Raw genomic sequence first — 72089 nt, forward strand, 5'->3', positions numbered from 1 at the left:
CCCCGGGCAACCTATTCCAGTGCCTCACCACCCTAACAGAAATTTCCTCCTTATATCCAATCTAAACTTCCCCTGTTTAAGTTTTAACCCATTACCCCTTGTCCTACCACTACAGTGATAACTCTGTTCTGCACTGAACTCATGCAAAAACAGCTGAGGATCAACGTGCTTCATCCTGAAACTGTCTCTTCTAACAGAGATCTCTGCCTGTGGCAACCAGTTATCACTGAATCTCTGCAGAGCCCCACAGAACAATGTGAACTGGAAGTGATCTCTGAAGGCCAGGACCACTCAGAGAAGGCTGTTCAGGGCAATGAAAGTCTCGACTCAGTACCTGCGGGAGACATCGAAGGAATTTCCTCAACTCCACTTGATGTTAGTTGGGGCCACAGTTCCCCTTTGTGTTTCTGATACATTATCAGGAAGGCAAAACTTTTTCACGAGGTGTAGACACTTGTGGCATAGCCTCTGATGGGAAGGCAAAGCACATGCTGCACGTCTGAATGCTACAACCATTGCTTACGGTACCTGATCAGCTGCTACAGTGCAAGGTCATGGGGCTGAGCCATCCAACCAGGAGTACCACAGAATGGCTCCATGCAGCCAGTGTGCTGGATTTGCTACCATCACCTCTGGATGCAAATAGCATGTTAATACTGGTGCTGCTGTACAACTGGCAGCAATTAAGCAGCCTACTTTTGACCACTTAATAGGAAAACAAGTGGTCTCTGTACCACAATGAACATACTTTATGCCTTTGCTGATCAAACTCCCACCACTGCCTGCTGAGCATGGTATTTCTCCACAGACACCTTCAAGAAGGTTTGAACCGTTGATAGCTCAAAAAACATTTAAAAACCTCTGCCTTCAACTAAGCAGTCTCCCTGTAAGTGGTTTTAAATCTCTCAGGAAGACTATCTCCAAAGCTTGAGTATTAATGAGTACATTTAAAGGCTTTAAATTGACTACAGGTTGATAGGTTCATGAAGACCTTTCAGCAGAAAATGTTGCCTTCCAAAATGGGGAGACATGTGAGTAAGATATAAAGTTACACTGCTGTAAATGATGAGAAACCTGAATTTTTAACTGAGTTCAATTCACATATACTAGAGAAGCCTGAAGCAGAAACTTTGTTCAAAAAGAAAGGGGAATAAATGGATAATAGTCTTTCTTTTTATTACTGTATATGGGCAGGGGTCATCTTCCTATTTACTTGTTTGCCTCATCTACTGCTACCACTTCTCCCTTGTGATGTGAGCTCTTCCCTTCCCTTGGGAAGGAGCTGTCAGCTGCTGTGTGTTTGTACAGCATTTCATACAGTGAACAAAGCCCCTAGAGGCCACCAAAATGGGAAGAAGTTCACAGTGGTATCAGCCTTCCCAAAAGCTAACAACTCTGAGATGGCTGTTGACTTGGATTGCCCAGAATCAGGTACTTCAGTCCAACTTCCAGCAAATAGCTAAATTTGGTGAAATGCATCTCATCCTAATGCAGGTATTTTAAATAGGACAGAAGAATCATGCTCCAGAAATGCCTCTTTACTTACTAGTAAAAGAGTATTAAGGTGACTACCTTTAATAAGATGCACGTATGGACTGCATTAAAGCCAAATCCTATTGGTGCGAGGATTACTATAAATGTAGACATACAAGAAATTAAAAAAATGTTCCGAGTTTACCAACTTCCATTCAAGAAACACAGACACTTACCAAGCAAGCATCACTATGCTGAGAAAGTCACCACACCTTCCCTTGGGTGCACTCACCTGATCATGTGGACTGCTATGTCCAATGTAGCAGTCCACATTTGAGTTGAGGCACCCTCAGTTCCCCTAATACTCAAAGGGGAAGACATAAGCATGCCCAGAGAGCAGTGTATTTCATCTACTTGAAATACCTGCCTTATGATGAAACGAATGATGCCCCACAGGAATCTGCTTCTCTTTACTGGCCATCCAATTTTCCTCTGCTGCGTTGGCAGGAAACTGCCAATGGCAGGAGCTGCCCAAGATCAGATGTGCCTCAGAACATCTCCCTTTGCTATCTGTGAGGAAGATGACAATGCTAGGAAGGTCTAAAAGCAACCCATCGGCTTCTGTCTGTACTAAGAGGGAAGGAGGTTTCAGCCTAAAAGGCAAGTAAGAATCTAGAATAAATGACAGAGCTAGATCCTGGACAGGAGAGGTGATTCTCTGTCCTTAGGTGCCAAGAAAGCAAAGGGATAACAACATGAAAAGCACAGAGAAGTTATAGGAGAAAAGATGCAATAATATGCTTAAAAATGTATTACCAGTACTTCAGTATAGTGACACTGATGACAGAGGGAGCTGAGAAAAACAACTCTTTTCGTTACTGATCTCTTTCAAGTCTGCTAAACCATAAATGGCACACCTGGAATTTCTGTGTAACATTATTATGGGAATTCATTGCTGCAAGAGACTGAAAAGCTTTTCTATCTCACAGTGACACTGCTGATCTCAAATGGTGACAGAATAGGGTTCATTGTATTTACAGATTTCCTATAAAACCTGCTATTACTGCTCAGACTCAATAATGTGTCCTCTGTGCCCTACAAATTCGGCAGGCAGCTGAAGATTCATTAAATGAAGTCACTTTGCTAGTTTACTGATTCTTCTGCTCTGTTCATAATTACCACCGTAACAGGTATTACACAGCATCTAAAACATATGGGAAGTCTTTCTAGTGAATGGTATTTCCTTTTCATTATGTGATTATGTGATTTCAGGCATCCTCTTCTAATTATGCAGTAAAATGTGTAGCACCAGATATTGTGCGAGAAGAAAATAAACATTCTGTAAAATGTTTGTTTGGGTTTTTTTTTTCCTCGGGATATTTCTGTTACATTCTAAGGAGGAATAAGACTGGAGAAGTTATCGCTCTTTCTGACCCTTAAAGCAAAATAATTTTCAGTGAACTGTTATGCCTGGAAAGAAATAACCCTCTACTCCTTAAGCAAGGTAGTGAGGACCATCAAAACATAATAACAGCATCACCTGCCTCCTCAGAAAAGGTTACCAAGTGAACAGCATTTTGCAAGGCGGGCTCTGTGGATGCAGGTGAGGGCAATAGGTTTCCCTGCTTACAGAAGGACCATAAACCTTTTAAGAAAGGTTCTGCAGATAGATTCACTCTTGGCTTGGTTGTGGCTTATACTATCACATCATCCTCTGCGGCGAGGCAAAAGTGCTGCAAATGCTGAAGCCTGTATCTAAGATGAGGAACCATCCATGGGGATGTGTGAAGTGACTGCCAGGGAAGCCCTCTCCATCAAACCTGAGCGTTGCAGTCAGATCCTAAGGACTGGCCCAGCACTGGGGTGGATGTGGCTGACTCCCACCTCCTCCTCATTGCATCCTGAGCGTAGGGCTTCTTGTTCCCAGTACAGAGACTATCCCGAGATGAATGATATAGTAATTAGTTTTTCAATGCACACTTCATTTCTCTTTTCTGAATCACAGTTCAAGTCCCTTTCAGACATACACTTGATATCAGCACAGTAGTCTAACTACAGACAGTCCTAACTTTAAAACAAGCTACATCAATACTGTATAATGGATAGGATTCAGCTTACATGCTAGAAACATATGCAAGTATGTACTTTGCAAAAAATCACTGAAGTTAACTGGTTTTTAAACTTACAGGCATATATTTCAAATTTTCTTTTTCTTTTTTTTTTCCTTAGAAGCTTGTTGCTTTTCGGTGCAGCAGTACCATACACTACTGTGTTAAAAGTATCAGACTACTTGGATGTGTCCAGAATGCTCCAATAAAGCTCCAGTGCTGAACGCGTCCAGAGGGCTCTCTCTTCCTGCCAAATCCTACAGGAGACAGGGATACCCCAGGGCTCCTCAGAGGATCTGTTGTCCCATTGTGCTTTGCAGTAGGGAGACAGACTGGAATTGCAGTTTAGTCCTTCAGTTCACTGGATGAAAGTCATCGTGGTGTGCACCACCTAAGGTCCTCTTTTAGACCTGACATTAGGATGTAAAATGGATATGAATGGTGCAGAGATCTGACTTTGGTTGCCTGCAGAGGGGTGAATTTCACCTACTAGGAACAGCTACAGCCAGGTTTCTGAATCTGCATGAAAGTGCTGACAATTTGCACCGTTTACTGGCTTGGCTGGGGAATGAAGATGCTCACAGGAAATGTTTGACACTTTTGCAGGAAATTTGGCTTATTTTGCACTAGAGAACAGATATGCTATACCTGAATTTCTAAACTTACTGTACTGGCATCAGAGTAACTAGAAACCACAAAACATAGCATGGAAATAAAAAAAGGAGCATAGACTATGTATAGATATATTTACATCTACATACATCTACATATAGAAGCTTCTGTTCACTGGAAATCCTATAAGCCACTGCCTGCAATAGCATCCATCCTAAGGGAATTCTAGAGATGATTCTTAAGAGACTGAGGAGATGGGGTTATGAGGTGAGCCCATCTGTGTCAGCACCTTATCCAGCCATTGCAATGGTCCATGCAGGTGGATCTCAATCCAGCAGGGCGTGCTTGTAACATCTTGGCGATGATACTCTGCTCCCCAGCCCTATAAAAGCATCAAAGAACCAAAAGGTGAGGTGTTTGGGATTTTTAAAAACAGAAACATTAAATCACAACTGCAGTGCAGTTTAATCTAGCACAGATACAGATGGGCCACCACCCAAGTTACCATGATTTAATGCTTTGTCCTAGGGATCATTTTCTCTAGAAACTTTGCCCCTTTTTAAGGTCACTGTTACCATAGTTACCCTCTATACTATTATGCTGTAATTTAATAATGCTATTAAATGAAAATGTTACACTTCCAGGTGCTGAAACCACATAGCATGGAAAGGCCTGCTTCCAAGCTTAGCTGTCTGCAAACAAGCCTATGGGGAATGGTCCCTGCTGTTCACACCCTGGAGACGTGCCCAGGAGAGCCTGCCAGACTGCTGTCTGGCATGGATGAAAAGCAGACCAGGCCCTGTCATAACACTTTAATAAGAACTGGGAATGACCCTAGGCACTTCATTTATTGGTAGAGATGCAAGTCTGAGACTAGTTCTAGGTATTTTTCTGAACCTCTGGAAGTTCTAGGTATTTATCGGAACCTCTGGCAAGGTTCGTATGTAGCGCACGTAACCTATGTGTAGATATTTTCCATAGTTTTTCTATCCTTGAAGGTGTCCTGGCCCATTGCAGGGGGTTTGGAGCTAGATGATTGTTAAGGTCCTTTTCAACCCAAACTATTCTCTGTCCTCTTTTCCCATGGGAAAAGCTTCTTTTCCCAGCTGCCGACTGTAGGAAGTCCTGCAGTAATTTCTCCAGCTCTTTTAGGAAGGTAAGGGATATGTAGTGTCTAGCAGAAGATGGGGTTGAGGTTCTGGCAGGGAGAAAAGAAAACTAGAAGTCCCTGTGCCTCAGGCAAGCACACTGTCTGCTTGTGAAGTAGGCAGCCTGATTTCACAGCAATGCAAGACATCCAAGTCACAGCCAAAAGTCTGGAAGCTCAACAGCTGTCGTCATCTCACTGCCAGAGCTGAACTTGGCTTTCCATAGGGCAATATGCAAAACACAGTCCCACTGCAGGATGAGCCTCTTCATTTGTGGGCCACTGATCAGAGAGACTGAGTCTTACCTGCCATTAGGCTAGTCGGGGGGGTGATATTCATGTCATGAAACAAGGACATGGAGGTATATTAAGACTGATGTCTGCCAAAGGTGCATACATCGTAAAGTGCAGAACAACTCAGAAAACTGAGGCTGGTAGAACCCATGTCTCCAGACAATCACCTGCAAAACTAGGATCAACACCGAAACTAGATGCCATAATAAGTAGTCTGGATAAAATCCATTGCTACTTCATGAAGGGGCAAGAAAGCAGAAGAGTAAGGTATGGACCCACCAAAGCCCAAAGAATACTTTCAAACAGGTGGCATTTTCTGACCTGCAGTCCATTATCAGGCTAGAAAGGGCCTGTGTTCCAGACACCTCAAATTAATGTTCTATACTTAGGGAATGTTTGCATAAAATACTTAAATCAGCCCGGTCAGACTTCTGAGGTTGTGAAGTCTGAAGCACCCAATTGCAGGGAAAATACACGAGAAGTCGGTGCACCTCTGTGACTGGCAGGACAGAAAGTCCAGATGAATGGGAATGGCAGTCTGGAATCACAGCCTGCCCGGTTTGGAGAGCCAGGCAGTGCAGATGGCTGGGCACCTCCCTCTGCTGGCAGCTACAGGCAGGTAATCCCGGTGTCGGATGGAGCTCTGCGCACAGGACATGGGCAGCAGCCCTGTGACTCACTCTTGGGCTGCAGGTAGCCTCCTGCATGCCCGAGGCTGAAATGAGGAAATAAAATGAGAACCACTTGCAAAGCTGTGGTGGTGGTTCATGCAGATGGTGGGAAGAGGATACTGATACCCCCACGGGGAGACCAGAAATGCGTCTTCTGGCACAGTGAAGATGAGCTAAGCAATCCTGCTGCTCCTGCCAGTCCTTCCCATCTCCAGCCCAGGCTCCAGCCACTGGGCTGCCTCGCAGCATGGCCAAGGCTGCTGGGTTGACCTCTCAGCCCCAAGACCTGGGGAAATGTATCACAGTATCACAGTATGTTAGAGATTGGAAGGGACCTCAAAAGATCATCTAGTCCAATCCCCCTGCTGGAGCAGGAACACCTAGATAAAATGTGGTAAGAAGAATGCTGCTGGGTTCACACCTCACCTTAGAGAAACTTTGTGCTTCAGCTGCCTCATCTATGGAGAGGGGACAGCAGCCATTCAGTGTATGGAAACTGCTGTCTGATCTCACTGATGATGAACTCACATTTGCCTGAGGGCTGACCTCCTCCCAGCTGCTTTATGGGCACACGAAGGTTATCAGAGAGGACAGGACCTTCACATCTCTTTGTCCCATGTCCTGCCTCCATAAGATGATACAGCCCTGGCAAGTTTCTCACATCTTGGTCCCTACTCATCCCTGCCTCCCAGCTGGTAGCTGAAGCATCAGTGGGGTAGGATGCAAGGTTTGCCCTATGGGCTCTAGGTAACCAGCAGTGTCTGAATAAGAATCAGAGGAGAAGCCCCAGGACTGTCATTCACTTAGGGGCTCTTGGTGTGTGGCTCTGACAGAAAAACTTGCGCCTCTGTGTACTGCATACCCAACACCCAGGGACATTCCTGTCCCCAGACTGAATACACTGGGGCTCACACCTTAGGAGAGAAGTAACTGGAGAAGACTGAGAACAGGAAAGAGTTTTCACAGGCCAGGAAGAAAACAAGATGAGATTTGCATAGTCATTTTCCAAAGGTCATGGGAAAAGGTTGCAAATGACTCCTTGCACTGGTTTTCTGGTGCCCCAGGCACTATAGTGGCTGCTATTGTTTCAAAAAAGCAAGGTGATAATATGGCGGCAACATTATTTAATGCATCAACATCACCATTTCTGCTGCCATGCTGGGCATGGAGGCAGATAACACATCAAAGAGACTGCCCCTGAGTTGCTGATATAATGAAAATATTGTGTAACTGGCTACACTGCCTTTACAAACAACATGCCCATTCATGTCTCCCATTAAACAAAATGCTGTTTGTTGGGTTTCTTGCTTTCTTTTTTCCTGTAACACTTGCGTGTGAACAAGATGTCAGTTCCTTCTCAAGAACAAAGTTAACAGCTTGGTCACAGGCAGGAAGATTTTGGCTTGGACTCTTGGGAGAAGTTACAGAGCACTCTTAATGCTCTCATAGAGTTAAGGAGAGACATCCCCAAGGATAACTGGAAAGAGTCAGACCAGAAAGCTGTGTGCGACTCAACTCATCTACTTTTAGAATGTAAGGGAACTGGGCTCAAGCCTCAAGGCTTATCTTATCTTAGATGTGAATTCAATCATCTTGATTCAGTCATTTGTATAAAACCACACCTGAAGGCAAAGGGACATACTCAAGCCACTTTTTATGGGACCTAGCAAGACCAACTGGCTTCTAATGGTGCAGCTTCTCTAGTTTGCAGGCTGAACATCGCTGCCAGCTCTCCCCTACAGCACTACAGGAAGTAGTCTAGCACAATTGTAAACAGCCTTGAAATACTCACCATTTCCTGGGTTTTAGATGCTACATCAGGCACCTAAGTAAATCCTAAGTGCCAAAAGGAGTTAAGATCTCATTTTGGTGAGAAGGCCATTCAGAAGATTTAAGAAACTCACTCTTAAGACTGATAGATCACACACAAAGCAGGCTTCAAAGTTCATATATGAAAGACATAAAACAAGTAATGGCCTCGGTGGTCTCCTGTCTCTTCCAAATAACAGAAGGGAGGTCAGATTTTCTTTTGGGGTTTGTATTCTGCTTGCAAGAAGCCCTTCTGGTCCTGTGGCTGGCCAGAGTGAATGTCATCAAAAATTAAGACAATCTCTTGCCAGGGATGAGACAGGTGACAAAGAGTCGCAATTCCCAGTAAACTCAGTGGGGGCTGAAGGAGAACCCAGTGTTTCTTGACTGAAACCATATTTACCTGTCTATAGTCATGGTGAGACTGTAAACTAGTCTAGAGACGTAAGGACATTCTTTTCAGATCTATGGCTCTACCAAGCTCTATTGCAAATCAGTAATAATAGCAGAGATAGCAACTGCCTAAGGTACGTGCTACATTTATATGTTGCTAAGCCCCTCTAAGTTGAGGCTTTTATGTAAACAATGGGAGAACATCACCATGCAGTCTGCTTATTTTCCACAAATGAAAGCTATGGAATACCTAGCTTTTGGAAACTAAAAAATTTCCAGGTTGACAAAAGCTATTGATTTTAAGCACCTAGAAGTTTAAAGCAATAGTGGAAAACAGGCAGTCTGAATTGCTTTTTGCAAGTTGGGTGTCTAAATCCCCACTTAGGAAGGATTTGATGAGGTCTAGTTTTGCATCAAAGTGATGGGATTTGCCTTTCAGAAATGCAAGAGAAAACAAAGAATCCTTACTTTAACAAAGCTCATTCGAATAGTACACATCTTGGTCAGCTCATACACCACTTCGAAACCATGATTTACTGACTGAGCCAGCAGCTGGGCAAAGAGCTGGTTGTTGAAGATCTTGAGGCTGCAGCCGCTGGGGATCTTGCAGACAGTGGCTGGATGGAAACCATGCTGGTAGTTACAGTTACGGCTTTGCACAAAAATACTGCTGTCACTGACACATTCAGCATAAACTTCCCCACCAACGTAGTAAAGATGAACACCTCGAAAAAGAAGAAATAATGTGTATTGTTTCTCCATTGTTCACAGCACACTTTACACCAGCAAGTCTTTAACTATTTTACATACAAGTCCAGGATCATTCCAGGCACTCAGTGTGTACACACTGCCTTTTAAAAGACAGTAAGTAAACTGTGTGCATATCCATGTAACTGTACAATGGACCCACCAACATTAAGAGGAAATCGCCATAAATGCTATTTTGAGGTATTGGTCTAGAAGAAAAAAGTCTTATCATATGATGTTTTTCTTTGTTTCTCAGTGGAAGGTTGGTTTACTTCTTTAACCCAACAGCACAGTATAACAAGGCACACACATACATACACACGTTAAGTATCAAACATATGTCAACCATATGCAAAGAATGGATCAAAACTGTAAGAGAAGTGACAAATCTGTTCTGTATTACTCATCTAAATGTATTTTCACTGTTGAGCACGTGCAGGCTGACCAAGACCAATTTCATTGCACGCTAGTTTTTTACTACAGGATTCTATCTCATGCATGGTGTGTACTTAAAATAGGTTTTCTGCATTTTGCTTTATCTATCACATCAGAACCAGGTATTTGCATTTACATGACGTGACTTACTCATCAGATCCTGTTCAAAGTGACCTTTAGCAAGATGACTGATTTGATTCTGGACTTTCAGTGCCCAACTAAGTGACTAACTGAAACTAACTCTTTTTTTTTCTGTGCCTTGGGGAAATTAAAATGGAAGCATTTCTACCCATCAAAGACTCTGTTCCCCCCAGAATGTCTGCATACATGAAAATATACCTAAATTGGTGGGAGAATTTATCTTAGCCTAATTCAGCAACTGTAAAGTTAGGGATCTTGTGTAAGCTAATTGTGCAGGTGACTTCCCTAGTTGATAGATGATGGGAAGCACTGTGACCAGATGATTCATTCAGTCCACTACAGAGCGCAGGCTCACAGCCAGCTTGAACTGATGGAAGTCTGTGCAGGTGCTGAAAAAGGCTCACTTGTTCCCTGCCCCTGCTGCTTCTTCCCACGTCAGCTTTCATGCTGCCAGCAATGGCTGAGGATTGGGCAGCCATCCAGATTGGGGAACTGAACCAACAACTAAACTTAAAACCAAACAAAACAAAACAAAAGATTTATTTGAAGGGAGATCTTCATCACTGCAAGCGTGGCAACGGGGACACGGACTGCTTAAACGTGCATGAAACCACACCCTGAAAGAGGACAAGTCATCATGTGAAGATTCCTAGACATTCACCCTTCCCATGGAAGGATTAGATGAGACGCACCCCTCCCATTGCCAAGAGAGGTGGGAGAGCTCATATCTTTGTTCTCATAAAAACCACCACTACAGGAAAATAAAATCCTCCTCTCTATTCCCAGGTATGGCAGTCAAACCCTTACATACAAATGCACATGTTCACAGAGTCTCAGTGGCCTGCTTACAGAGCTAGTGATAACTATGCTTTAATAATTTAGTTGTAATTAGTTTTATTCATTTGTCTTTCATACAAAAAAGACTGGCTACATATTCCCAGTCTGTTCATCATTCTGTAGTCATGACAGCAAGGGGCAGCAGCACATCCTTAGGACAAAACCGGCTTCTAAACGTAAGTGGGAAAGACTTGGGGAAAAGCAGGTTGAGTGGGAAAGGAATCTGGGAAAAATACTCTCCCATAGACTTTCAGGATGACTCAGATGGGAACCTTAAAGTCTGTCTTCAAGCCATCACTTGACTTTTACTTCTATGCACCCACGAGATCTCAAATTAGATGTGAGTGGCAGGGTTGTGGCTCAGAGCACACGCTAGTATTGCACTGGAAACACGGGTGAGATGACAGCTCATTACACCAGCTGTCAGCTCCAGTCCAGCTGCTCCAGGCATCGTGGGGAGTTGCACACTCTCACTGCTATTACTTGACTTACGGTCTCCTTTCCCTTCTGTGGAAGATGGATAAAAGGGGAGGACTGAAAACACAAAAGCCATAGCTGACCTTAATGGACTCCATATCGCTTTCTGAAATCACAGAATTGTTAGGGGTGGAAGGGACCTTTGGAGATCATGTAGTCCAACCCCCCTGGCAAGGAAGGACCACCTAGAGCAGGTTACACAGGAACATGTACAGCGGGGCTTTGAATGTCTCCAGAGAGGGAGACTCCACAACCTCCCTGGGCAGCCTGTTCCAGAACTCTGCCATCTTCAACATAAAGACTGAGGACACAGTGTAGGGAAAGAAGAATAAGACATAAATATTCACTACATTTCAAATCTTCAAGTATAGCTACCTATTTAGGGTGACCACACTTCTGGGTGCTAAGGTGAAAAGTTTTAAAGGCTGGATTTTTTGGAGTATCCAGAGTCACCCAACTTCTGAAAAAAAAAAAGATGAATGCTTTCAAAGGCATTGCCCATCATGAGAAAAATGACAAAGTCACCTCTGAAAGCAGAAGCTACGACCTGCCTTTCCCTTGTGGACTTTTTAAAAGCAATAAAGCACTAATTAAATGTCAGTGTGTATTTCCATTCTTTTGGTATTCATCCACCAGAGGCAAGCACCCTCAAGGAGGCCAAACAGCTTAATACATGTTTGTAGAAGGCCAAATCAAGGGTTCATATGTTTTAGTGGGATTTCATTGCTCTCTGCAGAAACTGAGAATTCATCAGTTTCCCAGCATCCACATCTTTTTGACTCTCTGATCAGAAGTCCCCTTTTTGTCCTTGAAGTCTAACTGCTGAAACAGGTCCAATTGCTAGTAGATGTTGCATTGTGTTCTGGATTGTTTTTAGCTTTGATGTGGTATTTCCAGGAAACCGTTTCACGCTGATACACTAGATGACAATTCAATCACATATCCTTATCCTACTCAGCTAATCTTGTTTACTCACTCTTTTTTTCTACCCTGTTAACATGTGACAATTGTATCCATCTAAGTAGCTTTCATCTGTCTAGCATGGCTTTGAACTACATACTTTGGGAGCTGTTCTGTGCTCTTCTGCAGGCCTGTACTGGTGCCCTCTTTCACAGACACCCCCTTGTCGTGGGGAAAGACCTTGCGTGCCCTTGTGAAGTTGGGAGCTATGCTGGTGGTGGCTTATGCTTCCGGTAGGGTCTCCCATGCCAGTCAGGTCTCAAATGAAGGGTCAGACAAAGTGTGTCCATGGGCAGGATGGGCTCACTAGCCTTAGGGCAACCATCCTAGGAGAAGGACAACTCCAACTTCAAACCCGGGCAGATGGAGCTCGTATAGCCCTGTAAGGCCGTCCATCTATGAGAAGGATACTCTAATCAAACCTATGACCTGAGGGTGCCACTTCTACTCCAGTTGGGCATGTTTTTTTAAGATTTGCATAACCAGGGAAGAACAGTAAAATTAAGGATCTCTGATATATTAAGCCCCTCTCTGGGCAACCTGCTCCCTTCCCTTGGGCAGGTTCCTAGAGTAAGACTTTAAAGGACTTTTAATCAATGAAGACAGATCTTCAGATTTGAATGGATGAGGACCACTAGCATTCACCTCATTTTCTTTATATTCTGTCTCTTCCTCTTTTGGGGCAGAAAGTCACAGGATGTAGCATCCTCAAATGACAGCTTTGACTGGGATTTTTTGTCAGTCTTCGTTTAGGGCTGGGTTCAGCTTTGATCTACACCCCCCTGACAGCTTATATTGACAGAAAAGCTTTGCTTTATTTCTGAGTAAGTTAGAACTAGGTGTACAGCCCATTTCCACCCCTCACAACAAGCTACTACAACAGACACTTCTAGCATCATACTGGCTTCACACAGTGCATCTGCAACACAAGTGCTTTCCTTTCCAGAGAAAAGAGCAAAAACTAAGTATAGCATTTCCTGTGCTAGCCTACAGGTTCAGTGTTGTTTGCAAAAATGATGCCACATTTGTCTCAGAGCTTCCCGGTATTCAATCATTCAACACTAAACTATCAAGAGCCAATTAAAATAGTGCTCTAGGCCTGGGAAATGAGGTAAGGTTGACAAGATAATAGGAGTGGAACAATTAGAGTTAATTAGCACAGTGGGAAATTCATTCCCAGGCAGCTACTGGTGAGAGACTGGGTTGGCAAGATAATGAGTCTAGACTGGATATACCAGAATGGGCAAAGCTCCATCTGCACAGAGAAGTGGCCCGTACAGGGCTTCTGACTCACTGCCACAAACAACAGTAAGTTCTGGGAGAATATCAGGCCCTACACAGCCCTACTGAGTTGGGATGGAGTGTGTGTAGCCACACACATCCAGCTGTGGTCTCCTTGTACCTGCCACCAGTAGTAAATGAGTATATACTACTATATACCAGTATATGTATACTATATACTCATATACTACTATATACCAGTAGTATATGAGTATACCCTGCATACACAGGGTATATGTACACCAGAAGTGGACCATACAAGAAGAACTGCTGAGAGAGAACCCAAGACCTAATTTTAACAGCAAGAAGTTGACAAGGCAGGGAATCAGACTGATAGGGAGCAAAAAGCTACAAAGGCAACCCCAGTAGAGTTTTTCATCCAAGTAACTCAACTGCTGTTTCATCCATCTCCCTTTGCTACTTGGTGGGAGGAGAACCAGACCTGAGGCACCAGCAATTATCCTTTTAGTGGCATGTCAATGGCAATATTCCCAGTTGCCAGAAGCTCTAATAAATAAAATGAAAATACATACTGCTAAATTAGAACACACAACTATAAACAACATTTTCTCTTCGCTGTCCAAGCTTTTGTAAGGATCTACTCTGCTGATTGTTACCCAGTCAGAAAAGAATCTGATGCTTTTCTTCTATTTCAGAAGTAAACTCAGAGCTTTGGTTTTAAGACAAGCACATCTAATAAGTCAGCTGGGTTTGTTAATGCGATGTACAGTTCTTTCAAGCTCTGAATATTCCTGAGAAGAAAGGATTTTCTCTTACCTTTTCCTATGTGTCTCCTGGTGTTCTCTATAGTAGAGTTACGGTTTACATTTGAGAGCAGTCCCAGGCAGAATCTGTTTTTGTTATTTGAGGGATCTGTAAATCCATCTATAAGGATACTTCGAGACGAAGCCTGGAAAGTCTCCCCTACCCGGTTGTTGAGTTCATAGTAGGCAACTGAGCACCAGTGTTGTGGTTCCTCATAGCAAACAGGCCGAAAGTCTGTAGGAAATAAAATTAATCAGCTGCTCAGGTCCCTACTATTTTTTAAACAATCAGTCTCTGTTTTCTTTCCTCCTTCTCTCCCTCTGCCCCATTCTCCCCCTCCCCAGCTCTTCATCTAAACAGTCACTTATCATGCTTTATCTCAACAGCAGCTTCTGTTTCTTCTTAATTTTATGAATGAAGCCCCAAACATGCAAAGCACTGGTATACCAGCTTAACTATAAGCCTCTGAGGAGTCCCACTTGTTCTTAAAAGTGATAATTCCACTGCATTAAATTAAGCACATGCAGACATTCCTTGCTGTACTGGGGCCTAATCTCTGCACTGAAAATAGTAAGAGATACATCTGCTCTGCACACTAGCAGGAGCTAGGGGTGACAGATGGGCTCAAATCAAGTCAAAACTGAGCTAAGCCTTCAGCCTAATACTAAACTCTGAAGTTCAGAAGTAATCAATCTTTCCCCCAATTTTTGCATGGTTTGGGGCATTCCACTTCCATGTGAGACCAGAAGCAGAAATGTCAGTAGGGTCATTGCTTTTGGATCTTCCCCTGCATAGGTTTTCTAACTCAGAGACAGAAAAAGACTCAAAAATGTAACAGAATCTCTGAGCCGCATTCGTCCTACAGGAGTTAGTGGGAAACCTTATCCTGCCTGTCCAACACAGGCATGTGAGCCCCCTGGCCCCAGAGCACCTCTAAGCACAACCTCTAACAAACGTCTAACCGATGCTCACTAGGGCAATGATTAGGGATGATGAATTATGGTAAAGAGATTAAAGTATCTCATTAACTCATTTAAAAGTACTGATGCCTGATAACTAGTTATTATCTGGCCATTCTGTATATTCATCTGTAACTAGCACTGTTACCCTCATCGTTCTTCAGCTCCAGTTCTGTGATACATACATGTTCCTCACTGTTTCAGACAGCTGGCATTATTTTTTTAATGTGCATGTGTGTGCACCGTGTTCAGTCCTTATGCCACAAAAGACATCTGTTTAGCACTACAGTATGCTGGACTAAAAGAACAATGGTGATTTTTCCTTTGCAGTAGCAGGAAGCCAAAAGAAAACCCAGCTGAGAAACTCCATTTCCCCTTGCTGCTCTGTAGCAACAGGCTTTGAATGGCGGAGGCATGACCTGCCAGCACTAGTCTGGAAGTAACAGACCATGTTGGAGAGGTCATGAAGTTGCTTTGAGGGAAGCAAGGAGATCCCTGACCCTTCTACTCTGATGACCCATGCCCTCTCCCAGTAAAGCATTCTTATATGAGGACAAAGAGCTTGGCCATCCATAAAAATCTCTTTGTACTTCACTAGAACATGTCATTTTCTAGCCAGACAGTAATATAATATTAATACAAAGATGGTAGTAAAAAAGGTCCTAACCACAAGGCTTTAAAGTACTTGAAACCCAAAACTGAAGGTGTTTATCAGTTCTGATATTTATCATGCCCTTGTGTTATACTGCCTCACTACCCTTGATTAGATATCTTTGTCTTTACAATGCTGATAACAGTGTTTGCTTTCATTAACAGCTTTCCAATGTAATCGTTCATGAATGCAAATAAGGACTAAACTCTGAAACTTCACACATAATTCACTAAATTCTTGAATCAACCTATTTTGCTGGCTAATGGGTGGGTCTAGTACACAGCCTTATAAGGAAACTCTCTGAAACCTATTATGACAGATCACTGAACCTTCTTGTTCAAATAAAAATTATTTGCTTAATAGTTGTTTCATTTTTTTAAGAATAATATAAATGGTTATTTACTTTCAGCTTCTCCGTCAGCAGATTTACCTCCATTGGGCAAAGACAGCACTAGCTGACTTTCAGCTATTGCATCCATTGACCGCCCACTGTGGGTTCCTGGAGGCTCTCTTGCATGGTAAGGCGGAGGTGGAGTTTCCACTGTTAGAAAGAAGGAAAGAAAAGAAAGGACACCTAAATCAATACACTGGTAAATTCTCCCTGGCTTTTCCTAGTGAATACTTAACTTCTTCAGCATTGTTTAGCCAAGAAGGGCTGGAAACAGCACAACTCTGAACCTGACCTCTTTTCTGTCTTCAGATTAAGACCATTATACGTTCAGAGAGGATGGGAAGGCAGGCTGTCAAGATGGACCGGTATCTAGTCAATCTCTCCGTTAACAACAGTTGTTACCCTAAGAAAGTAATGCAGTTTGATCATTCAGTTCCAGACTTCTCTCACAAATAGAAAACTTGAAGAGGATGATTTAAAAGCAAAAGCTTCAATAGATCCTCTGAGAGAAAGCTCTCTTTTTTTCACAGGCTATAAAAAAAGCCTATGGAAGAGCCTTTACGCTTTAAAATCAGACTTGGCAAAACTTCCTCTAGATTTGTCCTTTATACCTTTGTCCTTCAAGGAAAGGCAGTCCCTCTTTTGGTTTGTTCAGTTTCCTATCAAAGAGCAACAGAAGTGATGAAAAAACATGTAAAAGAGGTATCAACTCACAATCTGCCTAGCTCCTGATTTGTTTCATTTATGGCACAGTAAGCTAGAAAACAGAAGGTGACACTAACAGTGGGAATTCTCAAGCAAGTCAGAAGGCTTTAGAAAGCCGAAGAAGGGACATATTAGAAAGCCCTGACATTCACTGCATAAGCACTATAGCATGTAGATTTATTCATTTGAACAGAAACTCAGTGGGCTTATGTGTAACGTATAGCCATATACAAACTTGCAGGACTGAGGGTCTTTTTAGGGAGTCTTTTTAACTTGGTTCCACATTGAAATTTCCTCTTGTGTTCAGGGTCTGTTGGATGTCCCTCAAAACAGAGCAACTTCACCCAGAGTGGATAATTTGGACTGTCTCATAAGACAAACGTTGACTCTTCCAAGTAAGTACTGCACAGGAATGTCATTCTATTTAAGCATTGTTCAGGATTTAGGCATTTCATACATGGTATGATATTTCTAACATATAAGATGGCATAACCCTTCCACAGAAAATGCAACAAGCTAAACTAGTAAAACAAAATCAAGAAAGAATGGAAAAGAGTACAAGTCAGAGAAAGGAATATAATGTGGTCATACAGGTATTTTGAATGTCTATACCTAAGTCAGTAACCATACGCTTTCTTTATACTCACCAAAGAGGCACCTGCAGACATGGTGCACCTCAGCTACTTTAGACATATACCTTAAGATGTAATGCATCTTGTTCTAGGAGTGCTTGTTTTTCTCCACTGATCACAGAGAGAGTATAAAGAATTGCATGAGATGTAGAAATGTGCATTGTTGACTTGGTCAAACCAAGCCCACTCAAGGTTCTTGATGTAACTCCAGTTTGCATTACATAGTCTTCCATCCCTGATTGTTACACAGGCAAATTATGTTTATCAGCATGCTGCGTGCTGTGATACACTGAAGCTCAGGTTGAGCCACTTCCATTTTTAAGTAACTTTGCAAGGTCCCAAGTTCAGTTAAATGCACTAGTCATTACATTGGAATGGGCCTGATATACCTGTCAGGACCAGCTCCACTTAATCCAGCTTGATTACACAAAAGAGAAGAAAAGATGGGAGAAGACAAACAAGTCCTACTACCTGAGGAAAAGCTTCAGTGTTGCTAAACATGATTTAATCTGAAGTACAGACCTAGAGAAGAAATGAATGACAGTCCTTTCAATGAATGGAGAGGGAAGGAAAAACACTTTCAACACATCAGACTGTGTTGGAATTGCCCAGCTTAAAAGAAAGCTCAAATACTAAAAATACCTTGTAAAACACCTTTCTTTCTTACACTTAAAATCAAAATAGGCATATCATTAGGTACATGAATTTAAATGCTTTGTAGTCAAGACATTAAAACATTAGGCTACAAAATTCTGACCTGAATTCATCTTTGTGAAAAAGCTGAGATAATTGATAGAAACTATTTCAGAGTTACAACAAAGTGCAGAAGTGAATCTGAACTATGTTTTGATATTAAGGCCAGATCTCAGCTGTGTACATGACACCTTCTTGGTTTATTTAACAGCAAAAGCATAGTCAAATGTGAGGTAATTAGAGCAGTACTAAGTAAGGAGTTCACAGTGCAAACAATCTGAGTGACATAACACTGATGACCTCAGAACTGTGGATATAATGAAACACATTCCAAAATTACAGGAATTTGCCTGGTGGCTTCAGCAAGTGTTGATCCTGACTGTTAAACACCTTAATTTCCTGTATAAGTTTATACAGTCAGTGGGATCACCATACATTAAAAAATATTTCTACATACCAATTTCCTGATTTTATTCTGTCTTCCTTGATGGAGTTTCTAGAGGTCCCTAGCTTGACAATCTTTATTAGAGGTGCCTAGCGTAGGTCTTGCAAGTGTTCTTTTCCATGGACTGTATCAAAAGCTTGGATGGCCAGCTTTAGGCACAAGGTAGCCTGGCACACCTGGTCCTCTCCTCAAATTTCCCCTTACAGTAATCATGAAATCGCATCCACTGGGATGACCACAACAGTTAGTCCCTTGAGCACCACTCAGAAGGACTAGGAACCAGTATTAAGAGACAGTCAGAAGAAATCACATTCCAAATCCACCCTGTCCAACAGTTCAGTCTTAGCTACAGCTATAGGGGAAGCACACAGAATTGGCACCTGACTCCAGCCCATGGCAAGAAACTCAGCTGCCTCAGTCAGGATATCTGAAAGCTCATTCTTACCCGTGAGCTGATAGGGACTTCCTGGTCCAGAAGAACTTCCTGGTGAGTTGGGATAGCTGATGCTGTTAGGCGACTGAGAGAACATGTGGCTGGGTGATGATGGAAAAGGAGTGCATGGAGGATGCTGGAAAGAATCAGGATAAGTGGCATTGTGCGGCATCAGCGGCTCGCTGTGCAGAGAAGTGTTTCGAAACTTGGCAAGGAGGCTGAGGTGAGGGTTAAACTCGCTGTGTCTTGGAACAAGTACAGGAGGTAGGACTGAATATAAAAACAAGAACAAAAAGAAAAAAATTGGTTAAAACTGCACTCTTGAAAGTACGTCACTGTAAGTTAAATAGAGGAATATTCTACGCTGCCCAAATATTGCTGTCTATATACAAGTCATTGAAGGGCAACAAACCTGTCCAAAACCAAGAATCAAAAGCAGACCTTTTTTCCCAGATTTGCAGGCAGTTGCAGTAATTCCATATGCAAAATATAGACTCATTCCTGATTTGAGCAAGGTACCGTAATATTCACAGGTAGGGTATGCACACACAGTCCTCTTTCAGAAATGCAAGTGGCACATTTCTCTTTCTCAAAGTTACCTGTTCCTTCTGTCCTGAGAGACTGAGCATGTCAGGAGTTTCCTAAATACGATCACCAAAACCACAGCCAAGTTTAATAACAATTAACAGTGCCCTGCAATACTTTACTACCAGTGTTTCACAGATGGGCAAAGGAAGCATAGACCTGGAGCTAGACACCTAATTTAAAATCTTTTCAGGTACTCAGAAAGGCTGCCAGCCAGATAGTGGGATCTTTAAAAGGAAATGTAAATGGCAGTTGAAATATTGCAGCAGTACTAATTTAGCTGTCGCAGTATAATTAGAAAAGACCTAGCATAAGGAGGCAAATGTCAGTGGTTGGTAGTTAAGGCATGAAAAACACAGGTCAGAAAACTGAAATACAGATTAATCCATGTAAATTTTGGTCTAATAGAAGATATCGCCTCTCTTCATAAACACTCTTCACTTACATCTCGTATCATCAGTGCTGTTAACAGCATTGTTGCACTGAGGAACCTAAGATTGACCCAAATAATTTTGGATACTGGCATATCAGATGAGAGAGGGGAATCTGAGTCAAAACATTTTAGGAAACCCAACTAGTGAGTTACCTATAAAGATGGAGCCCCTAGGCTGGAACACAAAGAGGCTTGCCACTCCAAGATTTCTCTATTAGTTACTAACTCACATAATGCCTAATTATCTTAGTTAAGGCCTTAAACATAGGTAGGGGGAATTAATCCCCAGTTACTATCATGCATATCTAAAAGACACCTGAGAAGATAAGGAGGCAATTTGAGTTACTGTGACAAGTATGAATTGTCCCAAGACTAGGAACGATTCAGAAGCTTGTATTGATTGCCTTCATGTACAGAGTTCCTCTGGCCTAAACCCCAGCAGCACATTATCTTTCAGTCTTATCCTTACTAGCTTATGGAAACAAACAGCAGTGTGTGCTCTAGGTTATAAATGCTGTCAGAAATATATGGTTTGAACATGTTTTAACATACTGTTTGGTCCCAAAAGTTCTGTCTGGGTAGGTTAGCTAACACTTTTTAATTACAGCAAACTCTCATTTATCTTACATAACAAAAGAGTGGAATAATTGCTACAAAGCAAATAATGTACAGATAATGCAAAACATGTGCATGAGAAGAGGCTGTAGGAACACCCTCATTGGAGTGCACCCTCAGCGCACACTTGACTGCTCAGAGCTGGGGCACTTTAAGCAGGAGGAGGACTAGTGCCTGGTACCAACAGGAGGTTTACAACCTCTTGTTTGATGTAGCACTATGCTGCAGCCGGGGCAGGATTAAATCCTGCTCCTGCCTACCCACAGGTATATACCATTTGGGAAGTTGCAAGTCACTCATGAATTGAAGAACTGAGTCCTAAAGCTACACAAAAGAGTGGACTGATGACAGGGGTTCACTGCAGATCTTCTTACCTGTCTGGAAATACAGGCACTGGGATACCTGTCAAGACACTATATGTAGACCCTTATCCAGCCCAATGCATTTCTAATTAGCTTCTGGCCAGCACAACGGTGGTGCTCTGGAGACTAATTCTACAGAGGCTTCTGCCTCTGATATGCCCCTACCTGTGGAATGAAGAATTTGCTGCCATCCTTTTAATTCCTTTGGTAGAGAAAGGTATTTCTGCTTTTTTATTGCTTCTTTAGCTTTCTGGATTTCCTAGACTCTCCAGGTAGGACTCACATGTATTCACACATGAGATGAACTGCCGAGTCCTCCATGGATCTCTTCATAGCCAATGGAGAGAAACAGACTTTTACTGCTCAGTTAATCTGCTCTATACTGGGACAAGACAGATACCACCACTGCAGATGTGTTTTTTGTGAGCTGGATCCCTCCCATCCCACACTCCTGTGAGCAGCTCCAGGCTGTGAGCTGCTGCTTCTGGAGTTTTCCTCTGCTACTCCACAGAACTGGTATGATGCTTGCCAGGTCTGCTGCTGCTCAGCCAGCTCTGACCAGCAGCCTTAGAAACAGCGAACTGGTGATCCCTTTGCACTCAGCAGAGGTGCTGTGCATGGGATAGCTGTGCTACAGCAATGCTGTGCAGCACTGGGAGGTTGGCACCTCACTGTGGGTACCATTGCTAAGGAAGTGGCTTTCCTCAGCCATGTGAGAACTCAGTGCAACTTCTCTAAATAGAAGCTGAGAATCTGAATGTGTGAACAGCACTTGTCAGCGAAAGCCTTTGACTCGCCCTGAGTGAGTCAGCAAGAGGTATTTTCAAGCCTTGAACTTCTTCCCAGCTCTGACCAGGGTACTCTTAATTTACGCTCTGCTGTACAGTTTTTGCCACCTCATTCAATCTTTCCAGTGACTGCTCTGTGGCTGCCTAGAGGGCTAAAGACTCTGCAGTGGGTAAGAAATCCAGATATTTTCTTGTTTGTGGATAAAAATTCCCCAGAGGGCCTTGTTCTCTTTGTTCTTTTGGTAACAGATGTCACCCTCCAGGGCTCAGCACTCTGAAGGAAGTGTGACCAGAGGCACAAAACTGAGTGACTGAGTGCACTGGGACCTGCTTGTCCTCACAGTTCAACTGTGTTGTGTCCACTCAGTGGGGTCCTTTTTTTCTACTTGCTATTCTCCATAGAAAGCCAGGGTTGGATGCTTCCTTCTATGCATGCTCAAGTGTTGATAATCTTTGTTCAATTGAAGGTAAATACTGTCATGGCTCAAGTCCTGCCACTGCCTTTCCTGCACCAGACTTTCTCCAATTCCCTTTAGTTGCAACAGTTCTTGCTGGAAACCTGGCTATGCCCAAAGCCTGTGACATAAGAACATGTCCAGGCGAGTTTTGAACATCTCCGGAAAGAATGTCTCCACAACCTCTCTGGGCAGCCTGTTCCAGTGCTTTGCCATCCTCAGTGTGAAGTTCTTCCTCATGCTGAAGTGAAACTTCTTGTGTCCTAGTTTATGCCCACTGTTCCTTGTCCTGTGCTGGGCACCACTAAAAAGAGTCTGGCACCATCCTTCTGGCACCCACCTTTGAGATATTTATATGCGTTAATGAGATCCCCTTTCAGACTTCTCTTCTCTAAACAGGCCTTAGATCCTAGCCTTTTCTGTGGTGATTTCACTGCTGCCACTTTCTCCCCAAGCTCATTTCTTCTCCTGTCTCACCACCAGCTCTTTGCAGCACAGCTTCTAACTGCCTCTGGCCTGGAGCTGCAATACTGCCATTTGCAGTGGTGTAAGTTATCTCTCCTGCTGCTGCTCCAGCACACCTGAGTAGATTGTGCTTTCTTGCTGTACCTCATCTTTAGTCGGAAGGTGAGCTTCAGCTTCTAAGCTGTCCCCATAAGAGCAGCTGGGGTGAATACAACAGATCAAGAACAGTCTCAGGGTCCTATGGAGAACTGGCAGGCCCAGCTTGCATCCTTGCAGCTGTGCTCTCTTTCACCTCCAAAAAAAAAAAGGTGGTCACGTCCAAAGTACCCAAAGTCTCTCCCTTGGGTGAACCCCTGTGCCATGAGAACTTCTAGTACATGTGAGTCCATATGGGTTAAAGCTGTGCCTGGGACCACACCAACAATTCAGCAATACTCAGACCTGCACCTTGGTCCCATCGCATTTACTACTAGAGTTGTAGCTGTCTGTAGCACAGACAAATGACAGAGACATGCTCACAGCTGAAACCTTCTGAGTTTCAGGGTCACAACAACAAGCTTTGCCAGCCATTTAGCGCCTGCTGGATTATCCCAGTACTAGCATTTGCTAGTTGGCACTGAACAGATCAGAAGGCCGGGGTTGAAAACAGCCCTGCACAGTGCTGTCAGCTACTGTGCTGAGGAATCTCCATTAACTACACTGGAATTATAGCCTTCAAAGAGAAAGATACACAAAAATTTTATGAGCATCTTTTCCTAGGTTCTTGAAGAGTTTATTTTAGCAAGGCAGGAGATCAGCTCTTTCCACTGAAAACTGTTGACAACTCACTGCAGCTGCAATTTTTTAGTTGTGACAATGTTTACAGCAGTTCAGATACAACTTCAAAATGACAGCTCTACTGCCATGGAGGCATTATCAGAAAAGGGAGTAGCCTGTGTTGTTTAACAAATGTTAACCAATGCCCTTATTTCATATGTGTGAAAAGAAACATCCCACAGTTCACTTATCTGCTCCTAATGTCACCTCAGAGTAAAGTTCATGCCAGACAAAGAATAATCACAGAATAATAAGTATACACATACCAACCATATCCATTAGTAAATTAAATTACTGTGATTTTTGGCAGCAAGGGAGACTTAGGTTAAACATTAGAAATCATTCTGGACTGTAAGGATAGCAAAGCAATAGATTCACTTGCCTGGGGAGGTTGTGGAGCTTCTGCCACATGGGATTTTAGAGCTCATTAGGAAAAGATCTGTCAGGAATGTACCTGGTAATTTGTTTTGATTTGGGAGTAGAGGCAGAGGAGAAGAGGATGATTGCTCAAGCTGTCTGCCAGCGTACTTTCCATGATCCCTATAGGAGTTAACACTAAACACTATTATTTTTTAACAGCTATTTCACTGACACAAAGCCCAGTTAAATGACCCTTCAAGCGAGGTCATAAGTTTTCAATGCTGACCATGTCCAACCTAAAGAGGTTCATCAATGGAAAACTTCAAAGTTTTATGTGAACTTCAGGCATTTCACAGAAACTACACATTTAGGTAAGTAAATCCCACTGAAGGCAAGCCACCAGGCATTTTAGGAAGAATCAACTGATCTGGTTTCATGTCAACAGCAAAATAAGTCATTTTACTGCAACTGTAATCTTTAAAGAGAGAGACAGTGATACATTTTTCATGTGGATTAATGAGTCGATTGCTGGGTTTCAAACAATGAGACATAAATCTAGCTAGGGTGCTAAGTCTAACCCACAATTCATGCAAGCGGACACCAGTTTGCAGGGGGAGGGCTCAGAGAGCAGCCAGCACCCAGGCCCATGGAAAAGGACCTTTCAGCACCCTGGACAAGATCCAGACGTCCTCGGGGGTCCAACTGGATACTGACCCACTGGGCAGGGTGCTCCTTACTCCCCACTTACTCCTGACTGCTACAGCTGTGATGTCACCAGGCAGGTAAAGACCCAGGGTCCTTCAATCAAATGGAGCCTGCCTTTTCAGATTTCAGAGCACAACTAGACAGCATGCACAAAGACTAGACCTGCTGCCAGTGTGAGAGCTAATAGATGTGAAACATCTGCAGATGATATAATTACCTGGGGTTTCCACCCGCCGGTAATGGTAGGGGTTAATGCACACTTCTTTCTGTTTTGAGCCAAATGGGAACTCACAACATTCCAATGGTTTCAACTCATGGTGAGATTGTAAATCAGGCCAGCGCCACACTCTGCAGTATATGACGTGGGGAAGACCCTTGCGGTGAGACACCTGCAGCCGACCATCCAAGGAACGTGGGATCGTGACACATTTACTGGGCTGACCTGGGCAGCTCAGAGCCCTTTCCAGTTCTTCCATGGCACCTTTTTTCTTCTTTAACTTCTTCACCAAGGAATCAACAGCTTTTTCTGCCCACTTTTCCTCTTCATCTCCTTGTTTCCAGCCCAGCAGCCTTTTCACTGCAGGGCTGGTAAAGGAGAACAAGGAACTGATAGGGGTGCTGGAGTGCATAAGAAGCAGAGACTACACACGAGTGTCAGGGGAAGCACAAATTGCTCCCTCGTCTTGTAAGGCTTGCACAGAGTTTCCACAATATTGAGATGGATGCTTCCTTCACGGAAAGGTTCTTCCACACGTATGTTTTTGTAGTCTCAGGCACTGGTTACAAGTAGTCCAAAATGGTGGGTCTCAGAACTTTCTAAACATTAAGATACTGCTGATGAAGCCTGGAATAGCAACACAACACATAGTTAGGCTTCACACACCTCTTTAATTGTTCCTTCAATAAAATCTTTTGAAAGATGAATTATTCAAAACATGTGTTTAATTTTCATAGAATCATAGAACAGTTAGGGTTGGAAAGGACCTTAAGATCATCAAGTTCCAACTCCCCTGCCATGGGCAGGGACACCTCACACTAAACCATGTCAAGCAAGACTCTGTCCAACCTCGCCTTTCAATGGTTTTCTGTTTGTTTTTGCTGTTTATTTTGGGTCCAAGCCTTTCCTCCCCATTACCTTACCCTCCACACTCATTTTAGAGTTGGATCTTGGAAAGCAGTCACTTCAGTTTGTGTTTAGAGTTTAATGCACTAGGGAAAAAACTGCAGGGTTGGGGTTATATTTACTACAAACAAACAAAAAAAAAACAAAACTTTTTTTTTTTTTAAATGCTGGTAACTGTAGGCTCAGCTCAAGCATCCTCTACAAAATTACATCTGTAAAATCAAATTTTATGCAAGTACTGAGTAGACTGTTTTTCTGTTTTCAACTTTCTCTCTGCCTCTCCAGTATCACTCAACTGTCAAGAGTTGTATGATGTTAATTGAAAAAATAATTTAAAATTCAACTACTCCCAGATTTCACTTAGTGCCTTTAAAGATACATCACTATTCTCTAAGTTTATTTATGTTTTCCCACGTGCCAGGGAAAAACCTTGTCTGCCTAGCCAGTTCACAGTTTTTTGGATGAAAATCACAAAGTTCTGGACATGGTTTGTGCTGGATGGTTCCTGTGTTATTTCTGCTAGGACTTGCTACAACCTGACAAAGTCCAAAGAAAGAGTTTAGTTCTTGATGGGTTTTCGTCTTTGTACGTCAAGCTATTTATGCTTTAATTATACTCTTTGGACCCCCTGTGCATATCAAGTCTAAAGATCTGAAATATACAAGGTCACCTAAAGCTGGAGTGCGGGCAGCTTCTGAATGGATGCCTTCTGGTAAGCAGCTCCATGACTGCTCTAGTCCACCTTTGTGGGAAGATTTGGATCTTTCTTGTCCCCCCACCAGTAAAGGCCTGGACATAGTCCTCAGCACTACTTATATGCAGCCACTGAGAAGACAGAGATATAATGCCTGGTGTTGGGAGCAGCATGGCTTCACAAACCATATTATTCTACAGTTTCCTTAAAGGCACAGCTCTTGTAGAGTTTCACTTGTAGAGTTGCAAGAGTTGGGACACTGAGTTCAGGCACAAGTACAACATATTAAGACAGGACATCAATCCCAAAGACTGGCTCCTTGTCAGAGTTGGATACCCCAGCAGTCTGATACCCTCAGCACCACACAGCTCTGGAGCACGCTGCAGGGCAAGCACAAGTGGCCCAGGGTATCAAAGCCTCTTAGACAACGTGCAGTGTTTGCTGAGTAACAGTGACCCCCCAGAGCTGTTCTCCTCCTAGCCCTTGTTTCATTTTCATGCCCATTCATCTGCCCCACTGCATTACCCTTTAAGATATCCAGCACCCTGAGAAATACAGATTCTAAGGAGCTTTTTCCCTTATTCCATGAAAGCAGCAGTGATGAGGGCAGGGTCTCAAATTCCCCAAAGCCTTCCAGAGAGATAGAGAGATGGAAGCACTTGGCTTCACACAAGAGAATGCATAAAAGTGACTCTTTGGCACGTCATGGGGCCCTGAAGAAGCTGTATTCTCCCAAGAGATTCATATTCCAACCACCAGTGAACAGGACACTACAGGAAAATATTAACAGAGGGACTACAAAACTACAAGGAAGGGCAAGTACATCTTGCTTCAGGTACCCACCAAGGCATCAAGCTCTGGTTTATGCAATTTCTACATTATCAATCTATGTGTATGTGCAGTTGTCCTCTGCTGTCAAGAGAGGCTCTTGGCAGAGCATGGCAGAAGTCCCGCCACTCACACCATTCAGCAATAAATGAACAGTTCCACAGAATAGCCCAAACTTGTCCCACCATGCAAAAAGAAACTTCAGATTCCAGGTTTTTCTCCTGCTCTGCATTAATAAAAATCCAATGAACTGGAGCATTTAGCTGGGTAGTTACTAATGCCTCTTAGTCAAAACTGAAGTCTATTCCAAACACTTAGAAGGTACATGTGAAAATGAAGTAAGGTCAGAATGATTTATCACAGGAAAAAAAAACCTCAAGCTGCTTGTAAAACATAAGTGGATAGAATTTAGGCAAGCAGTCTCCAGCCTTTGTGGGAGCAGGCTTAGACTACAAAGCCCACTGCCAGCCTCATCTAGGCATTCTGTGCAGTGGAGGTGTCTGACACTCACTACCCCGGTGAGAACCTGTGGAGGATCCACCACGGCACTGCTGTCATTGCTCAGCAGCACCAAACCCCATCCTCATGCAACAAATGAAATAATGCTGGGATCTCTGTGGATCAGCCCTGAAAGCAGCAACAGGAAGCGAGGAGAGCCTGGGGTGAAAGCCCATGGGACCACTAGTGGTGCAAAAGTCTCTGCTCCAGGCTGAGAAGGAAAATGGCTCACACTTCTTATCTGAGGGGTCTCCCGGGCATTACTCTGTGTAAACAACTGCTCCTGATAAGTTAATGCAACATTGCAATCAACAGATACAAAAACATACATGTTCAAGTAAAAGTATTGTCCAGAGATTTTCTTTTCCATTTTGACCAAGGTTTTAAATAAACACATTAATCTCATTCAGTCAAATTAAATAACTCAGCAGTGACATCAGTATGAGTCTGAGCACTATTGTTGCTAGTGGGAGAGTCGCCAGGACTATGTGTATAAAAGCAAAAGCCATGCTTTGCAGACCATGTGATGTGGTCTCAGATAAATACATTGCACAATTTCCTACTATGCTCTCCCCAGTTTCTTCTTTTCTTTCCCCAATTCAACCAACATACAAAATATAAATACTATTAAATAAACAGCTTCCAAATAATATTATTATCAGAGCATCCTAGTTTAATGTTATTAAATTAGATAATACCGTACACTGTTCAGCAAACTAAGCCCTGTGTGGCTGGGCTTAGATACTCCAATATGAAATACCTAGGCAGCTACAATGCTCAGGGCTGTAATGACAGAGATGTGAATTCATAATTTAACAATCTTTCAATACAGCAGTTGCTTAAACTGTACGCCTTTTGTAACAGGCAACTACCCAACTGGAAACTTCCAACATTGAGATGTTTCAAAGCCATGTTTGATGTATTTTTTGTGCTGATGATCCATCATGTTTCTCAGTGCTCATCACTTTAGAGTGGTGGAGGGGAGGGAAGTGTTAGTTTTAATCCATACCCCCACCACACGTATTAAGTCCTGGGCCATATCATGATGGAAGTTCCAGTCTAGTCATCTCTATCTCCCTCAGTGATAGTATGGTGTGGTATCATGATTATAAGTCAGGCATCATTCAGGGTACATCCCTAACACAATTACCTCCTCTGGGACTACAAGAAAGGCTTTGTCTATCTGTCAGGTAAGGGACTAGTGAACACCAAATGCAGTCAATCTTCCATGCTGCAAGTCTTTATTCCATCACCAAGTTTAACCTAAGGCTCTTTAGGGAAGAGCCAAAAGACATTATGGCACAGACCCACCCTTTCATTTCTGTGGTCTGCAGGAGAAAATGGGACAGGAAATGCTTCCACCAAGTTCACTGGCTCCATTCTCCCTAAACAGACAGTGCCTACCTTAGCTTTGGAATGGCTTTGGTCTGTGCCAGAAGTACTCTCCCAAATAACTCTTGTGCATAGTTCAAGAATTAGTTAGCAGGGACCAGAGGCCACTCCTAATAAAAAGTCTGCACAGAGCCACTCTGTTTTGGAGGGTGAGACAGGCACTGCATGGAAGTAAGCCTCTCCACCTCAGCTGGCCTCAAGGCCAAGAACAGTACTAGGCATGTTTAATTTATTAGTATGGAAGCAACATTCTAGTAGAATTTACTTGGCCATATACATGTGTCCAAATTGTTGATACTCATATCTGTCCTACTCACCCTCAAGTCCGTGAACACCTACTTGGGAAAAACATGCATGCACATGTCATGGACCATTCCACTTAAAACTAAACATCCACAAAAAAAAAATACCAAAGTCAGGCACTGCAAACAGCTAATCTTGGGTGAGATGAGTCTCACCTCAAGTCTGAATGACTGCTACGCTAACACCCAGCAAAACAGACATGAAGTAGAAGGGACTAGAATACTTTCTCCTATTCCTAAGCTTGTGTTTAACCCTCCAGTGTAGAACTACCCAGTAGGTCCTCAGGTCAGCAGGAGAAATGTGTTACTTCAGGAACTTCACTGCAGTAACTTCCACTGTACTACTAAAGAACCTGAAACACCAAGAGCAGAGAAAAGCAGAACAAACACCATCATTGCGGGCTTACTGTTTCCTAACTGCTGAAGTCAGTAAGAGGGGTTCCAGAGCTCATGGAAATTAAATGTGCCCTCCTCTGTCTCATGTGGCAGCACGCTAACACCTCCACTGTGGAAAGATTTGGGTAAATTTGGATTTCGTTTAATGTAAAGAGGATCCACTCTGTCAGACCTGCAGAATGCCTGTGCAGGCCAACATGCTGATGAAGTTCTCTCTAATTGAATTCCTATGGGTACAGCAGGGGAATTGTACCAGTCTTTGTTACATTTCATTCTGAGCTTCACGCAGAAGTCAAAAAGGAAAACCTCATTTATGCTAACGAAAACAGACTTAAAACACAATTATGCAAAATCAGTGTTCAGCCTTTCCCAAAAGCACATCTGTGCACGTGTGTGTAAGAACAGGTGTATGCAGATGTGTGCATTCAGTGGTCTCAGAACAAAGTTCCAATCCACTGCCTCCACCCGGATCGCCTGTCTCAGCTAACTGAGCCGTGGGAAGCATGGTTCAGTTTCGGAAATGGCTGACATCATCAGTCTCTGTGGCACTGCAAAAGCTCAGTAAGGCCACAGAGGGAGATTTCTCAGAGGGTCGTCTAGACATACGCTCTGCAGTTCTTGGAGATCCATGCAGCAGGGAAATGGAGTTGTGAGACATTTATAGCTGGAAGTCTGCTGCTTGGTGACTAAATCACAACAGAATTGCAAAGGAGAACATTAATTCAGTCAAACGACATGAAGAATGTTGAGAACATGCACTTGGTCAGTTATTTTTACCTAGCACTGATTTGGTTACTTTGACCTACTATCAAAAAGAAGCATGCAAGTGTTTTCAGTATAATTGAGTCTTGATTTGATTTCAGATGTGCCCAGCAACCAGCATGCACACAGGACTGGCAAAGAACTTCCCAGGACACATCATCACTGCAGCTCACTATGGGGACCCTCCACACCTTAGCAGGGGAAAGGGCTTTAAAATAAACAAAGGTGTGTCCACAAACACTTGGGCCTCAAATGACCAATGAACCTCACCAACCTTGCCCTGGGCCTGCTCACACACCCGAAGCCTGAAGCACCAACCCTGCCAGCAGAGATCTGCAGGTATGGCAGGAGAGAGCTCGGCAGGAGAGGTTTCACATGTGCATTCACTGGGGAAGTGGACACCTGAGCTGCACAGCTACCGCTGCTGCTGCTCCAGCAACCAGCTCATGGCTTGGGAACAGTGGCCACACGTTAACTCTTGACGCATGTAAATCACTTAAAAAGACTCATGTTCTACTCGTGGCACCCAGATCTTCATTTGGGATCCTCCGGAGCTTCTTGTTATGCTTGGGACCCACCAGACAAGGGTGCTGCTATGAATCTATCTGAAACCACTGTCTTTTGCTCCAAACAAAATACAGTGAATGAATTATTCATTACAATGTTACTGAGTCCTTCTACAACCACAGAACCTGACACCCAAGGTTTTAATTAAATGGGATGTAAAGAAGGTTATTCTTTCTTTTTTTTTTTTTTAATTAAGAAACTAATTTTTTTCCTGGTTTGACCTTGGACTGCTCCATTTGAAAACAGCTGCAATGATAGGAGGTAAAGTGCTTGAGACTCAAATTTATCCATGTTTCACACAGCCCTGGCAACATCTCATTTTTTATTCCTATAAGCTTGACTGAATAATGCAAACTTCTGAAACTCATTTTCTTGGTTATTTCTCAAGATTATTCTGAAAGCAGTTCTACAATGAACTTCATGTGAAGACACCATTACCAAAGAGCAAATCTCACAGAGTTTCATGCATCTCCAGCCACTCATCCACCCTGTGGAATCTTCACTGAACCCACTGCCTCCTGGATGAAATAAGGACAAAATATGATGACCGTGCCTAAAAATCTATGACATCCAGATAATTCCTCTGTGCTTGTGGAACTGCTGAAATATTATCTTTTCTACTCAGCATTGTTCAGCTTCTCTTGACAGGAATAGCATATTCTCGTTTGATATGAAGAAGTTAAGATTCAAATATATAAGCTGCACACCTTCACACAGTTACACCAATTTCTATAGGCAAAAAACTGTGTATGTGTTTAAAAGGCATAAATTACATCACAAAAGGAAATGAAATATCCAGCTCACTTTCAGTATGCCCATGATGCTTGACCGGGAAGGAATATACCAGTTCCTGCGATGGTGATGGCTCTGGGTGAGTACATGGACAGATGCTTCAACAAAGCTTTGTCAGTGTGACCTATTATAGGAAGAACAGAGGGGCATGGACATGGCAACAGTATGCCAACGTGAAAAAGGCTGCTGCAGGCAAGATAGGGGCAATCTGTTTCTCACGTGCACTTGAACAGGGAGAACGTAAGAATAGGATAGTTATACATTGGGATAGTTACCACTGCTGGAGCTCTGAGAGTGCAGATTACACAGTCTTCTTCAAGAAATTTCTTCAGTTTACTTTCAAGAACAACAGCATTGGCCTTGGAGAAGAAGAAAACCCCTTGAGATGTGCCCTTCTGACTCTATGTCCCCTACTATGACCAAGCAAAAGAGCCCTGTCTTCAGGTGCAGCACTAGGCTAGGATGACTACACTGGCTCTGGCCCTGGGCTACTTGCATCCTGTTGCTCAGGGTAAACCCAGACCAGAGGGATGGATGTTCTCACTGATTTTTGCCTTTGAAAATCTCCCACAGTATTTGAAGGCACCCCACAAAATTACTACAACCAAAGTCTCTGCAAAAATATGAAACCGGACCAATTTATCACTGTGATCTCTCTTTGACTGCACTTCCTTCCTTGGTATTAATTTTTAAAGGAAACCAGCAACTGTGATGTTTATATGGAGTGAACTGCACTGTATTCATTGGCTGGGCCACACCGAAGCTTCTGAGATGCCATCCCACAGGGATACATCCTCTTCTCTGCCCCACGCCCTGCTCCCTGCGGGCAGGAGGAAGACCCATTCACCCAACCCCTGCCTCATCCTTTCCTGTGGCTGCCTTGTTTCGGCTCAGACCAGCAGCTCTGAACTAGAGCCCCTTTCTCAGCTGCCTTCCTCCCGCAGAACCAGAGGCTAAGAAGCACATATGCCATGGGGGAGCACTGAGGATGTATTTGTGGGAGAAGGCAGGAGGCATTGGAATATGATGGGGAAGTGCATCAATCTGCCCTGTGGGGCAAAAATGTCTTCTCATTTGGTTATCCCCACTCTATAGACAGTCAGTCCTGCATTCCTCACATACCCACCATTCCCAGAGAAACTGTAGCAAAGCCCATCGGTGTTTCTAAAAATGGAACAGTTGGAAATACTCAAAAATAGAATTCCTGCTTTTAAAATAAACGCTGACTTTTCTCTAATACAAAGCATGCAGCCAAGTGCCTCCAGAACAAACACTTCACAAAGGAAGAAGGGGACTAGAAAAGAATTTCAGCTCCTGAAGTTTATATCCACACTAATCAGATTCTGTAATCCTTGTTATCAATCACTGGGATTCTTGGAACCATTCCCAAAAACCCATTTTAGGAAAAGATTTGCTTAGAGTTAGACATTAAGAATGCTGTGAATAAGGACACCTCTACAGAACAACTACTTCACCAAGGACGTGGTGTTTCGGTCTGATAGGAACCTGTCCTTAAAGTTTAGTGTCTTAAGTTGTTAGAAAGGAATGCACTTTTGGAAATTTGGTTGTACATTTACAGTGCACACAGGAGAAAAGGATAAAGCAAATGTTCTTATTTTGTATGGTAGCACATCCCACCTTCTAACAGGAGACCTGAGGGCCAGCTTGGTGAGGTTCAGCAAGGTGCCAAATACCTTAATTTTTGGGGGGAATACAAAGAATTGACAGGAGGCTGGCTTCTGCTGGCAGATCTGTAAGGTCTGATCCCAGCAATACCAACTGGTGCCTGGTTTTCCCCATGCAAGGACTGCATCTCATGCTTTTGAGATCTGCTGTGTAGTTGTGCCAGGTACCTAATGCCACAAAGTCAGAGATAACCTGGGACACCAGGAGTCTGCTGGGGAGTCAGTTGCCTCTAAGCACCCCTCCTTGACAGCCCCCCATCCTTCCTCTCCTGGCTGTAGCCTGGCACAGAGGTTCGCTGCCTGACACCCAGAATGCCATAGAGAGGGGGTGACATGCTTGAAGGGTTCCTTACTCAGTTATGGTGTCAACAAAGCAAGCATCCTTTGCAGACAATTTAACGTCACACAGCTTGGCAAGTGAAATATAGATCAATAAATCATATAGCTAGATCATCAATAAAATACTCAAAAGGAAGACCTTTTGGAAGTGCTTCCTCTCTGACTGACAGCAGGCCTGGAAGGGGAGAAGCACTACCGCTGACCACTTCTTGCTCCCAGGTGAGAAAGCCTGACCAAGGGCATACGAGTGGATACATTTCACACACAACAGGCTTTCCATATACAGCACGTTAGCAGTTTTCCATAGAATTACATTAGCATTTCGTTGTGTTCAAACCATATCACATTCAAATTTATTTTTCCTAAAAGGCTTTCATTGTGCATCACTGTGGGAAATTGCTAATGCATTGACATATAGGTTCTCCTGCATGATCATCCACAGTAATCTGTGCTGATTGAGCCCTCAGTGGTTTGTGAAACCCTGGAGGGGGGAAAAGGGTGGAACATTCACAGGGCCTTTGTCTTGGAGAACTGCAAGAAACAAGAGTGTGGAGGACAGGTAAGCACTAATATTAGTGTGTTTTATCCATCTAAAGATCTGATTCAGTGGCAGGGATTGCCTTGGACAAGGGGCCAATGCTGATATGCACCAGCACTGAGGCATTTTCAACGAAGAATATCTGGGTACGCTTGGACTCTGTATGGAAGTTATTTCACAACAACAGGGCTAAGAACAAAAGGAGCAAGAACTTGTCTATCTAGTTCCCTCCTGTGGGGGAAAAAGAGGAAACAGCTGGCCATTCCCAGCGACTTCAGCCGAAAATGTGGGTGCTCAACTTCTCTGTAAACCAGAACACTTGCTTATGAGATTAAACAGACTTCATACAGCTACATTTGAGCCTGGAGTACAAAACGAGGGCTGGATTCTCTTTAGCCTGCAAGATGACATGTCATGCTAACAACCAGATTCAGAAAACACTGAGCAAAAGGCAGAAGTAGATCTCTGAGTCTTTAAAAGAAACATCTCTCTCTTCTGCAAACCCAACCCAGGAGTCCAAGACATACCCTATCTCTTCAGGGCTGCTTCTCTCCTTCTCTCCTGCTAGCACTCAGCTTTGCCCCTGCAGAGCCTGTCTATCCCATGCAGCTTACCACCAGGAAACCTTGGTCCCAGCATCAAGCCCTTTAGGACTTGCAGCAGGGCAGGCATGGGAGCCGCAGGCTGCTGCCTCACTCAGGAATGAATTTGTATTTTTCTGCTATAGATGTCCCTGTGAAGGCCTTACGCTCTATGTGAAGTAATTCAAGATCTGTTGATGAGAGTGAGATAAATTAGCTACCTCATATGTGCTGCAGGGTAAGAAACTGCACATTGGCAGCTGGGTCAGAGTAATTTGACAGAAACAAGGTTTGGATAGCCCAGCAAGTAACCATAAGGGAGTCTGAAAAGCCACATGGACTGCCTGTGCCTCCAGTCAATTCTGTGGGATCGCATCCTGCTACAGGCCTCTGAATAAATGGTTTTCCCTTGGGTGCCTCAATTTCTGCATCTGTCATACAGGTACCCTGACTGGGACAGCTCTGTAAAGCATTATGAGATCTTCTGATGAGGAGCCATGCACAAGAACGCTTCAAAAAAGAAAGAAAAAAAAAAAAAAGGTTTGTCAAGGAAAGATAGGGCACAAAAACAGGCAAAAAATAAATAAGTAAAGTATTGTTGAAATGTATTGACCTCAGCAGCAGCATTAATTACATTATAAAGGATTATTCATCACACAGAGCTTTGCTATTAGCAGAGACAGCTTTCTGGGGAGGGTACCACCACTAGTTCCCCACAGCACAGCTGCATGACTAAGGGCACCAGCAGACCAAACAAACAGAATAACCATGATCAAGAAATGACCAATTTGACTTCTACTGTAGCCACGTAATGAGGGTGAAAGGAAGCCTAAAGCAGAACAAACTGTAATGATCCATGGATCTGTTAATTTTCTTTCCTCCTCATTTCTCTCTTTCAGTGGAGGGCCAGTTTGAGGCCAGCAGTTCCGGGGAACTCTGGAAGTGTGGAACAGTTTCAAAGCCTAAACAAAGACGAGGCATACAGAGAGACTCCAGAATGGGAGTCTGCATGGAGGCATTTCAGAAAGAAAAGCAAGAGACGCAGAATTTTGGCAGGGGTCATGCTGACTGGGAGCAGAACGTAGGTGGGAAAAAAAAGCTCGTTGGGAAACAGGAGGTTGCAGTATCAAGCTGGAAGGTTGCCACAGTGTGGACTAATGCTTTGGCAGCTACAAACAAAAGGAAGGAGGAATGTAAGAACTAACATGAAGAAAAAGTGTCAAGAGATATCTGGGAGTACCAAGACCTGTGAGGAAACAGAAGAGGTAAAGATGATGCTAAGTTTGGCAAAGGGAAGGATGATGATACTACAGACAAGGAAGAAGAGTGGGAAGGAAACAAGTTCTAGAGCAAAGGATGTGGGAAAGAGAAAGCATTTCTCCTCCCAGTCAGAAACACACCTCGATCATAATGCTGTCTCAGAAAAACTGAAATTGATTATCAGATTTTCTTCGTTTTGTGTTTTTATGTAGAGGTGACTGTGTAAACTGAGAAACTAACTCCACTCTGTGTCCACCTCCACCATCTCCTTGCTATGCCCTTGTCCAGAGTAGCTGAATCTCAGAGCAAACTGTTCAGCCTTACATATAAGATGTTGCAATAGTTCTTGCAGAAACCTGAAAATGGTGCTGCAGAACGATCTGTCTAAAAATCACATAAAATTTGGGCACATGGTATTTCACCTGCTTCAATTTAAACACATGCATGTATTAGTCAGAATCTCAGTCTGGGCTTTGACCCCTCAGTCTGTTAGATCCACTCATCTGCAAAAGCACAGCAAGGTTTTCAGGTGGTATAATAAATACACAGGGCTCTAGACTCTTTAATTCACCTCCTTGTCTGTAAAATTCCCACCGCATTAACCACTCAAACATTACAGACAAAACATAAGATGGGAAATAATTTGGGATATTTTTGAAAAATTAATTTTATTATACTGTATTCAGAGTCTAATGCTTCCTTGCAACAAATGTTCTCAAAGACAGTAATAGGACATCTATGATTCTCTCAAATTGTCACTGCTATTACTATATTTTGCTGTTAATGTACAGTAACACTAATGATTCTTTATACCTGCCTGCAGCAGGAAACCAGGCAGTCTACCAGAACAACCTTTCCTATGTATGCTTGTGCTGTGCTGTTTTCAGTTAAAATATTTATGATTGGGGTTTTTTGTCTTTCTTCCCCATCCCTGCAATTATTAATTGTAAGGGGCATAGTGCACAGCAAATGGAATCTCTGTACACTTTCACTCTACTTTTTTTGCAGCAAATTACCCAGAGCATTTCCCTTCTGCCTCCCCTTATTCTGTTAAATTTCTTTGAAACAGGGTGCCTAGAACTGCTGATGGTGGAATTACTGTGAGCCAGTATCAGCACCACTGATAAACTCAAACTAGTGTTTTGGTTAGAGGTCACTCATAATTAGTAGTCATTGTCCTTTGAATTTAACAATGGAAAAATAAAACTTTATAGAGACAGATTAGCCTGGCCATCAAAATTACAGCACTTTAGCATTCAGGATTACATGAAACACTATCTCCTGGGCTGATAACAGCAGATAGCTAAGGATTCAAATGCAAGATGCAGAAAGTCTGTAAAAGAATAAAAGGAGAGAAAGGAGGATTAACTGTCCAGATGTTATGTGATTCATTATATTGACACTTCTACATTCCTGTTTTAGTGGGTTAGGCCTTGTCTTGTGCCTATTGAAGGCAGCGGGGGGGGAGGGAGTGGGGAGGAACTACCACCAGTTTGTGTAAGAGCACCTTCCAAACCCCAGGAGCTACCCAGTTTCTCTACATGCATCCCCACCTTCTGCAGATATTTGGCATGTGTGTGTGTGCCTCTTAGCCTTGGGCAAATGTGTTGATAAAATATTAATACTCGACTTCTTCACAAAGTTGCACAGTTGACAGCTTTGTGAGTATTCATTTCAGTTGCTGCACATAGGTAAAAGCTTTTATCTCCAACTCATACCAGTTTACAAATCCTGATTATCATAAGCATTTTTGATAAAATACACTTGACCCTTATTCCAGGCATTTTTGTGGAATTACTCTTTATCAGTTTATGTGCGAGTTAACAAAGTGAAGAAGAAAACGTTTTCAGCTCCATCCCAAAGGACAGATGGGAATGGGAACTATTGCCAAACTCAGTAAATGCAACACAAGATATCCTTCTTGATGCAACTCACTTTAAATAGACTTTTGGGCACATTTGTTTTGGCTACTATGTCAAATTAACTCGATATTAAAAACAACTAAAAAAAATCAACAAACAAACCACAGATATCCCCAGCCTCTTCTTTAAAATCCAACAGGAAGCAAACATGAACAAGCCAGACACTGGTACTTATCAAATCTGAAAGAAGGGAGTTGTCTAGCTGTATTAAAACGGATGAGGTTTGTCTGAGTGATGACATTTGTCCTACCATTGCTGAGGGGAAAAATTCTGCAGCACTTTCTTCAGCTTACACTCCTGAAGATGAGAAGGTAACTCCACTGCACAAATGCATGTATGCATGCATAAAGATGCACATTTCCACACACTGGAGATACAAAGTAGCGAAAGTTGTGTTATCTGCAGTGTCCTTCCCGAACCACCACAAACTCGAATACATTCCTGAGCTGAGCACATCATTTCCCACTTCTGCCCAGCTTCATTCACTGAAAAGTTGACCACACTGGGCTGAAAATTCTTTGCACTAATTTATAAAATGCAAACAATTAACAGCCACACACGTGCGTGTGTGCACACATCCACGTGTGTGTCATTTATTTTTATTCCCACCAATGCCTCTTTAAAGTAGACCTGGTTAGCGTCAAATAAATTTACCCATAAAAGCAAAGCAGGGAAACACAAAATTACTGCACAGTATCCGAATTGTTAGAAATGATCCGAACTTTGTATTCCCTCCACTTGGAGCTACCTGGACATGGAGATAAAATGACAATAATTCATAATTTCCATATCGAGGGCTATTGTTTTTGGAAATTTTGGATACTTGCTAACAAGTAACGTTCAAACTTCGGAGCGAAGAATAAGAGAGTCCCCGTTTGTATCTGGAATACAAAACCAAATCCCAGCAATTCTGCTCCGTTTTGCTTGTGAGCGTGTCCAGGAGCGGGATTTCTTGAATACAAAATAACCTCTGAAAGGAAAAGTATTTCCAAACGTGTCATGTGGGGTTTTGTTGGGTTTGTTGGTTTGGATTTTATTTTTTCCTCCTACTTAAATTAGAAGGCAAGAAACCCGAACAGCGGGAAGACTTGTCAGCGTTTAGCCATCCATAAAAACGTTTTTTCCCCGCGCTCCTCCTTTCGCTCGCAGCCCTGGCGTCGGCTTGTCTCATCGCACTACTGCCCCAGCCCCCGCCCGCACACCGACCGCCACAGCGCAGCGGAGAAGCCAGCCGCGGGGACGCCGCGGGGACACCGGGCATACGGCGGGAATGACGAGGGCCGCCGCCGCCCCGGGACCCCGCGCCACACCGCATGGGGAAGGATGCGCAGCAGCCCCGGCGGGAAGTTTGGGGCGGCGGCTGGGGGACTGTCCCCGGTTCCCCCGGCTCCTCGCCCTCCCTCGGGACGCGGCCGGGAGCCCCGTCTCTTACCTGCCACCACCGGGCGCGGGATGGGGTATCGGCGTGTCGCGGACTGGAGCGGGGCTGCAGTTGCGCGGCGGCGGCTGGCCCAGGGCTCAGCGGCAACGGCAGCGGCAGCAGCAGCCCCGGCCGGCGTCAGTCAGGCGGGAGCCGCCAGGCTGTATTAGTGCGCCGGGCTGGACCGCGGCCAGCTCCGCCGCTGCCTCTGGCCCGCCCCTGCACCCCCCCCCCCGCGCCTCCCCGCGCTCTCACAGACATATACATACACACTGACACACAGGCAGGCACAGCGCACCTCCCGGCGCACACGCGCGCCTTGCACCCCACCATACGCTGCTTTCCCCCCCCAGCTCACCCCACCTCAGCCGTGGAGTTCCCCCCTGCCCAGCACAGGGTCCCTCCCTTCACAGAGTTCGCCCTACGGCACAGACACTGCACACAGAGCCCACCCTTCGCACAGCCCCGGCTCACACGCACCCCGCGCCACTGGCAAACACACTCGCCCCTAGCCCAGCGTCCCGCCGGCGTGCAGCCGCCTCAGGCGCCGCCATTTCCCCTCCCCGATGCTCCCCGCTGAGGGGGAGCCCCTGTCCCTGTCCTGCCCGGCGCTGCTCGGAGCCCAGCGCGAGCCCGACGGCAGAGCGTGGGCCTGGGGCTGTGTGGGGTCGGCGGGTCTTTTCTGTGTGATCGTGGGGCCGCTGCTCGGTGCCTCCGCAGCCAGTCCTTCATCCATGGCCCCGAGCGCCAGTCTCTGAGCACCCGAGGGTGGCCACGGTGGCCAAGTGGGGCGCGGGACATCATCACATCCGTCTTGCACCGCTCCGGGTGATGCTGACCCAGCTGCTGGACACAGGCAACAAACTCTAGCTGTGGGGTGAGACTGGGAAGATGTTCTTCTGGGGCAGCTGGACGACAGCAGAGGGATTTGGGGGCCAGGCTGTGCAGAGGCCACCGGCCTTTGGCTTCCTCGCCTGGACCCACAACAGGGCTGCCGCCTGCGTGAAGTGTCCTACAGAACCCCCCTTTGTCCGCCATCTGGGGCCGTAACAGCCAGCCGCTGGGCTCCACCAACTGCCGCTGCAGCGTCTTCAGTTTGCTGCCCTGAAAATGTTCCTGGCGATTTCATGAGCTGGGCTTGTAGGCTCTACATTTAGCTTTTAACTGCAATGAGAACAACGACGACAAAACCGATTCATAAATAGGATTAGCAATACCTGCACAGGGTTTTTGAATATTGCTGTCAGTTCATGGGACTGGCCAGAGAACAGCAAACTGCAGACACTAGTGAACAGATGCATTTCCTGCTTGAGATACTACCTATTAAACCCTCATATTACCCATGAGGAACCATTTCTAGCTACATAGCATATTGTATTAGCTGTAATAAGGAGGGGATGAAAGAGAAACATCAGGGAAGTCAAGTGGCTTCAAGGACACTAGAAATGAAAGGCACTCATGAAACTGGGGCTGTAGGCAATGCTAGGAATTGAGCCTGAGCCTGGTTGCATTGAGGGGTTCCAGTGAAATTGCACTGAGCTTCTTAGGTCGATAATAAATATGATTAAAGATACCATCCTGCTGACATTTTCACCAATTTTTTTTACATTGTAAAACATGACAGAAAAGCTAATATTGTTTGAGTGGACATCAAAAAGCCGCAATGGAATTACAGCTCCACAGCACAAATTTATTGAGGCATGTGTGTGTGAGGGTTATGGTGGAGCAGGGAGATACAATGTAGCACCCTGAATACCTCTGTTTCCCATTTTGCCCCCCCAAAATCTTAAAATACTATAGCTTCCCTACTTCTACGTGAGACTATACTACAGGAGACTTCTTGACAGATGAGTGGCAGAAGAGATGCTGTTATTTATAAATCACTGTAAACATTAATAAAATACCAATCACACATTCTAACTTGGCATGACTTGACATTTTATATCCATAATTCTGATAATTTTTAATTTAAACACTTAAGACATCACACTGCAAATGCCAGACCCAAGGGCTCTCATCCCCGGGTTCTGCTGGGTCTCGCTGGGTCTTGTCCAGGTGTTGAAACCTCCAGTTTCTCATGCCTCTGCTCACAGTTGCTGCTGCCAGGAAAGACGTGGCAGGACAAGGTGGATCTGTACTCTTGCCTCTCTGGTGCACAGCCTGCTTACTGTCTCCAGCCCATCTTCATTGTTAGGGTGATTTAAAATACCCCTGCTGCTACTGGAGTGATCGCAACTGGTGGGGGAGAGCAGGAGATCTGCTGCCTAGACTTATCAATCAGTTCCTAAATCTTTACTTTGATAGTAGAGTCATATATGTATGTATTTTACTAGATTTTGATACACTGCAGATTATAGAGCAGGGAACACTTTTTTTTTTTTGCATACAGTTATATTTCAGATCACATGGTTGAATATATTCTGGAGTTACCTGTGTTCTGCTAAACCCAATGTATCTTCTCAGAAGCAGGGCTTATATATCCCACTTCTCCTTTACTCTTTCTCCACACACACTTTCAGACCCATCATTGACCCCAAACCCTCATCCTGGTGGCTTTCAAAGCCTGTGTCCTGGCTGTAAGGCTCCTCTCTAACCATCTCCTGCTGGCATGACTCATCACCTGTCACTCCTCTTCACTGCCTGGGCTCTGCTAATTCCATTTCTCGTTTGCTATTACCCTTCCCAAGTGCCTCATTTCCCATCCTGCCCCTTGTAAGTGCAAACACTCTCCCTTAGGCAGCATAGGGTGTAACATTCCTTCTCAAATCCCAAGCTTCATTATTCTTAAACCAAAAACTGGTCTAAGAGTGTTCTCCTTTTTTTCTGGTCTGCATTTTATCTTTCGTGCTGGATAGCTCTGTAAAGAAAATCATAGGGAAAAAGCTACGTAGAAAATAGTAAAGTGTGGATATAGCTGTCAAAGGGAAGGAAGGGTTCTAATTTCTTTTGCACTGAAACTGTGTAAACCACATTGAATAACATGGATTTTCCACTTGAGGGAACTGCAAGTTCCTAAGGCTGTAAATATATAGACTCTGCATGCACTGCTCCAGGGTTCCAGTGAAGTACAGCCGCTGCCCACCACTGAACAAGAAATAGCTGTTACAACAGCAGTGTCATATGCTGTGCAATGGTGATACCTCAGACAGCTCCAAGAGTGAGGGCGCAGGAGCTAGAAAACTTCAAGCCACACACAATATCGTGGATTTACTGTGTGAGTCACATTTTCCTCATGGCCTTTCTCTAGGCCAGCAGGCACTTGCCTCTGGCAGCAGATTGTTTGGAACAGCAACATAGCTGTGGTTTTGCTGCCCACTTTGCCTGTGACAGAGCCATTGAAAGTGAGGGCTGTTCCTGTATCACAGAGTGGAGTCACACGTGCAGGGCAGCACTGCTCAGAAGCAGCTAACTATTCAAGCAGCAGCAATCACCTCCTCACTCCCTCTGTGGGTGTGTGAACAAGGAGCTGCCAGGATACCTAGCTCCTGCCAAGTCCTGCCAGGATACCTAGCTCCACACCTTTCATTCCCCTTCCCAGAGTAGGACTGGGTGAACCCCAACCCCTCATCCTTGAGTTTGGTCAAGTTTGACATTGCTTGTGCTGTCTAGAAGCTTGGAGCTTGCTCAGCTTGCGCAGCTTCTTACTCACAGGTAGTTTGGGTATCTCAGCATCCCAAGGTCTGAAGAGTTTGGACACATCTTTATCAGGTTTAAGAATGAACACTTGAACCATCAGGGAGTCTTCTGTCGCACGTCTTTTCCAGCACATGCAGGATAAAATATTGGTTTCTTACAAACATGCTTCATTCTACTCATATTAATTGCCTGCATGTTTGTGAATTAAGATGCTAATTCTCAGACAAAAAACAGGTGGAAAAAGCAGCTGCAATCTTGTGCAACATGTTGGTGAATGCAGCAATGCAGAGACTGTGCTGGGCAGCTGAGCTTGCTGTTCCATCACATCAAAGGCATTAGAATTGCTCATCTCACTACCCTTTGCTTCAGACTCTAAAAGTGCAGCTATAAATTCAAAAAGGCAGAAGGAGGTAGGCAGGCAGGTTTGGAGATGAATGCCTAAAGGGAGAGATGGATAAAAGGGAATCAACACTAGAGTGGAGATGTAACAAGGTACACCTGAGAAGACTGTGCAGTAGTAGTTCAGAAATATTAAGAGACACAGAGGTGAGCAGGCTGAGCAGCCTCATGTACTGCCACCAGAATGTTAATTCTGTCCCTTTTGGGTGAGATGATAAGAACTGAATCTTAGAGAACTAAAATTTGTCATTTAGCTTCATGACACTTTTCATCCAGAGTTGCAACAGGTGTCAAGAAGTGAATGAGCAGACTGTGATAAGGACAAATGAACTTAAAATACATTTGTGGAAACTTTCAATTGCCAACCAAAAAAAAAAAACAACAAAACCCAGGAAAACATCTGAACTGTGCAGGTTACTACAGTTTTTAGAACTGGAAAGAGTAGTATTCTACTCAGCACCATAATTGAGCTAAAGATATTTGTTATTTTGTGTATGTAAGTACCTGCTGAAGCAGCTGCACAAGAATGAAGTCATATTGCTTGTGATTAAAGATTCTGGGGGCAAATACTGCTCTGAGCTACAAGAACATAAATTTTAAATAACCAGTGAAATTTGTCATCATCTTGTTATACCAGCACTCCCTTGTTTTTTGCTTTTTTCTTTGGTCCACATACAAAGTCTTGACTTAATTCCACCAGAGTTGTTAATGCATTGAGATCCAGCTACCTTTCTTGTTATTTGTGCAGAGTTTGTTCTCTGATGAAGACAAAGTAGAGTCTGGGATGCTCAGAACAATATGACTGTTGGGATGTCTTTTTATTCCAGGAGAGGTGAAATGACCCTCAACTAGAAGAGACTAACCTGAAGTACACGATCTTCCAGGTGACAGAGTGTTCCTTCCTCCTCACAACTATGAGACTGTGTGGGGGAAGAGGACAGAGACAATCTACTTCTGCACTTGTTCCTTTTGCATAACAGTGTTGATGACTTAGTAAACCTTAGAAGGTAAACTCTACAATGATTCTGTTTTCATATTTTTTAGCTAGCACTGTCTGAAATATGTAATAAATCACTTCCTTGCTGTTTGCTTGACCTGCCTGAAACATTCATGTGTCTCATCTGGCATTGGTTCAAGAGCCACTCTAATCCCCTGCCTTCACTTCACCTTCTGGACTTCACACCTAATGCTGGGGTGACTCCAATGAACTGTCAACCATTTTATCTGAGTCCACTCTTTGTCTTAACCCAAACAGTTTTCTTGTTGAGGATTTGCTTAGATGGAAAGAAACAGTATGGAAAAGAAACTTTGCAAAGATTCATAAACATTAAGAACGAACTATTGTCCTCTGATTTCACACATACGTAGAGGTCCCTGGATTACCCCGGACTTTGGCATCAAAGCCAGTAACTATGGTTGAGCTAGAGCAAATCTTCTGGAAAAACAGATTTTGAAATCTTTCATGACGGAAAACCCATTACAAGCCTTGATAAGTTGTTCTGAGGCTACACTTATCCTTTCTGTAAATAAAAATGCCTTTTCCTCCTCTGAATTTGTCTAACTTCAGCTTCTATCAATTTCATCTTGTATCTTTACACACAAGGCTAAAGCTCATTATTCCTTTACAGTCTGTGCTTATGCTACCTTTTCCTCACTTGAGGAAAATGACCTTTAAGTATCAGGTGATCAAATCATTTTAAGGGTTGCTGGGTTCTCCTTTGAGCCCTTTCCAAATTAGCAACAATGTTTTGATTTGTGGACATCAAGAACCCAGGGTTCTCCAGTTCTACCAGGTACCAGGGGGCATACAGATAGCTCAGCCAATTTTGTTAGATTTGTTTATTGTGTCTTTATTTCAACTTAGAGACACCACATTAGCATTTTAATAATTTTGACTCTTGCTGAGGTGATGCTCCAGATCTCTTTAGATTCCACGTTAGACTCCCCATCTTCTTATACTTCAAACATTCTTTGCTCCTGCATGTCATGTCACTTTGAGAGTGAAGAAACATGCACTGTTTCCTTGCACCAGGCTTACAAGCAAGTACTGGAACAATGTCTCTGTGCATGGTGGGGAATTTCTCCTGCATCTGAAGAGCAGATTAGGCAAAAATCTAGCAAAACAGCTGGTCATTCCTGGTAATGGGGAGGGTTGGAGTGACCTTGAAGGACCTCACCTGCCCTATTGACAATCTAACTGCATTATCCCCTTGATTTTTTTCACTCTTCCCTTTTCAACAATGCCATAATCTATGCCGTTAGCAAAGTCCTCAGTAACAAATTCATAGTTCTGTGTCATTATTAAAACATATTTAAATACTGTAATGTCGAGAAACTATCTCTTTGAGCTTCCATTAAAAGCCCATCAAGTTGATAAAATTTTTCCCATTTATGGTGACGTTTTCAGATCTAGGAACTAGTCAGTTTTTAATCAATTTAGAATAATACAAATTCAATACAGCTTACCTTAATTCCCTAATTAAAATGTTGACTAGTGTGAAGGTGAATACCTCTGAAAAGTCTGTAATACCAAACTCGTTTCCTTTATCAGCTAAACTTTTAATTCTGTTTTCATTTCAGTAGGTATTTTCATTGACCAGTCATACTTACATTGTTCTCCTTAATTCTTTAGGAAGTATGACCTGTGTAAATTGTTCCACTGTTTTACATGGAATTGGTTTTCACTCTGAAAGACCTCTGAGCACACTGCCTATTCCTTATATTGCTAAAAATGCTGGTATGATATTTGCTCTCTTCCACTTTAAAAGTTCTTAGCCTTCCAAAATCTGTTTTACCAGTGTGTATCATCGGTCACATTTAAAGTTCTTGAGAGCCAAGTGTCAGGACCTGATGATTTCAACATGTCTTAGGATTTGCTTTTTAACGTCAATTTCAGTTATCATTAAAACAGAATATATCCTATAACCTTGCCCTGGAAGGAACGTACCATTTAACTTTTTTTTTTTTTTTTCAGGTACTTTTTGAAGTCTTTGCTGTATTATTTGCTGTTCTATAATTTCCACCTAGTACTGGTACAAATAATTGTTTGAATTATTTTAATTTCTGGGATACTTAACTCCTTTCTTACTGTTACTTCTGCTAGCCATGGATTTCTCCTGCTTCTGTTTCCATTATTTATTTTTTTTTCTAAAATACCTATTTCTTTTTTGTCTCCTGTGTTTTGTAGAATGTATTTGTATTCATAATCCTTCTGAGTCTGTTCTGTGTTAACCAGAATAGCCTCTGATCTCACATTGTGGTTATGAAAGCATGTCCTAGAATGTTTTAAGCAGTTCCTAATTATTATTCTCTTTTCTATTTATTTTATTTATTTTCAGCTGATTTAACTTCTAACTGTTTTAGCATTGTAAGACTCGATTGTTGGGATACTGTTTTAAATTACCAAGAACACATATAGCTGTCTGAGCAATCTTCTGGTTACACATCACAAATGCAATCAAGTCATACCTGACACTTAAGCAATCTTGTTAATGTAGTGACAGCTTTCTCTACCAGTTAAGACTGAGTCTTGATTGTTTCTTTTATGTTTGATATTGAATTTTTGGTGCTTGGGAAGCCATCCTTAGTGATCAGAACTTTTCACAAGAATTATTGACCTGACAGGATGTCCTTCCTGACCTTTCCTGAAAGTACATGTAAAAGTCAGTCCACAGAGAGATATTTCTTTTGGCCATACTATCACTGAAGAAGAGGTATGAAGAAAATCAACATGTTTTAGAAATATTAACAGTGGGGTCATCCTAAAATGCTAATTTCAGTTCTTGTGGGTTTTCTTCCATTTCAAGCTCAGCTTAAGCATTTCCATCTACAGAAGTTTGGTGCAAAGTAGAAACAAAATGCTTTTGCCTTTTCAACGTTAAGGAACAGCCATACAGAAGCATTATGTTAGTAATTCTCACCATGATTTATCTTCATAAACTAGCCATAGTACAGCAGTAATCCCTAAAGAGCCCTTGGATATTGTGTTTATTTTGTAGGTATACTTATTTCTATCCTCACACACTTATGTGGTTTCTTCATGTTCTTGCTGTAGAAAGGGAAAATAATGGTCACAACAACAGGGAACAGGCAAGAACTTCTCCCTCCCCCCCTTCTTCATGGACTTTCAAGCTCAGTAACAAGTGTCTCAAAACAGAGACTGTAAAAATGTGTTTCACCTTCTGAGAAAGCCCGTCTCGGAATGTCATTTGAAACTCTCTTCACTAAATGGTGTCCCTGACCTTCCCTCTCCAGATGAAAACATGAAAGGATGTTCACAATTAATGTTGACGGCAGACATCTCCTTTGTAATGTTTTACATTAAAACACTCCCATGGTTTAAACAATGATGGTATATATGCCTTCCAGGGATGTGATGTGTGGGGGGAAGACATCTTTATAAACTAGACTATTTAAAATTAAAAATACAGTAAGAAGGGAAAAAAAATTCTTAGTGATATTTGACAGACAGGAACACCGTGCTGATAAGCAAAGCTTATTTGGTCCGTACTGGCATTAAAGCAAGATGAGGTGATTAGAGGGGAAATGCCATTTGTATTAGAAACTCAATGTATTTTAATTTAAACTTGATTTATATGAATCAGATCTATCTGCATTTTCACTATCTGGCAGAAGTAAAAAGAACCTCATAAACTCATAGTTGCTTCAAGCAATAGGGGTCAAGCAGTGCCCCATTTTACCATGTGCGTGCTTTAAAACAAGTTGCGTACCAACTGAATATTTTGCCTAGGGGTTCCAAGAAGAAAATGGTTGCACTCCAATCCAGCCCTTGCTAATTAAGACATCAATAGCAGTTGTCTTCAAGATTACAAAGTTATTGCTGCTCTGTAGGACCAGTGGCAATGGTCTGTTTTGAGGTCTGTGTGTTTCAAAGGGAGATGCATTTGGTAATTTATGCCCCCATTTAAGGTTGACTGCAGTCAAAGTTTACTCCATGAGAACTACCACCATTTTCAATAAGTTAGAGATCAAGCAGTTATTGAGTAAGGAATTGCAAGACTAAGCATGTGATAAACTCACTCCCCTGGGAATCACCTGGCACCAAATACCAGGCCTTACATTTAATCAAGTTATTGGAGAAGCTGAGTTACATGAGAACCTGTTTTACTGAGTATCTGTTCAGTGACTATTTGTTAGACATCCAAAATGTACAAATCTTAAATAATATTTTTAAACCTACAAATATTTTTTAAACCACTCAATGCCTAAGATTAAATACTTTGAGATAGCACTTTAGTCATACAACTACTAGTCTTAGCAGTAAAAAGAAAAATAGGGAGAGAAAAATAAAGAATATGGAGAAAAATAGATCAATATTTAAAGATGTGCCACTAAAATATAAAACTAGGTATATCACTATAGGAACTTTGGACAAAAAGGTATTTATTCTTTAAGTCACAAAGCAGCCACTTATTTTTTAGAACCTTACTACATCTTCATTACAGGGGTATACAGTGGTGCATATACTGTTGGCTTTTATTATGTCTCTTCATCTTTTTTCCACTTCCAGTCTATATTCCAGAAAAAAAATTCCTCATTCCTTCCACAGAGATATCTCCCTAACCATAAAATTGATCATTATTTTGTTGTTTTGTGGCTTCTGAAGTTTTACTTCAGTCCATCGCAAGACTTAAAGGCACCATATTCTACAAACTAACACATTTACGTTCAGTGAAACTCTATGTTGCTGCACACTAATGTAATAATGAGAAATGTAATTAAAGTCACTACTATAATAACATCTTATCGGAATGCACAATGAAGATAAACTTGCTTATTCCAGAGACAGAGGGTTTATTGCATAGGAAGCAGTTTGTTCTGATGGATTCTTTGATCTACAACTGGTATCTTTGTTAACTGGACGGGTGGGGAAGGGCTTGTTATATATTGCCACATTTTCCTTCAGCTGCCAAGGGAAGAATAATCAAAAATTAGGGGGGCTTCAGGATCAAAGAAACGGAAAAGGTTACACTGCCTAGTGAACAGGCTGAGGGAAAAACTTTTCACAAAGATATTCATTAGTACATTTTTCGAAGGCATAGGTGCTGAATAAACACCCCGTTTAGCTACAGTCTTCAGCAGAACAATTAGTGTATGAAAAAAAATCAAAAGACTCAAAAGAAAAATAAAACTAAGTTGGTGGCAAGTATGTAAACTGTGTATGGAAATACCAGAGCTATGCACAACATATCAGGTTTTCTTCATAAACAGCAAGAAATTAATCTGCTTATTTTGTACATAAATGAGACTTAATGGCAACTGAAAGCCTCGGAGACATTTCAGAAGTCAGTCCCTGGGAACTGGGTGAGATAGTTTCAGCATACTGGCCCTTGGCACTGTGTATCTCAAAGTGGAACATTCAGCTAGCTCCAGTCTCTTCCAAAGGAGGCACTGACAAGCATGGAGAAATAAAAAACAAAAGGAGTGATTACTTTTTTTTCTGCTTAAAGCTTGCGAAAGCTAGAGCACAGCATTAATTGTTTATTCCAAATACTTAAACACTCAGTGGATGGGTCCATGTCTGCAAAGTCCAAGTGGAAATGACTCAGCAGGCAAAAAAGAGCAGGCTGCCCTGTTGTAATTCACATAATTAAAATATTCTGCCTAAATGCATTACATCTCCTCGCACACATCAAAGCCATGTGTTTCCTCAAATTCTCCATTTACATTTAGGGAAGCCAGAGTTCTTCAGCTCTGACGGGAGATAAAATACGATGTGGTCTGCGCATCTCTGCCATGGTGTGGATAACAAATCACAACACTGTAAAGTACCAGCTCCCAGGCATAGATATTTAACATATACTGCAGCAGCGCCATAACTCAAGTTACCCTTTGCTGTGACATCCAAACTTCCCTGTTTGGATGTTAGCCTGTATTGACATGTGCCTGCATTAGGGCATTTATGTCCTTTAATGATCTAGACCACCAACAGCCCAGCTGTGTAGGAAGAAAATGTTGCAGGTGTTAAGGACTCAGCACAGAAAATTGCCTTCCCTGGCAGATTTTAAAGGCTTCCTGGGGGTGAGTGGTTTTTTATTTACTTAGTTTTTGAAGGTTGTATGGGGAAGTTCTTGGAAATTGAGGGCTGTATAGAAGGGTAGCACTTCTGATGTGAATGGGACAAGGGCCTGCTGTGCCACTGTTGGTATTTGGATGAGGCTACTCTCTTTTCCAGTGGGATTATATAAAATTGATGAAGACTTTCCTCACTAGCATGTGTGAGGTATGTGCTGTCTCCACCTAATGGTCTCTAGGTGCTGGAGAATGCAGGTTGAGAAACTGTAGTTTTGGAATATAAGGATTCAGAGATCCCAATGTGGAAAGAGCAGTAGCTGTGGGTTTTGGTCCAGTAATAAGAGTGTTTGCATGACAACTAAGAGGTAGTGGAGTGGTGCAGCCTTGTGGAGCTTTGCTGGGAAGAGAGGTGGGTAGGGAAGATGAGTGGCTGTATAATCCCCTTCTGGAAAAGTTTTGATGGCAGTTGTAGCAGTTCTTCCTGCCTACATTTGCCCCTCAGTCAAAAGTTCTTGAGCATGAGTAGGTGTTTGGTGACAGCAGGGTGATTCTCACCATGTAAAGTAGGTGGTTTGGTTTTGTAATGGCCAAGACTGGGTCTTCCTACAATGGGGTGAAGGCAGTGTGTGTGCAGCTCTGTAATGATCTTCAGATTATGAAAGCAGGGCTGCTATCAGTAGTGACTGTCCCACCTTCCCTAACTGTGCCTTCCTGTCCGTTCCCTTGTACGTGCATTTATAATTGGGTCTCCACGTGTGAGGATTTTGATGAATAAAAGGTCCAACTGAAAATGAAGCACACTTCAAATGTGTTAGCATTCAGCTGGACAACATGCTGATGTAGGTGTGATTGTGTACTAGTGACATGAAGGAAGAGACAAGTATTACAGACAAGATCAAGACATACCTCACAGCTGTAGGGGAATCTTACGTAGGCTTAGTGAGGTGACTCCCCCTCAACGGCATGAGGGCTCTGAATGCCTCCCCAAGGCAATTTCTGGTTTTGTTTTGATGTGTGTGTGGACAAAGCCATTTGGAGTCAGCTGCTAGAAAACACATGATACATTTGAAATGTGTGCTTCAAGAGGCACTTGCCTCAAGGCTTCACAAGGTACTTGTACCTCTTTGTAGGAGACTGAACACCAGACCATCTTCTGAGAAAGGTAGGAATGATGGACAATGTTACCGCAGCAACATAATGGTTACAGCACAATGGAGCAGAGGGGTTCTGAGTCCTCCTTAGCTCAAAGGAATTTAATCTGTGGTACCTCCTTTCTGAAATAGCCAGTGAGCTGTGGAAAGATCTAGCCTGAGGTCACTGAACTCTTGGTGAAATTGGGCTGCTGTTCAGCAAAGAGTGCAAGACTCTTAAGGACACAGTTGAAGTGGAGAGGTACACAGCCTCCTGTTTTAAGGGAATGTGTCTGAGAATGAGAAGTTTTGGTTCTTGTCCATGTGCTGGGTACTGATTCACAACACTTGCCTGACAAGACATTGAATAAAATGCCTCCACAGCATTGGAAACAAGACTGAGGACTCATTTCCCGAGGGGATACTTAAACTTTTCATTGGAAAAGATTTAAACTTTTGAGTGGACATATTTTGTCAGCAATGATTTTATTACTCAGTGGCTATTAATCATGTCTGTTACTGTGGCATTCATATTTCAAGTCATTAGCCTTTTATTTTCTGGCAAAAATACAGTAGATCTGTAAGAGTGACTGTTCCCTGCTGTTGAGAAAGCCATGGAATCATAAAACTTGAGAAGCCTTGCACTAATGTAATCAATCTACTAAATGATATCTGTATTTGAAATACTGTGTGCACGTATAATGCCTCACAATAGAACATGAGATACTGTTAGCACTACTATGTTGGGGCTCTGTTCTGGCATTTGGGGAGTTTCTTGTGTGAAACTTCTATGCTGCAAACCTTTCTTCTACATGAAAGTCTGTTTCCTCTGACTTAGTGGTGCATATCAAAGACAAATGGTGCATTGCCACATAACATGTTGATGTTTGTATCTTAGCAAAATGAGAAATACACTTTTATTTTAATTACATCATCTCTCAGATATGAAAGATAATGTTTGCCGCTGACTTTACATCCAGAGAATGTTTCCTATAAGGTTTTTTGCTGTGTTAAGCAAAGCCCTGGGAAACATGAGCCAATTTAGTTTGAAGTTATTTAGTGTCTTACTGCCTAAAAAGGCAATGGCCATCTTAGGTACATTGCTCCCTTTGATCTGTCCTCTTCTTCGGGCATGGAGAATTAATAAATACATGACACTGTCCTATCTAAAAGGGCTATATGGGATTCAACTGTAAGCAAATAGAAATACAGATTAAATTAGGGGCAAAATGTTGACAAACCTCCAGCAGAAACATGCAAAGAATGAACCTTTTGCGGAGCTAGCTGGGAATGTGAATTTCCTAAGAAACTTTAGGGTCCTTGTAAATTATTATCTAAGCACAGCTGAGAATAGCAGTCTACATGCTTGCTGACTTTTCCTAATTCTTAACTATCTGACTGAGTGCAGTATTGGTTTTATGAATGACCACTCTGCAAGTGCTTTCCCCAAACATCTTGCTTGATGGAAAAATAAAAGCTCTAGCACATTGCTCAAACTAACTCATGCAGCTGTATTATGCATTAGATTTGCACTTAGTAGCAAAGATGATATTCTCCCTAAAGTAAACACTGTGCATAATAAAGCTTCCTTAAAGCAGGGAATGTAGTTGCTTGGTGTTCACTGCACACCTAGAGAGCTATATGCATAATGCTTACATTAATAGAGAATATTTTAGGAGGGAAGGAGCTAAAATCCCAGGATGTTTAGTGCAGCCTGCAGGCAGGGTAACTGGAGTCCTTGGTAATCAACAAAATCACTTCATACCCCCACTGCGAATGTTTGCTGTTCACATAGAGGAGCTTCTATTCTAACATGCTAAAATATTTTGCCCTACTGTTGTAAAATTCAGTAGGGGTTTTTTGAGGGTAAATAAATTATCATGCCCATCTTCCTGATTAGGACTAAACTGTATAATCTTGAGTAAATCAGAAGTGGCCAGGCATAGAAAGAATGCTTCATTATTTTACAATACAGAGAAATCAGTACATGTAAAATTAGATTCCCTTAAACATGCAGGCCTGTTCAAGCCACTCCTGGAATTCTTTCATGAAGGGGGAGGTTCATGCAGCAAGATCAACCTTTCCTCACTACTACCTGCAGAACTTTCAGTACTGAAAGCAGAGCATCTATGGTTTCAGGGAATGGAGTGGGCCTTGCACTGGATTTTCCTTCCTTTAGTATTCAGTGTAATATGCAACCACATTCTCTCTCCTTTGAATGAGGTATAATTTATTTCCAGGGTACCTGAGCAGTGACCCTGTATTTGGGATTTAACCATGGTCTTTTTCTATTGTCTGGAGAAGGCAACATCCAAGATAGGACGTTAGCTCTTCCTTGGTTAGCTTAGGAAGCTCAGGAAGTCACTGGCAATTGTATGAAAGACAAACATCACACACATAATAAGTTGTCTGGCTGTATTTATCAATTTTGGTAAACAATCCTTCCCAATAATTAATTAATTTGGTAAGTGAACCAAAAATATCCAGATTTTTTTGCCATGGGATCACTTGCACTATATGCAGATACAAGTGTGGGTATAAGAATTTCAGAGGTATAATGGAAGTTGAGGCAATGCATGAAAATATGAATAGTGCACACAAAAGTTGCTTAAATCTGATACATTCTTGTGCACTCAACCATTCTTTTTTTTTTTCTAGCTTTCTAGCAAATACTGGCATGAAACTGCTTGCTGTCTCCTTTATGAGAATAATTGGTCCTTTTTGTAGTCCAATTGCAGTACTCCGGCAGAAAACCAGGTTTTTTTTCTTCTGTTCATATTCTTGTGAAGCAATTATTAAGTAAATAAATTGTCAAGAATAGTAAAATTAAACATAACATCAGAAAACATATGTGTGAGACCAGAATTTTATTGTTTGACTAAAAACCAGTAAAGGTTATTCTAACCTCATCTGTGCTTAAGCTCTCATTATCATGAAACCTTCTACCAGGCAAAACCTAGCCAGACTTGTTAAACTAGCAAAGGAAGAGCTGACACAGTTGATTACCATTTCCAAATCTTATGACTTGGCTCAAAGACTGGAAGATGGCCATGGGTATGGTTTTGTTTTTTTTTGTTTTTGGCAATGAGATACAAAAGTTATCAGCACTTTTGTTGCTGAGACCTTAAATGGCATCAGACCTAGTCAGCCAAAAGGAGTTAGAAATTCCTTGTGGTTTTGACCTAGTTCCTAGTTTGACAGCAGATGATTGAGAACATGCAGTGGGGTAGTTTATGACAGCCTGTGCAACTGAGGTTGCAATGTGGCTACAGGAAGAAGCTTGTCCTTGACATAATTAGCTAAACCTTTCCGTACACTACAAAGATAGGAAGATAAGGATTTGTCCCATATGTGGAAGGATGCTTTCCAGAGACCATGCAAAGTGAATTTGCCAAAACTGTTTGCAGAACTCAATGATTCTTCATCATCCTGTGGTTCAAACAGCTCTTCTGATCTCCAGTCCAAAAGCTGACAGTATTTCCCTTTGTTTTGGAATGGAATCTTTATACAGCTTCAGAATAAACCCAGATGAAATATTAGAACATGGCAAAACAGATGGGAATTCCAGAGTCAGTGTCCCCTCATTCTTAAGGAATATAGTACAGAACATGCCAGCGACAAAGGCTTGGATTCAGTCTAGATGTTGAAGTTCACTCTGCTAGAACAACAAATTGCTGAATGTTCAAAGGAGAAAAGAGATCGTGACAAGCAGAACACTAAGACCCAGGGAAGGTAGAGCCTGGCTCATGCAAAGGCATGGAGAAGGGGTTAAGGTCATGTAGGTAAGAAGAATCACCTGTAGGTAAGCCATTTTGGGAAGACATTTGTCTGGTCTGCAGCTGTCTCTTAAATAGGAAGTGTACATGTAGAAAGAAACTGTGAGCATGAGTTATTTATATCATTTGCTGCTTGCAGGCTGCTAAGTGTGGTAGACTAAATGTATACCAAGGATAACCACCATAGACTGTGGAAGAGCTTATGACTGAATACTGCTCACTGATGGTAAACTGTCCTTGCAAAAGGTATGAGAATTAGGAGCCTTAATGCAATACCTGGGAGCTGCAGGAAGTCCACAGAGTACTCCCTGCTAGTGTGGCTGTCCTCAGGAGAAGCTGGAAGCATTTCCCTGGGCCTGGCGAACACTGCTGCAGGCATTGCTCACCTTGCTGCTTGCCAATGCACCCAGCTGACCCACACCCTGTGCTGCTGCAGTTGCCTGCTGCTCTTTGCCTCAAGCAAGTCAGATTACTGCTAGTAACTGTAGCCATGCATTTACAGTGCATGGAAGAGCTAATGCTGGCATGGCTGCTGGTCTGAAATAGGCTGTGCAGTTTAACTTCTTTCTTTTAAAATGGGTGTTTCTACATTTGTCAGGTATGGAGTGCTATTACCAGTGGACTCCACATACAGCAAGAGTTCATCTCCTTTTGCAAGAAAGGGGGATATTGATAACACTGCTTTAGCAAGAAAAAGATCTACCCTACGTATCGTGCAGATATGAAGGCTGTGTGTGTAGCATAAGAATCTGGCAGACAACCTACAGACTGATTCAGTTTCCATGCAAAAGTTTACTGGTACTTGGAAGACTGCTCCCAGCAAGAGGGACTGGAAGAGTTTGATGTTTTTTTGTTTGTTTTTTTTTCACCAGGGAAATATCTAATGATTCAGTTAGGGCAATCGAACAAATCTATGAACAGTACAAAGAAAAATGGATTGAAAAATATCCAGGAAAATGGAGGCTAGTTAGCTCTTTCTTTTGTGATGGATCTATTAAATGAAATCATAACCTAGCACACCCCTCTCAGCTATGATCTCACAACTATCACTTAAGCTTGGTCCTATAAAAATACCCTCTCTTTTTCCAGTAAGAAACAAAAGTTTGTCTGTAGCTTCTCCCCTGAGCCTAGATGACCCCTTGGGCTACTGTGCTCGAGACTCCTTTATGTGCTGTTAGCTAACACAATAGGCATGACATAGTAGCATCCAATTCTTAACCTCTGAATCCCTATCCCAAAAAGGTAGGTAAGTTATGGTTCAGCTGACAGGGTGCAGCCTTCAACAGTGCTGCAACGTTACTTTAATTCATGTCCCTTGAGCTGTAACAGACATGCCGCTGCATCCCTAAGAAACATGCACAGATCATAAATAAGGTTAGATGTTAAGTGATAAACACTGAGGTACAGAAACTTCATTACAGCCTTCTGTCTTTGCCTGTCTCTTCATTTTGACTATTTTTAGTTTGCAGTCAGCATTATGACTGTGAACTCAAGGAACACTTGGACAATAGGTACATAAATAATTATGGATAGGTCTCTAGAGACTTAAACATTAGCAAAGGGTTCAACTTACAGAGTGGCTGGGACTATTCAATGGCTTGGAGATGTTGTTGTGCTTATACATGTTTATACAATTTTGTTTCTCATGGTGAAAAGCTAACCTGGACTGCTCTGCATTGGTGGTAGTAGAAAGGTGTGCACTGAAGCTTTGTAAATTGATGTGTTGCTGAACACAACTCTGCAGAATGAACTGGAGCCGTCTTCTATGTTTGTCTGCTTATTCTTCACAGTAGTGATCTCTGAGTACTTTATATGGGTTAAACTTATTAAATCTGTGTGATTACTCATTTAAGAGTTACCCTGCTTTGTGTAATGCTGCAGTGTCACTGAAACCAGTTAAGAATACTAAACAAACTGCTAGAGCTGTGACAGGAAACACACTGCATCAGCTGGACGTGTCTGGGAGTAAAAAGAGACAATTTTTACTGGTTTTTCCAACTCATATTTAAAACATGAGTTAAAAACATGGCTTGTAAGGATAAAAGCAGATCAGGGGATTTTGCACTGCTATTGCTTTGGGTTGTGATAAAAAATGGTAACAGTGAAAAAAGACTTGTGTAAACTACTGAACCCTTTCCAGTAACTTGGTTTTTGTTTTGTTTTCTTTTTTTTGCAAGTGTTTTTCAAAGAAAATTGTTCGATATTGCATATCTTATGGAAAAGTCTCGAATGAAGTGTTAGTAAAGTGGTGCAGAAAAGTAAGGGGTTTATGCAGAGATATAAAAATTTATTTTTTAAAATTGAAATCTGTGCTTATGAAAACACTAACTACACAGGCATTGATGTTGGGAAGGATGCTGCAGAACTACCATGTTGATTTTCTCTATGTGTTTTTGATTTCCTTTTCAAAGTATGTGATTACTTTGTTTTGATGTGCCTTTGGAGAGCTGGGTCATGCAGGACAGTGAGTCATCTAGAAGAGCTGCACCGCCATCCTGCAAATGCAAGGGTAGGAAGAAATAGTAAGGGTTAAGATTCCAGTGAAACACAGAGGAGACCTTTTGTATCTCTGCAAGACCATAAGAGAATAGTGAGGACAATTAGGCAATGCACTGGTTTGCATGACAGGCTTTGTTATCAGGGAAGTTGTCTACATATGCTAGAGGAACTTGGTTCTCTACAGTCTCTGCAATTCATCAGGACTGCATCAAATGTGAATTAATCAGTTTTTTTCCTAGTAGGGATGACTGTAAAATGTTCCACCCAAGCCTCCTATTCTGCGTTGTGGCACTCAATAAAATCAACTGGTGGCTCTGGAATACATGAAGAGTTGGAGCCATGACTTTATTGCTGGAGATCCATATTTAGAGGTCTTATTTTGAGAGGGCAACAAACCCTCAGGTCTAAAAAAGGAGGAATTCAGATTCATGTTTCCAACCTTAGAACAGTCCTAGCCTCCAGGTGACAAGTCATTCTTTAAGCTTGTGGTGAGTTCACAGCTGTCAAAAAGGGAGTTACGCTACTGGGGCACCCTGTGCCTGCTGGACTACTCAGTGAGTCCTTTTAAATCACTGAAATGGAAGAACACTCTCTCAGATGAAAGGAAAGGAAAAATCCCCAAACAAGTGGAAGATGGCAGCCTGCCATTCTAGTGGGCTGAGCTGGCTTGAGGGAGACTCCAAGTAGCCCCAAATATGTGTAGAGAGAGCAGGAACGCTCCTTTTCATGGCTTTGTGCAATTAAACCATGACAGCTGCTTCTGAAATAGTACCTAGGGGAATCTTCCACTGATTCTGGGGTCACTGTGCAACAACTGAGATATGTTTGGCTTGAGGGAACACAGAGGAGAGTAGTGCTCTCAAGAAATCTATCACCCGATATTGTAAGTATAGTAAATATATAGTAGACAGCAAATATCCCAAAGAGAAGGGCTGGAACCCAGGTCTTCCTCACCCTCAGGCAAGTGCCATGATAAATGAGGCAGAGTTATGTTTCTCTGTTTGGCTTTATGACAACAGCTTAAATGGAAAGCAATTAGAGAACAGCTCATTGGACATACAGGTTTGATCTCCCTCAAGTGTGGGAATCTACTCCTGGTCTCCATTACATACAGAGTTGAATCAGTAGACTAGTGAGCAGGCTCCTGTGCTGCTAAGGGAAAGCTTAGACCTGTTTTCTGAAAGGCTTCTACTCCTTCCTACCCTAAGAAAAGTGTTCAGGGCTGTGCAGTTAGCAGAGATCTCCTCTTATGCTGAGCAGGCTTATGTCAGGCAACTCTGCCTAAAGTCAGCAGCTTGGCCTGGGAAATGCAGTATTTCTGGCAGATAAATGTGCCTTGTTCCGGATTCTGGCCTCCAATAACCTTAAATGTAGGCACCCGGGAACCTGATGCTTAACTTGTCATATCTTGGGTCTAGTCCAAACCCTCTGTCACCAGATGTGATCCTCATGGGAAAATCAAGATACATGACTCCAAACTACCCATTGTTTCAGATTGCCACACAGAAAAATAATGGCAATAAATTAAATAAACTTGGAAATAAACTAAACTGAGCAAGTATCTACAGATTTATGGATTTAACAAGAAGAGCTAACCCTCTTAAGGTAAAAGCTTGGGGAAGATCAGGATGTGAATGACTTAGGATATATAATTCATACGAAGACAGGGCATCTCTGATCCCTGACAGCTGCAGATTTCTATTAGATGATTTCTTAATTTTTAAATGATATCATTTATGGCAGTTCTAAATGAGTTACGTTTCCCATCACTCTGCCTCTGACATTTCTATGAATCTTTTAGGTTAATGTAAAATGTTTTGGTGTCAGAAACTGCTGCTTTGTGTAATTAATACTGTAATTTGGGGCCTCTGCTATGGGGGCATCTCTTATTTAACCAATTCATAGCCATTGTGTAGCTGCTTTTCAAAATATCTGATTATCTTTCACATTTGCTTAATAGTTTACAGTTCATACTTGCCATTGTTCTTCCTTTTCTCTGCATTCAGTAAATATTTGGATTAAGCTAATGTTAGCCTACATATTGGTATAGGGCTCAAGATGCAAGTGGACTTCAGACATCTGACCCAAACTTGAAGTTTACCAGTTCAAAATCATCTCACTGCTATGGCCTGGCCTGAAGACATGTAAAAGCCATGGACTTTAATCTTTTGAAGTTTCTCAGGTGTACTACATTTCATGAGGGACAAGGTCCTATGAACTTTAGTTTTGACAGAGAAAATCCACTTTTTACTAATCTTTTATTTGCTCCTTATTAAGATCCACCTTTGCTTCAAGAGTATCATGTTCACATGTACCTGCCCTACATACCTTTAGGGGAACGCTGATAACTTACTGTGAGCAAAAAGCTATTTGGAAAAATTTCTTCAGAGAGGGTGATCAGGCATTGGAACAGGCTTTCCTGGGCAATGGTAGAATCACATCCCTTAAAGTGTTCAAAACCCATGTAGATGAGGCCCTCAGTGACGTAGTTTTGGTGGTCTTGGCAGTCCTGGGGTAATGGTTGAACTTGATGATCTTAAAGGTCTTTTCCAACCTAGATGATTCTATGGTTCATCCAATGTTTTTAGCTGTTGCTCAGTAATGTTTACTCTGACCACAGATTTTCTGAGCCTCATGCTCTGCCAGGGAGGAGGGGAAGCTGGGAGGAAGCAGAGGCAGGTCACCTGACCCAAACTAGCCAAAGAGGTATTCCATACCACAGCACATCATGCCCACTATGTAAACTGGGGGGAGTTACCTGGAAGGGCTGGATCACTGCTCAGGTTGGGCTGGCTATCTGTTGGCGGGTGGCTAGCGGTTGTGTTCGCTTCCCTTGTTATTTCCCTTATTATTATTACTGGTGGTAGCAGTAGTGGTTTGTCTTATACTGTTTTATTGTTAGTGGACTGTTCTTATCTCAACCTGTGGGATTTACATTCTTTCTGATTCTCCTCCCCATCCCTCCAGAAGCAGGAGGAAGAAGCAGGGGAGTGAGCGAACGGCTGAGTGGTTCTGAGTTACTGGCTTGGCTTTAACCACAACATCATTAGAGCATGTGCTTAATGTTGTATGATTTGAGCCTGTGAATCTTGTGTTTTCGTGATCAGCAAATACTAGGAGTATGCTACCCAGAAGACTTCTGGTAACTATGCGACTGACAGAAGGCAAAGCCAACCATCCTTTTCAGCTAAAATGCCTCCTTTGCTGCCTCTGCTTCAGAGCAAGCTTGAAGCAGTTAGTTCAAGAAGTGCAGGTAACTGCTAAAGACCTGAGATTGTTCCACGCAAAGAAAAGCAGTTCTCAGAAAAGCAATCGATAACGCTTCAACCCCAGAACACACTATGGAAGACCTGGAACTCAATTTTTTAAACTTTGATCTTCAGAAAGACTGGGACAGTGCCACATCTGCATCACTGAACTGTCCAAATATCCCTTTGAAGTGATTTGCAGAAGGGCTTGGCAATTCTTTCACCACTTTAGATGTGGGCTTAAGCAATAAAGGAACTGAATCTGTACCTCTCATACCCTTTCTGAATGTGTTGATCATTTGGGCAAGAAGGAAAAGAATTATATGCCTATCTAACTTTATCTGGTAATGAAGAATACACAGCCTCTCTTTAATTCTTTGTCTCATTTATACTCTATCCAAACTTCTATTTTCTAAACAGAAGGCCAATCTAATTGCCTTTGCCGGACAACTCCGTGCTTCCTGAATCAGCTCCATGCACTGAAAATATGTCTTTTAAGAAAAGTAATCCTTACATACAAAAGTATCTCCTCTCATAGCATGTAAACACAATGTGGGAATAAATTAGAAAGGCTACTTTTGTTTCCTACCTGGCTTTGTAACTCTGAAAAGTGACCTTTCATTGAAACTTGGTTGGTTTGTATCACCTTCCACATCTTTGTGAAAGATTCCATTGCTCCTTCATGCAGTTCAGAATTGGAGCCCGCAGATGTACTGCAAGTTTCAGTGACCAGGGGGGAAGAACAACTGATACTGATAGCCAGTTGTTCTCTTTAAGGACTGGCACAGAAAGAAGATGAGAGATTTGCCAAAGGATTTTGTAGACGTCAAATAGTGGCTGAGAAACTGAAAAAGGGGTCCAACATTCCAGCCCAGAATCTAAATGTTACTGTATCCTCAGTCCCAACTTGTTTTAGACAATTTCTGTCCTAAACCTATTCTTGTGGATTACTTGGCTTAGTGAGGCCCTTCAGCTTCCCCTTCCCCTAGAAGCAACATTTCCTTTTTTCCGCCCTTAACTGATCTGTCTCATTCCTCATTGCCTTGCTCCGCTCTTTGCTGAGTCCATTGCTGTTCCACACCCATTCCTCATGCAGTCTCAGTACTTCCCATTTTCCTTTTCACTCTCTGGCTTCCAATCTCAGCCCCAGATCAATCTCATTTTCTGTTTATCCCCATTTCCCTCTATCCCAGTTTATTCCTGTTGTTTTTTCATCCCTGTTCTGCTTGTACTGAATGAATGTGTCAGACTACACTTTGCCAGGTGTCCCACAGGCTGCCTCTCCCTGCTCTCAAAATATTTTTGGGCAGGTCAACAACTATCGCCAACAAATAGTTTAGATATAGCAAGCCTGCTGTGAAAGGCAGCTGAGATGGGATGTGAACTAGGCAAGAGAATAAAGCCTGCAAAATCAAACTGGAAGTACTTCTTCATAATTTATTCCAATACTTCAATGCATAGAAAACTGAGGTAACCTTAACAGAAGCAAAACTCAATATTGCAGAAGGAATAAAAAAAATCACCAATGAAATCATATGTGAAAGTACAACCATACACCACTCATGCTTTAAATCTGTACAGATTTGTACATTTCTGAAAGACAGATTGGCTTAGTTTGTTGGCAATCCACAACTGTTCTGAAAGCACTATTGAACCCTGTCATACACTTGTTACAGAATGTAACAGGGTATGACATTACGAAGAAAGTCTCAAGACCCCTTCCTCCCTCTCAGATCTCATTTGAAGTGTGAGAATGTCAGACTGGCACCGCTAATGCACAGGCCCCCAGTGTACATTGGGCCTCATTTTTGTATGTTCTGAATTATCTTTCCATACCCTTTGCACTATAGATTTGTAGATGGCAAGGACTCCCAGCCTTGAACATACCATATTAATTAGTACATATGAGCAAAACATATTTACAGAAGACAACATTTCAACATTAAAAAGTACTTTCTCTTGGACCTTCCAGAGTCTGGAGATGATCCGCAGTTTGATTTCAGACAAACTATTTCAGCTTCAGACAAAAACATTTGGAATGTCAAGAGACTACTGAAAGTTCTTAGAACAGCCTTATGAACATTACTGTCCTAACTCAGTAAAACCCATTAATATTTCCCGTAACACTGAATCTAAACATGCATCAGTGTGAACCATGCTTGATAATTCCAAGTTGCAATATGGCCCTATATTTCCAGCTACTCTAGAAACAAATGGTTGTGGTCATTCAGAACACAATATTGCACCATGTAGAACAGACTGCCTCCTTTTAATATATGTAAGGGAATTCCAAATGTATGATAAGACAAAAGAAGATATATTTATTTGAGTGAGTTTATAAGACATGTTAAAGGTACTATTTAATATAAAAACCTGATTACCAGATAAGAAAATATTTTTGGAAATGCTTTCTCTTTTCAAAACATGGTACAAATCTCCTGCTGACAACCTTATAAAACACATACGTGCTGCAAAAATGAAACATACAACAGGAGTAATGAAGAATTACCTCAGCTTTCATCACCACTTCACTTGATTGAAACTGTTCTCATGTTCCATTAAGTATAATAATATATTTGGAAAATGTAAATAACCTAATTACATTTTCTTGTTTCAAGCTGCCAGGCACCAGTCATATATCGCAGTCGTATAAAAAGGAGATCCCTGCCCATCTGCAGCCAGCTCCAAAAGGGAACTAGCTTAGAACCTGTGATTAATGAAGAAGAAAATCAGAAGGATGTTGTCAGAAAAAACGAGCATTGGCAAGAGACACATTTAAGTAGTCATGAACCTCTGCATTCTCAGCACATTTGGCCCCACAACCTAGACTTTAATAAAAATTTATATTGCAAAAGCTATTCCTTTGTACTAATTACATTATACCATAAATGGGAGATTCTAGTTTGCAAGCAGCACATTAATTCCATGTATGTCACAAGATGCATAGTTTTCTCTATGACAAAGTTTTGTTCAAGTATATAGGAACGTGAACATCGATAATTAAGGATTTCTTAGCGACACTGGAGAAGACCGCCATCAGTAATATGAATGTGCCAGTCTTCAGGCAAAGTAAGGAACCCACACTATGAAACCAAGCCCTCCTCCATCTCTGCTAATCTTTGTGTTAGGTGCAATATACATGTGGAATTGCATTGAAAGAAAGCATTTCTTTTCTAGTAAAGTCAGCTGAGGATATTCTCTACTTGCACTCTCCATCACCACTGCAGTTCATTATACTTTCTGTTGTTCAGAGGTTGTGTTGAGAAGATATTAAGATTAAAAAAAAAAAGAAAAAAGAAAAAAGAAAAAAAAGGCAAAAAATAAGGACTGCATTTGATGGAAGGGAGGAAGTGCAAAGAAGCAAAGCAGTATCTCTTAAAACTGGCTTTACTTACGAAGAAATATGTATGGAACTATACCTTCTAGTAACCCAGTAACAGAGACCTCCCTACAGATCTGAAAGAACAATACATCTTCAGAAGAGGAGGCCTTGATAGGTGGGCTGAGAATTTTGGAAGGCAAAACATAGTGAAATGGAGTTGAATCAAAGAAGAGTGATGATCAGACTTCCTGCACACTGATTTACAATTGTAGTGTTTTTCTTAACATAGTATAGGAAGGGGACACACCAAAGTAGTGCTTTATACTATCAGTATAACTACCTACTTTTGTCTCCAGTGGGAGTGAAAACCTTCTCTCTCTTGCTACCCCTTCAGCTACACTTCCTGTACTGTGTCATGGCAAAAGGCTGGCAAGGACATGAAATTCAAAATTTGTATGGAAAGCAGCTGTATGTTATCGGGACTGGGTAAAATATGGGAAGACCCTTGGATATTTTATTCTGGATTGACACACAAGGAATCTTACAAGAATATAAATAATTTCCCTACCTTCAATTTCAGTCCAGTTGACAGCGACTTCTGCTATAGGTATTCTTAAGCGCTGAGCTATATAAAGGAGCTCCACATCAAATGCCCTGAAGAACACAAAATAGCAAATACAGTCACACTATTTCCAGAAGAAAGATGGTGGCACTATTAAATCCCCAGACTGATTTAAGGAGTGTTGTGTGTTCAGTTATGAAACTGATACCAATGTTCTCCAGGTCAGATGCACATGAAAGGGAAATTAATTTCCCTGAGTGAATGGCTCAGAACATAGCCAGCATACAAACAACACCGTGTGCTGTTCCCAAAGGTATAGGTCATGCTGTGCTCAGACCACTGCTCACTTTTCATTCTGCCACAATCATGATTTAAACATTTCCAAAGACAAAACAGCCAAATGTGCTCTGTCAATCTACATCTCTAGTAGCTTCATCAAAGGGGACAACTACCTGCTGTGGTTTTGCACTGATCTGATGGATTCTCCCTGTACTTTTCTAAGTCAAGAATAAAGGCAGCAGCACAGATGTGAGAAATTATGTTACTTTGCATAACAGAACATGAACAACAGTTGTTCTTCACCTGGTGACCACTTAATGTACAACACGGAAACCCTCAAGACCTGCCTTGGCACAGTTGTTTGCAGGTTGTGCAGCAAAATGAATTGGGAAAGTGCTCCCGCTTTTAAGTCAGCTGCCCCTCCCTGCCCAGTTTGTCTAAAATAACACTTTAATCTTCTCATTTCTCTTCACACAGAATTGTCTGTACGGTTCATTGTTGCAACTGCACACTCAAGTGGGGTTTCTGGATGTGAGACACTGAGGCTTTTGATATTATGATCACAGAATCACAGAACAGTTTAGGTTGGAAGTTACCTTAAAGATCATCCAGTTCCAACTCCCCTGAGACAGGCAGGGACAACTTCCACTAGACCAGGTTGCTCCAAGCCCTGTCCAACCTGGCCTTGAACACTGCCAGTGATGGAGCAGCCACAGCTTCTCTGGGCAACCTGTGCCAGTGCCTCATCACCCTCATAGTGAATTACTTCTTCCTTATAGGTAACCTAAATCTCCCCTTTTCCAGTTTAAAGCCATTCCCCCTCATCCTATCACTATCTGCTCTTATAAAAATTCTCTTCCAGATTTCCTGTAGGCTCCCTTTAGGTATTGACTGGAAGGCTGCTATAAGGTGTCCCCTGAGCCTCCTCTTCTCCAGGATGAACAACCCCAAGTCTCTCAGCTTGTCTTCATAGGAGAGTTGCTCCAGCCCTCTGATCATCTCCGTGGCCTCCTCTGAACTTGCTCCAACAGTTCCATGGTCCTTCTTATATTGAGTGTTCCAGAGCTGAATACAGGTGGGGTCTCATTAGAGCAAAGGAGCAGGATCACTTCCCTTGACCTGCTGGTCACGCTCCTTTTGGTGCAGCCCAGGAGACAGTTGGCTTTCTGGGCTGCAAGCACCCAATACTTGGTCATGTTGAACTTCTTGTCCACCAGAATGCAAGTCCTTGTCCCCAGGGCTGCTCCTAATCACTTCTCCGCCCAGCCTGTGTTTGCACAAAGGATTGCCCTGACCCAGGTGCAGGACCTTCCACTTGGCCTTGTTGAACTTCATGAGGTTTACCTCCCAGGTGTCTCCAGGTCCCTCTGGACAGCATCCTTTCCCTCAGCATGTCGACCACATCACAAAGGTTGGTGTTGCTGGCAAACTTGCTGAGGGTAAACTCAATCCCGCTTTCCATGTCACCAACAAAGATGTTGAACAGGATCGGTCCCAACACCGATCCCTGAGGAACACCACTCTTCAATGATCTCCACTTAGACATTGAGCAATTGACAGCAACTCTTTGATTGTGACCACCCAGACAATTCCTTGTCCATTGAACAGTCTCTTCAGTTTAGGGAAAGGGTTGTTGAGTGGGACAGTGTCAAATGCTTTGCACAAGTCCAGGCAGCTGATGTAGTCACTCTTTGCTCATCCACCAGTGATGTGACTCCATCTTAGAAGGCCAGCAAACTTGTCAGGCACAATTTGCTCTTAGTGAAGCCGTGTTGGCTGTCACCAGTCACCTCCTTAGTTTTGCATGTGCCTTAGAACTCAGATATGATGGAAAATGGTTTGGCAACTACATCTACCAGTTCCTGCTGATGTATCTTGTCAAGTCCCACAGGCTTGTGCACCTTCAGGCTCCTTAGATGTTCTCAAACCCAATCTTCTCTTACAGTGAGAAGCACTTCATTCTCCAGTCCCTTCCTTTGCGGTCTGTGACTCTACCAATGTGGCTGAAGCACTTACCAAGATTGAGGTAAAAAAGCCACTCCTCCCAGGCTACCTGTCCTTGCTTCCTCTTCCTTTTTATGCTGGAGTTTGTCCAGGAGCTCCTTGTTCATCCATGCAGACCTCCCAGCTTACTTGCCTGGCTTCCTCTCTGTTGGCATGCATCACTCCTGAGCCTGGAAGAGGTGATCCTTGACCATTAACCATCTTTCTTGGGTCCCTCTTCCTTCTAGGGCTCTACCAAGCAGATCCCTGAAGAGGCCAAAGTCTGCTCTCCTGAAGTCCTGGGTAGTGAGCTTGCTGTGCGCCCTCCATGCTGCTCTAAGGATCTTGAACTCCATCCTTTCATGGCCAGTGCAGCCAAGGCTGCCCTTGTGTCACTAGAAAAGTTACATTAGAAAAGTGTTTTGGCAACTACAGCTTGTAATGCCCATAAAGAAATCAGCATATGAAACTACCAGTAGCTAGTACTGACAAGGGTGAATGCAAACCACAATTATAAAGATTCTGGTGATTTGGGTTAAATTTCTTAGATTTATTGATTCCTGAGTTTCCCCCCTACCTCCCCTTGTAGTCTTCAAATGCCAGTAGGGGTTCTCTTATTCCTTAAATGACATCTAGTAACAGGAATTTAAGCGAAACAGCTCCACATACTCTCCCCCAACCCCTCCCAATAAAAAGTTTTTTTAAAATACTACTCTGTATTGGAAAAAGCTGTCAATGGCCATCCACATCAGATTATTCAGAGGTTTTTCCCTAGGGAAGCAAACTTTGAAGTTTAAGGAACTGGAAACATTTTAATATAGCTGTTGGTAAGGTTTCCAGTTTGAAGTAAACGGAACAGATGTTCCAAACCAGCTTACATAGGTCTTGAAAATACAGCCACAAGGCAGTCAAGTACAGTTCAACACTAGTCCACATTTTCTCTCAATAATATCATAAGTTTAGAATCTTCTTACATTGTTATTGCAAAGTCCAAGGCAATTTTCTTTTAAAATCAATAATAATTAAAAAAATAATAATCTTTTGCCACTGGAGAAAGTGTATGCAATAAATAATAACATGTTTGTTCATGCTTCAATGGCTGCTTGAATTCAAGTCGTTGGTAATACCATTTAACTGTACAGAAAGGGCAGAAAGGGACAAACAGGTGATCAAGTGCAGGCAAAAAGACACACTTCAGCAGGTTGCTAGCCAAGTTCAGATGTTATTTCCCTCCACTTCTAGCCTCCTTTTAAGCAGTGCAGTGCATTTTTGCAAATAATTACTGAATGCAACAACAGAAGTCCACTCTGAAATGTGCACTTAGGTATGACACATACATGTAGGTTCCCATTGAAGTACAGACCGCAGCACACTGCCTTGCAAGTGAAATCATTACCAAACATGCATCAACCTGAACTCACCCTGTGCATTTATGTCACAGGACAGCACTGACATACCTCAGTGCTCTTTCTGCAAAGACAGCAGAAACAGAGGTTATCTACAGAGACTATAATTGCTAATGCTAAAGAACCACTTCGTAAACCTGTTTTTGACTGGGACATAGGCGTTTTAATTGTCACAAAAAAGTTACAGGAAGAAAGGTGGGTTTTTTTACCTCAGCGAACTGAATGTGCTCCAAGCAGCCTTGCCATTTCATAATTTTCTTTAAATGAGGGTTGAATACTGTTTTATTAATTATGCCATGGTCTCTTCTACTGAAGTTGTATTATTTATTTTTTTGCTGACATTTTACATTTGTAAGCCAAAACTCCCATATATTCACCTCTGAATGTTTGAGTCTTGTGAATTAGGACTAAATCTAATTTTGTAATACTTACTGCTTAACTGGCTAAAAATCTTAATTGTCTGATCAATTATACTGTACAAGCTGCTCTAAAAAACATTACTACAGAAAGTATTAGGCCAGTGAGCTAATAGCTATTTGCAACAATTCCTATGGACAACAAATTACTGGAATGTCAGCATATGCATCACAGCACAACAGCATTAAATAATCTGGTGAACTCCAGTGCTCAAAGTAAAAGATTAAAGACATAGAAATTAATCAAATTGAACACTAATACTGTTACATGTGGTTGTCTTTTGTGTAACAATGAACATATCCTGAAATTAAAAAAACCCTACTCAAAACTGAATGGAGAATGGCTTCTGTAGTATACTGCTGGGACACCTTGCTGCTTCCCCTGTTTCCCACCACTTTTCACTACACCTCACATGCACCCTAGAGTAGTTAATCAGGGAATATAGATTGCAGTCTATATTGCAGTATATAGAAGTCTATATACTTTATATACTATATATATACACATATATATACATATATATACTATATATACTATATACAGTCTATATTGCAGTATATAGAATATAGATTGCAGTCTATATTGCAGTATTACATCCCTACTGCAGATCACCAGATCCAGCTGGTACAGAAGAACCATACAGACATTTCTATAGGTAGGATTTAAGCGTGGGTATGTAAGCTGGAGCCTACCCTAGAGGGGATCAAAGCAACACCAGTGCACGAGTTGGTGAGTGTAATACATGTGTTTTGACATGAAGCCATTTGTGGCTAGTTGACATGTGACAGAACTGCTGTTAGAAATAGCAGGGAATTATTCACATCACATATTTCACCCGATCCTGCTGCTAAGACAGAAAGTAGGTGCCTCTAAGGAAGGAGGAGACAGCTTAGGATACCCAAGATTGGCTCCAGCCTAAATGAATTCAGGCTTTTATCTAAGTATCCAAAGTTAGACAGTCAAACATACATGGTGCGACAGCTTCCCCATCTTCTTCTAATACTGGCTCCATTATATGTTAATTACAGTATCACAGTATCACAGTATGTTAGAGATTGGAAGGGACCTCAAAAGATCATCTAGTCCAGTCCCCCTGCCAGAGCACGAACACCTAGATAAGGTTACACAGGAACGTGTCCAGGCGGGTTTTGAATGTCTCCAAAGAAGGAGATTCCACAACCTCCCTGGGCAGTCTGTTCCAGTGTTCTGTCACCCCCACTGAGAAGAAGTTTCTTCTCAAGTTTAAGTGGAACCTCTTGTGTTCCAGTTTGTACCCATTACCCCTTGTCCTTTCATTGTTTGCCACTGAGTAGAGCCTGGCTCCATCCTCGTGACACTCCCCCTTTATATATTTATAGACACTAATAAGGTCACCCCTCAGTCTCCTCTTCTCCAAACTATAGAGACCCAGCTCCCTCAGTCTTTCCTCATAAGGGAGATGCTCCACTCCCTTAATCATCTTAGTTGCCCTGCACTGGACTCTCTCCAGCAGGTCCCTGTCCTTCTTAAACTGAGGGGCCCAGAACTGGACACAATATTCCAGACGAGGTCTCACCAGGGCTGAGTAGAGGGGAAGGAGAACCTCTCTTGACCTACTAACCACCCCCCTTCTAATACACCCCAGGATGCCATTGGCCTTCTTGGCCACAAGGGCACAGTGTCGGCTCATGGTCACCCTGTCGTCCACCAGGACCCCCAGGTCCCTCTCCCCTACACTGCTCTCTAACAGGTCATTCCCCAACCTATACTGGAACCTGGGGTTGTTCCTGCCCAGATGCAGGACTCTAAACTTTCCCTTGTTATATTTCACCAAGTTATTCCCCGCCCAACTCTCCAGCCTGTCCAGGTCTCGCTGGATGGCAGCACAGCCTTCTGGCGTGTCGGCCACTCCTCCCAGATTAGTGTCACAACACTAACATAAAGTGTAAAATACAGAAAAACTTCTCCATCTGTTCGTGTACGTGCTGAGGAGTGCTTCTGGTTAACTTACAATTTAAGATGATGTTGGCTAAAATTCAGCTGAACACCAAATTGGCAGGTGTTTAATTGAATTTAAACCTTTTAAACCAAATATTTAAAACACTTCAACTTATAAAATATACAAGCTGCAAAATTATTATGTGTTTTAAAATTACAGTAAGACTTTTTTTTTTTTAAACACCAATTTTAAGTGTTTCAAATTTCAAAATCAGGCTTCCAGTTATACTGTTTTAACTGGAATTTAGAACTTTTCTGAACCCAAAATAAGTTGTTCCAGCAAATTATCAATGGGAAGAGAAAACTTTCAATGGTCAAAGAGGTCCAACAATGAAATAGGATGTCAAGTGGGTTAGACTGCCAGTACTGCTATAGCTGTACTGGGGCTTTTGAAAGTTCACATACATCTGCCAGAAGCAGAAGTTTTTATAAGACAAAACAGACATAACAGCAAAATATTCTTGTGTTGATTAGACTTCATAAACAACTCTACTTGCCATGCACAAACCCAGGAAAAAAATTAATTCCACTGCCTGTGTTAGTCTAAAATGCCAAAGAATTGGAAAAGAAATCCCTGTAGCAATTTTAATGCTTAATTTCTGTAATTTTTATATAGACACTACATTTAGATATTAGCAACAAACAATTTTTTTATATTGAGCTTTTGAGTTTTAAAT

At 42.4% G+C, this 72089-nt stretch overlaps 2 protein-coding genes across 5 annotated transcripts in view; both read right to left on the reverse strand.

Moving 5' to 3' along the window:
• Positions 1–3968: 3968 nt before the first annotated feature.
• On the reverse strand, positions 3969–39886 carry SMAD9 (SMAD family member 9). 2 transcript variants are annotated; one of them, XM_061345548.1, is made up of 7 exons: positions 39756–39886; positions 24862–25488; positions 19073–19330; positions 16192–16302; positions 14163–14384; positions 8976–9232; positions 3969–4575 (listed from the first exon to the last, which is right to left on the reverse strand). In XM_061345548.1, exons 2-7 carry the CDS (start codon positions 25271–25273, stop codon positions 4432–4434), a joined length of 1404 nt encoding a protein of 467 aa, XP_061201532.1. In that variant the 5' UTR covers positions 25274–25488; positions 39756–39886; the 3' UTR covers positions 3969–4431. The 2 variants fall into 2 exon arrangements, with proteins under 2 accessions (XP_061201532.1, XP_061201521.1); XM_061345537.1 differs by having other exon boundaries at positions 16165–16302; positions 39756–39885.
• A 23003-nt stretch (positions 39887–62889) lies between these two features.
• Positions 62890–72089, reverse strand: part of ALG5 (ALG5 dolichyl-phosphate beta-glucosyltransferase) — a 25283-nt gene continuing 16083 nt past the window's right edge. For all 3 annotated transcript variants that reach the window (XM_061345632.1, XM_061345638.1, XM_061345648.1), the window contains 2 exons: positions 65357–65442; positions 62890–64173 (listed from right to left, as the gene is read on the reverse strand). In XM_061345632.1, the coding sequence (XP_061201616.1) occupies positions 64061–64173; positions 65357–65442 (199 nt within the window). In that variant the 3' untranslated portion in view covers positions 62890–64060. The remainder of the gene's footprint in view (positions 64174–65356; positions 65443–72089) is intronic.

Source organism: Neopsephotus bourkii, unplaced genomic scaffold (assembly GCF_033783945.1).
Source record: "Neopsephotus bourkii isolate Nb327-2 ecotype Australia unplaced genomic scaffold, CSIRO-AGI_Nbou_v1 NB_38, whole genome shotgun sequence".
Classification (NCBI taxonomy): domain Eukaryota; kingdom Metazoa; phylum Chordata; class Aves; order Psittaciformes; family Psittacidae; genus Neopsephotus; species Neopsephotus bourkii.

Excerpts from the sequence above, each read along its gene's own strand:
- SMAD9 (XM_061345537.1), bottom strand. The coding sequence starts at position 25,273 with ATGCACTCCAGCACCCCTATCAGTTCCTTGTTCTCCTTTACCAGCCCT. Across the intron at positions 19,331-24,861 it reads CCGGCGGGTGGAAACCCCAG|TCCTACCTCCTGTACTTGTT; the intron begins GTAATTATATCA and ends TTTTATATTCAG. Across the intron at positions 9,233-14,162 it reads CAGGAGACACATAGGAAAAG|GTGTTCATCTTTACTACGTT; the intron begins GTAAGAGAAAAT and ends TTCTTTTTCGAG.